Source organism: Corvus cornix, chromosome 3 (assembly GCF_000738735.6).
Source record: "Corvus cornix cornix isolate S_Up_H32 chromosome 3, ASM73873v5, whole genome shotgun sequence".
NCBI lineage: Eukaryota > Metazoa > Chordata > Aves > Passeriformes > Corvidae > Corvus > Corvus cornix.
The window spans coordinates 9,432,401-9,499,039 of record NC_047056.1 but is presented as its reverse complement, the minus strand read 5'-3'; the positions used below and the strand labels follow the sequence as shown (position 1 = coordinate 9,499,039).

The window sequence follows — 66,639 nt, the reverse complement described above, 5'->3', positions numbered from 1 at the left end:
TTTCCTGCAAAAACAACTGGACTTGGCAGGACCAACACCAGTTGAGCTGAGTTAAACTCAGTTTAAGGTAGTCCCTCAGTCCTCAATGGACAGAGGCACAGACCTCCAGTGAGGATTTGGATGTGTGTGGGTGCACTGTGTGGCAATATGGCAAAAGACAGGGTGCCAAATCTGTCCCCAAATCTAATTTCAACAAAAGATCAAGTTCTTCAGTGCAGTCAGGGACCACCTAAAATACTCCCTAGAGACTGACAAATTTCTCCTGGCCCACTGGAAAACCCTCAGCCCAGTAAGCACTGCCCAGTCCATGCCTGAGTAGGGTAGGAAATATACTTTGCCCTCTTCTTCCCCCAGTGCATTGTACAAGGCAGGCCAGAATTTTATCCTTCCACTGTAAACTATAATACCTGGTTTAAAATTATATTACAAGACATTAATACAAACGGAAGGTTTGGGAGGATTTTATAACCCACAAGAGATGACACTCATAGGTTATGATGTCATTCAAACCACTTGATAATATACTGTACTAGCTTGCAATATTCCAAAAGCAGCTATTAAACTAAATATAGATGAGGAGCATGTTGCTACAACAACACGGAATATCATGAACAGCAGTATGCAGAAATATATAGCTGTAAACCTCATTTTTATTTATTCGTTTAGTCACCTTTTTTCATGTAGGATAAAAACAACTGCTTCAGTCCTCTGAAGGTTCTCACACTGTGGATTGAATTTAAAATCATCTTAAAAAAAAAACAAAAATAAAAGGCCAATCAAACACTGAGGTAATCCTAGGGAAAAAAAATTGATGTATGTAAGTTGCAACATTTCTAGACAGAAATAAATCAGTCATGGCCATTTAAGGTAATTCAGTTGCATTACCTTTCCTTTTGTATGAAACTTAAAAGCAATAAAAAGAAAAAATGTAAATACTAGTTCTTACACTTTTGTAAGTCACTATTATCAAACCAGAGTGCTTTAATTATATTTCAAGACTAGGGTATGGGCTGGGTGACAAGATTTACTGGAGGTCAATGTGAGCAATAACCATTTTTCTTACCAGTGAAAAATAACACCATCAACAGCAGTTGTTAAGAACTATTACAATTGCTGAATTTAAATGCTCCTGTAGGATAATTAATCAGAGATGTTTGGTCATTCTGGTTTGAGGTAAAGATATAAAACAACTGCCAGCGTGATGATGATGATGATTTTTATAATTTTATAATATTATTTATTTTTAAAACTACCCTGTTTTCAGCCCTGTATTACAAAGGGGTAAACAGTCAAATACTATTCTCCTAAAGGGTGTAATGTTTCAGGGAAACAGCCCAAGAAGGCTTATCTAGAAGGAGTTTACAGAAAAAGGAAACAAAACAAAGCAATGTATTACAAGGAAGGATCCCTACCAAACAGATGATGATTCCACTGGAGTCAGACCTCTGATTTACTGGGTGAGCAAAATGGGGGACCCTTCAGAGCTAGATATAAAGCCCACAGTTTGAGTCAGGAGGGTGACTCCCACTTTCAAGAGTGGGCTTTCCAGTAGGCACAAACCCTCATCTTTCAAATCCAGCAAAACTCCTTCTCAGCCATAAGTCACACAGATTTCAAAAGCAGCATTTGACCCAGAGTCTCAGACAAGAGTATTGCCCAAGAAAGACAAGAACATGGAGTATTTAGCTGTTCCCTAAATCACTAGTTTGGTTTCTTGGATTTAGTGTGGAATGCAACAAAATCTGCCTTCTCAGTTGAATGTGGCAGCCTAACATGAACTGGCCAAAGCAGGGTATTGCAATGTATGCTTTTAACAGCTCAGCTGAATTTTCCTTCTTATAATTAAACTTTTGAACATGTTTTAATACAAAGCTCATTCTCATGAGCTGCTGTTTAAAGCCCAGTTTATAATAAATATTTGTAAGTATTTATAAATAAAATATTAATTGCTTAAAATGACCTTTTAATGGGGTACTACATATCCATATCAATGGATATGTAGTTGGGCTACATGATGTGATCTTAGTTTAGGATTCATGAACTCAGAGGCAGTAACAGCAAGCAGTGAAAGTGGTATGAATAATCTCTACTTTAAGAACCTTCAATATGAATTGAGTAAAAGTATTAAGTAAAGAGGCTGCACCAAGAGACAGTATTCCTCTCTCAGTAAGGCTATAGAAATGAGTAATGACAGTGATCTGGATGGAGAACTGTACTTCGAGATTCCTGGCTTTATAGGTCTACGGCTGGTACAATTAGAAGATGAGGCTCTGGTGACAACAAGAAGAGAAAGCAAACATTTAAACAAAGAGATCAGCTAACACCCTTTGTTTTCTGTTCTGGACAGTGTGTTAACACCTTTTGGGAGAAACAGAATAGTTCAAGAATAAGAGTCTGAATACAAGAGGTCCAGTAGCTTACTGCTGACTTCCCATCAAGTCTAAGCTATATTTTGTCATGCCACGGAGTGGCAGACATGTCCCAACCCCAAAGCAGCAGCAGAGTTTGAGCAAGGACTGAGTAAAACATTGGATACATTCCTTCAGAGGAAAAGGAAACTGCAAATACTATTACTACTTTGCTTAAATGTGTATATCATCAGTAGCGCTCTTCAAAAGCACCAACCATTTGGCTAAATCTGCTTTCTGTGTCACGAGAGCAGCGAGTATTTCAAATGTAGTTATTAATTGAACCCTATAAAATATACCTCTTTATCTAGGTAAAATCTTCATGTGCAGACAAGCACAGCATATCTCAATACCTCTAGTTTTCATCAGCAAAATATTCTAGAGGTCCTCACCTTACTCTTTCCCCTCTGGGTTGCTCAAATGAATTAACCCTATGTATACTGTCTGCCAAAAAGAAACCAAAACCACATTTTCATTTATTTTGTTCCATCTTAGTTGCAAGTGTTCAGCACAGAACACTGAAAGAATTATGGCCACACAATACTCATGACAGCTGGCGGAAAGTACCGTGTTTGGATACAAATGACAAGTGTGGTAAGGTCCACAACACACCTTCAGAGGGTGCCAGTGTCAATCACCTCCAAGCCTCTCCAACAGCTTCTGTCAGGACAGTGAGAAAGTACCATATTTAATCTACTTAAAGCTAGACTGGACAAAGCAGTGGAGAATATACTGTACAGGGGAAAAGATCTGTGCTGGCAAGGGCAGCGATGAGATGATCTAATGCAAAAGAAATTTTCTGTCTCTGATTTTTATGATTCTCTGATAGACATGCACAAATAACATGTCTGAGGAAAAACTGTGAACATTTCTTTGGATTTGTGATGAAATTAATTGCATAGAACAGGTACATAGAAACGTAAAGGCAAAACAATTAAAAGAAATTATTTTACTGCTCCTATTTGAGAATTGGGGGGTGGCACTTCTGGAAAAATTCTTCTTCTTGAATTATAATGCTTTTACATATGGCATTCTTTTCTTGGTGGAATAAATAGGAAAGAACCACATGGAATAAGAGATCCCAATATTTGGGGTCATACTTTCCAATCGGGCAGCAAAAACACAATCCATCATCATGACCCATTTGCCTTTAATAAACACCTGAAACTGCAGACAAGTCATCCCAGCAGTGTTGGAGTGAAGGGGCCAATCCAGAGGGGCAGCTCAGGGGATGCTACTTGGGGATGTGAGTCACCATGTTGAAGGCAGTGCAATGATTCATATCTTTCTTAGCTGGTCATAGGTCTAAGTATTTTGTTGAACCAGTGGCTGTGTAGAGAGGTATGGGATCTGTCAAAGTAAATGTCAAAGTTTATGAGATGATTTTGAGAATTTGACCTTTCAGTCTACTTTGCTCCACAGTGTAAGCCAGCCTTTGACTCGGGTGGGCCTTATACTTGACTTGCACATGGCCTGACAGCAGCTGAAATTTTTGCTAAACATTTCTTGAAGTCTACTGTGTTTCTGGAAGCAGTGGTGATGTACAAAACCTGGCAATAAGCTTTTGGGGTAGCTAGGTCAGTGAAATGCCACTTACTGAGTAATAATATTTTGCACCACATATTGCTGCCTCACATAATTATTATTAGTGACAAGAAACCACATCATTACATGTGGTCATCTGCAAACCTCAACTAAGATCTCTAGGAGGAGGCAGCTGCTGCTTAAAGAAGTATCAATGAGCGCTTGCTGAGTAATTTCCCTGCTTTAATATAGATCATGTCTGCTTTCTGCGGTCAAGAATTCTCTTACTTCCTTGCAGTATGCAAAAAGGGGTTAGGTTAGTGGCCCATGTTTCTTGAAAGGATGTGATTAGCATACAACTAGTGGATGTTCAGAGATGCTCACAGGTGATTGAAATACCCACCATCTCTTCCTCAGTGTGACCATGAATGTAAGTACAATAAACCAGCCCCCACAACTAAAATGTGATAGAGTGGAAATACATTATTAAACTAAGTCAAAAATGTAAAAGCCTGTTAAGGAACCCTTCACAATTACTTTGTGAAGTAAAAGAGTATTGGAATTGCCAGAAATGTTGGTGAAATTTTAAAAAAATCAAAACAATAACTGACACAAATACAAAAAAAGGGAACCCAAATTTTGTGCCCTTCCTGATTTGTCATTTTTCTTATGTACAAAATTTATCTTAAAGATGATTCAACATATACAGAAAAAATATTTTTAAAATCCACTAGTTAGAACCGTTAATTACTTGATGTTATATAATGTTATTTTAATGTCATGATAACTTTGTCAAGTTTTAGAGAATATGCTTCAAGGACCAACCTGTTCAGAAATTTCAATCAGAAATTTCCTTAGCTATCTCCACTTGATATATATTGTCTTTATGATACTTCCCCTGAAACCCTGACTAGCTAAAGCAAACTCACTCTGACAGAAGGATTTTTGAAGCTGTTATTTTAATCTTAAGGTTTACATACCTGTCAGAGGGATGGTACGTTCATAGCCTTTATTATTGTTCACAGGTTCTTTTTTCCAAAGTCTACACATAGGTCTCAAGGGTTCTTGCTCCTCAAGGCAAACTACCTCTGAGTGTTTAGGTTCACCTCCAGCTCCGTATTTTTTTACTTTTCATATGCCTCTACCTTTGTGGTTTTTCATCCTCTCTTTTCCTTATTTTCAACTCCTGACCAGGACCCTTGAAGGAAAGAAGAAAGACACTTAGATACCGTGGTGATGGGTAACCTTATAAAAACACAGATAAAGAGGCAGGAGGATTGTTATGTTTCCTTCACTCTGTTTGACTGTGCTACAGTTGGATGAAAACATTTGTTCTACAAATGAAAGAAAACCTTTCAAACATTACTTTGGCCTCAGTCTTGCTCCCGGTCATGCAGCTGAGGATGTGTCCTCATGGACCCTTCACCTAGTCAAGAACTAAGGACAAACTAGTTAATGGAGAGACATCAATACAGCTGATTGATTGATTCTTCCATACAATAGGTGATGTGGTGCAAAGATTAGGAGATTTGGTCTAGGTAAATTATTAGGGGGTTTCAAAACTACAACTCCATTCTTTACTCTCTCTAGACCTTGAACGTAGCCATTTCTTATTGTTATTACAATTCAAAGTATTTTTAGTGCTTAAGTTGGAATTGTTTTGTGACAGCAAAAGGAAGAGTTTTCAGAAAACAATAGAAAAACAGCAAGAATTTCTTTAGAAGAAGAAAAACAGCATTTAAGCTTTATGTTATGTTTAAACTACATTTATCATTTTAAACCATGTTAAGCAAAGATGTTTAAATTGAACACCAATTGTAATGATACAAATATATTCTGATTTGAGACTTTAATGTAGCACAAAGACCTCAAAAATTATATAACAACCTATAGGTCCTTTCTCTCAGTTCTCTCAAGACGCCTTTAAAAATCTTACATATATAAATAACTTTTGTTCAAATGAAGATGATTTTTAGCAGGTAGACCTCCTCTTTCTGATTTTAAAGACCTCTTTCAAATCAGCAAATCTGTAAAAATCATTATTTTTCTGAGGGCAAAACCAGACTACTGCAGCTCTTGGGCTTTGGGAAGCAATTCACTGACCCTGCCCACTCAGAGCCCTGGAGAGGAAGGCAATGGAGAAGCCAAAAAAGGCATCAGAGAGGCAAAAGCCTTGAGAAGCAAAAAGGAGGAAGAGGGAAAAAGGCTGAAAAAGACAAAGAAGCAGAAACAGAAGTAATAGGCCAAGCCTATCTTCTTAGAGAATGCAGAAGGAATGCAGCAGAACTATTCTGCAGTGTCTGGAGGTAAGAGATGAGCCAAGTAACAGCCTTGTGAAACACAACTAGAAATTCAGCCACAGATGGCATTGATTTTCTTTTCTCTGCCCCCTATCCCCCCAGCACAGATGAAGATATATGTGTTTAGATCAACACATGCCCTTATTGAGTCTTGAGCAGAGAGGAGTCTGACTCAAGCATTCTTTGTGCAGTCCACAGGATTCCTGTGAGAAATCTGGGCAGATTACTAGGATAAACTGAGACCCAGCCTCTGCCCATAATCTATAAGACAGTTCAACCCCATTGTACTAGGGGGTTTAAAAATTTTTTTTAAAAATGAGCCAACAGACTTGCAACAAATCTTTCTAACTGTTAGGTTAACACTGTGTGTGATGTTTGTATGACAGATCATGACGGGAGGTGACAGACTTTCAGACCTTGGCTGAGAAGTAAGATCAGCTGGAGGTAGATGATTTCTGTCAATAGGTGAGCTTCAGGCAGCCAAAAGAGTGATGACCTGAAGCTGTGGAGGAATTTTTGTTCTGTTATATATCTGTGTGTACATGTTCAGGTATTTTTTTTAATCCACAAAGTAGTAGAAATAGGTAGCAGTTTTTACAAGTGTGAATTAAAAATGCCTCTGATTTGCTGGAAGAGATGGAGAAATTGATTCTGTGGAGTTTGGACAGTGGAAAAGACTATGGCTCAAGATATAACGCTCTCCCTGACCTAGTCCTGTCCTCATCTTTCATCTTACACACACTACATCGACCCCTGCCTCTGCTCCACACACAGTGCCAGTCTCCACAGCCCATTTGTCAAACCTTCCAGCAAGCTCCACCTGTGTCACGCCAGCCCCTGGGAACAGGATGATTTCCCTGTAAAAATCCACAAGGTCAGTGGCTATATTATCTTGCTTTACATCCCTCCCTAAAATCAACCCATTATGTGACCCCTGGGCAGTGCAGGACACTGGCAAAGCAGCTGGTGGGCTAAGATGGCTGCTGAGGACACCAGCTGAGCTCTGCTGTCATCCCTCAGGTCTTCACACTTCCTCAATGCTCAGTTTTGGGCATCTGCACTGCTTTGTGGACAGCCGAGGCTGGGTACATGGCAGCTCTGCAGAAGTTTTTCAAATACATTTCTCTTTGCTGCAACAGGGCCATTCCTTGTTGCTGCCTGTTCCGAGCTTCCCCTCCTCCCTCCCAAAGACATGTGCTCCGAGCTCCTTTGTTCCAAGCGCGGGCAAAGCCAAATGTAACTCAGACTCTTCAGCAGTGTCTGATTGGCCGCCCCCAGTCCTCCCCTTTCCCCTTCTCCTAATAAAGATGGTCGAGGAGAGGCAAACGCTCTCACTCAGCTCAGCGACTTTCCTGTGAACATCTGTGGCTGTCTGTCTCATTTGAAAGCTTCTAACTGCAGGGAATTGAGCGAGCAGGGAGTTATATTTCTCCCTCTTTGCTTCTGCTGATGGTATTTGCTCTGCAGCTGATTCAGGTACCGATTCTAGAGCTACTAAAGTGCTAGGTCGCCCTTGCTACCTCTCAAGGCTGCTCGAGGCTTTCTAAGGCATTGAAATACAAGCGCTAGCCGGTATAAAGCTGAAAAGATACCTTCCACAATTCCTGATTTACACACTGGTGCCGTAGAAAAAAGGAGAATCAGAGCTGTTACATCACTCCATTGACATCCTTGCTATTACAAGGACTTTTCTCTGGAGCTGGTTGCTCCTATTCTTTTAGGCTGTCACAACCCTGCTTGTCTCACAGCACCTTCTCAGTCCAACAAATGCCATTCCAATTCAATGAGCAGACTGCAGAAAGAAAGAGGCCTATGGATAAGGTTCATTATATACAAAAATTAGTTTGCCCCCACAAATCTAGCAGATAGTGAATGACTCATCTAGAAGGCTTGGGCTCAACTGATGACACATGAAGACTAAATTATATTAAGGTTAATGAACTTCAGGATGATGATTTATACTTGAGACAATGTAGCACTTTGTAGCAGCTGAGGCAACATTCACTCCTTTTCATTCCTTTCCTGAGGACAACCTGCATTAAAAAAAAAGAAGTCTGACAAAAAGAGCTGTTGACAAGCATACAAAATGGAGCATAAATACTACCTACTATCCATAGCTACACCCAGGAGACCCTTGCAGAGTGTTTGAATATACCCTGCTCTTTATTCACTGTAATAAGTGAAACATGCTCTCTTAAACCAAAAGTGCAACTGAAATTGTGGGAAGACAGCCATTGTGTACCTGCTGCTGAAGCCAGAATGCCAAGGTGTTAAACATGCACCTTTGAACAGTTCAGAACTACTGTCAAATCTTAAAAACAAAGTGAGGGTTTAAAATCCTCTCTATAGATGTAACATGTTCCAAGAGCTAATTAATTGCTCCTGCTACTTATTGAAGGAAAGAGCCAAGAGCCATGTGGCTGTGCTATTCGTGTCTCTGACACTAACATCTGATCTTGTTGTTGTTGTTGATGAGAAAATGCTTAGGAAAGGGCATCAGAGCACTTTTCAGCATGGCTGACAATATGGCTCCCTATTTGTTTGCTCTTTTACCTGCTACCTGCTGAAACTCAGCACACTTTCTGCGCGGAGCCACGCAAGCCCTGCCCACCTCTACAACAAACACCCTTCTCTAAAGATTATTTTTTGACTGTGTCTTCTCACCCCCTTTTGTGTATGTATGGGAAGTGCAATGAAACAAAGATTTTTTTTTAGGGGAATATTTCTGCATTTACTGGGTTGAAGACTGCTCAGAAAAAAACCCAAACCACACAGACTTTGCATGCATAAGAAATAAGCATACCAAAAACTCATGCCGATAGGCATTCTTGTCACATGCACCACAGACGCTGCCCTCAAACACCCGTTCTAATCTGCTGCCACTGTCTTCCAACATTTCAACGACCTCCTTCCTTTTTTCTGGTTAGTGTTCAGGAACTGCAGCACTAATTCTTGTAGCACCAATGACTGTACTAGAGCTGGTCCACAGTAGGAAGTGAATCCCATCAATTTTTTCTTTTAAGCATCAAAATCCTAACTTCCATCTTTCAAAATATCAGCGTGGATTTCCACAAGATGAATAGATACCTTCAGGCACTGTTGATCCAGCAGAGTCTCTCTGACCTTTGGACTCACTTCCCTCACAACAGGGACAACCAAAGGCAAACACTAAGGGCAGCAGCCAATGATTCAGGATGTCCTCTAGCAGAGATCTTGCACTCTGTAAACAAATGACATTATTAACATGCCCAGTAGAGGCTTGGTTTTGGCTCGTTCTCTTTCTTATTTGAATTAATTTCCAAATAAGACCATTTATGACCTTTATCTGAAGCAGCATTATGCAAGCCAATACTTTTGTGGGCCAGTGTCTGTATTGCAGGGTAGAAGACACCAGGAGCTAAAAGAAATTAATAGCTTTCTGCTCCAAAACATAGTAAAACCAGGAAATGCCTTTAGACAAATACATCACAATTTCAAGTCAGCTGCTATAAGGGAACGGTGGAGTTTTCATGACAGAAGACGAGGTCCTCCATTAAGCCATAAAAACTCTAGATCTGGCCTACCCAGAGCAGGTTTCTGCCACTGCTTTTCCTGGTGACACTGAGATGCAATAATGCAACAGTTGTAACACAGGCCAGAAAGATTCTGAAGAGTTTACTCCAAACAGTAGTGAGTGTCACAAAAGTGACTGTCAGCTTCAGCAAGACTTAAATCTGTTTTGTATTGTTTGCATTGCTGTGCTTTCTGTTTCCTCTGTACAACAATCAACCATGACATAGAGAGACTGAGACTAACATTCTGCACAGGACATCCAACACCCTGGTTATCCCAAACTTTTAAAAAAACATTTAATTTAATGGAAATACAATACTAGATAAGGGCAACAGTCATTCAAGCGTAGCCTCTTATGGCCAGAACTAATCTTCAAAGTTTAACTCTGCTACCTGTATTTATTGGCTACCTGTCCCTCTCAAGCCCCAGCTACCCACATACTGAAGGCTGGATGCAGTGCATTGCTAATGACCTTGACATTGCTCTTCCTGCTGTAGCATGGACTACTGCTATAAATTTGGTTATCTCTCTCTAAAATTTGATTTGTTCTCCGTTGAATAGAAGCACAGAATTTCCCAGCTGAGTTACACATTACGGGAAAAAGTGTTCCCTTTTGGGTTTTTCAGCCTGCCATATTTCAGTTTGCTTGACTCTCCACTTCTTGTTTTGTGCTGCCTTCACATCCCTCCTTACTTGCTCCATTCTGAGGAAAAAAACATTTCATCCTTTTCCATCAGCCATGAATTATTCTCCCTACTCTACCCAGAAACTACTGTAAGTCCCCAATATCCTTGCAGAGCCATAGTGCTCTCAGTTACCAATAGCAATGCAATCTATGGGTCTGTGTTACTCTGATTTATGTATTTCTGTATAACTTATTTCTTTGCTACTGAACAGACTCAGTCATACTCAGCATTACCACAGTTCCTTTTCTCATTCCAGTATTTAGATGCTCAACTAGATTGAAAAGGTGTGATTTTCATAGGAAAAATATCTTCACTTTCTACAAGGCCTCAGTGATAGGTATTACTCAGACACCCAATAGACCAGCTATCTTTAAACAAAAATACTGCAATATTTCAAAACCATTCATGGATATCTGAGCTTTCAAATGCTGTTGACTATATCCACAGGTGTTTTATTGGAACAGACACAGGATCTGGCAGGATCAAGCCCAGAATGGACAGAGAAGAAATAGAAGCCCAGAGAAGGAAACATGGAATAATTATAAAACTTCAAATGAAAAATGTTGGGTTTTTTTTTTCCAAAGGACTATTTTATTCTTAAATATGAGAAAATTACATGATAATCACCTGACATCTAGTTACAAATGACAAAACTTAATTTTTCCCTACTCGATGCTGGCATTATTTGATTCTTTGCTGATAGAGTGTTTTGCTCCACAGGAGAAAAAAGAAATGCCTAAAACAAAATACTTAAATTACAGCCTGTGTGTAACACTTCCTGCCCACATGTCACTGGAAAAAACAGTCTATCAGGACACAAGCAATGACAGACACTTAAACACAATGAATAGTAGGCAGAATAAAAAAAACTTTTGATGTAGGTCATATAGGACTATGGGAGGTGTATTTCAAAGTCAAGCAGATCTGTCCCCATGACCAAGAACAGGGAGAGCAAAGCTTTGAAAGTCTCTGTTTGTGGTGTTCGGTCCATGCCATGCTCTGGGTTTTTCTCAGAGCAGCTGCAGAAGTTGCTGGTTTGGTGTTCTGGTGCTCAGAGTTTCCCAAAAGCAAGCCAGAGGAGTTCACATGTGAAGCCTGAATCAGTGTATCAGCTTTTGTAATGCTATTTGAACTAAAAGAAGATGCAGGGGTGAGGTATGTGCTTGTAGGAGGGAAGGGGGAGTTGGGGGGAGGAGAGAGAAAGGAAAAAAATAACCATTTTACCTAGAAGCCCTGTCTGTATCTTCTCACTTACTGACTTAAATACACAGATTACTATAGCTGAGGGATATTAAATGTGGATCCTGCACAGTACATTTTTAGGAGATATAAAAATCCAATGTACTGTAAAATTTATAGCTTCCTCTCCTTCCCCAAAAAAAGAAAAAAATCTATTGGTAGAATATATAAATTTTGCTGAGGCTCTAAAATGTGTCATAAAATCTTCCTGCCACAGATACAGTTGGCGTTACAATAGGTATTTCTATAACGAAGATTTGTAATAATTTGGGTTTTGTACATTGGGTGGCAATACTGTTGTGCTTTAGGCAATATGCCTATAATGTCCAACACAACAGAATGCCTGTTGGGTCTCATTTCATGTATATAAATTATATATAATCTGAACAAACACGGATGGTGGGACCCATATATAAACAGTCTTAATATTTCAACACCTACATTTTTTTATGAACCTGGGTGGTTAGAAAGGTGGTTGCAAATGATTATTTCTCTACCAAGTTCACATGGAGTAGTTTGCTCAGTTTAATAATAGTCTATCTTGTTCAGGCTGAACAAACTGGTCCCTGTGGGGGAAAAAAAAGCAGGGGGGGCAGTAATAAATCAATAGCCCAGATGTAATCTTAGGTGTCTAGAATGCAGAGAGGGATTTTGGAGCATAATGGCACTGGTTGTCTATTGTCATTCAGACACGAGTTGCATCAGAAAAGGGCTTGTGGGAGCCTGATAAGAGTTGCTCAAAAGTGGGCCATAAATCAAATGTAGGCAGTATTCTGCTGATTTCACACACACACTCACAGGGAGAAAAAAAAAATATATAGAAAAGAGAAGGTGATAGATCTGCAATTTACTGCTTATCACATCTGCTAGAAGTTTCATAATATAAAAGCCTGACCTTCAATGAATAAACACCCTAGTTGACTACCTGTTTCTGTCTGAAAATATGGCACTTCAGTCTCCAAAAGCTTTGAAATGGAACTACAAAGACGATGTGACATCTTCAGGTTTAGCAAGCTTCTCTTGGTTGCTAGCAGTTGCGTACCTGTCACTTCAGTTACTAGCAGCCACTTTAACTTCAGATGCGCAGCACTCATTGAGAACTGGATACTTATTCAAAGACACTAATAGCCTGTGGGGAAAAAGTAGTTCAGAGAACAAGGATTATGGAAAGAGCAATGTGCATGGCTCTTTTACTTACATTTACTTTCTGCTTCTGCCTAAAGACAAAATAAAAAGTAGCAGTAACATTGATTAGAGAGATGTCTCTATGCTGCAACACAGGTACCTCTGCTGGGATCCCAGCCACAACAACAGCCACAGGTGACTGGTGCTATTCATTTCTTCAGTCCTTTGTAAGGGTTTTTTGGACAATTTTATCCTTGATTCGGACCTATATTCAAAGCTCTGGGAAATTCATTAAATGTTGCATATTCATTATTTGAAGACCAAACGCTTTAGACTTTTTTCCCAATTTTTGCATGGGTAGCCAGATCAGGATAATTTGTATCTGACATTTAATCTATTTTCATTTACACCTTACTGAGAACTAGCTGTAGATAATACCTATTGCTCAAGTTAAGTTCCTGTATTTTGAACAAATTGGGAGGGACTGAATTGCTGCATTACAGGAAAGATCCCAATATGAGTTGCAAGCTATCCCTTAGCAAACCCACAAGCCTCACAAATGTTAAGACACAGAGGGCAAATCCACTCTCTGCCTCAGTATCATACAATGGGAAAAAGAGTATGAGATTAAATCCAAGCTCCAGAATTAACAGAAGTTTTTCCCAAGGTGCCCACACCTCAACTTGCCTGCACTGGTCCATCAGATTCCCAGTCCATTGGAGTAAAGGCTGTCTTGGAATGAGACAAGGGTCAATCATTGCTTGAGAAAAAGAACTGAACACTAAAAAGACAGTGAAAAGTAGGTTGAAATGTTTATGGTCTGGATCCTTGTTATGGCAACTTTACTGTTCTCTGAAGAAATCTGGTCTTGTAAATTCAAGGTCCATCAAGTCGGTGCACGGGTAAACAGAGAAAGGGGGAAAAAGTGGGACATCTGGTAGACCACTCACGTGGGGACCCTTTGCACGTTAAACTACCCACACCATATAACAGTACAGGGTGTGCACAAGATGGTCCCAGCACAGCAGTTCCCCCCTCAGCAGAAGGGACTTTACTGCCCCCAGATACCCCACAGGAACAAGCTTTACTTCTCCTTACTCAGCTGCAGTGACTTTGGTATATTATCATGCCCAACAGCAGCTGTTAGTGAGAAAACAAGAAGGGTACCAACCTGTTTAGAAACCATTCCTCACAACCTGGAACTGGAAAAAATGAAAACATCTTGAATTTGGATCCTAGTACAAGTTCTCTGCATGGTCTACTTGCCTCTGCTGAGCAGCCTTCACTGTCGGAGGGGTCAAGGGTTATCAATCATGTCAGAGCACTTTAACGAGGCAAGCAAGCTACAAACACCTCGCAGAATTTATGTCACTGGGGAAGAGCCATTAATTTAGATTTCCAGCTTCCTGCTCAGGCAAAATTAAAAAACAAAATATTGAATATAGAGTCACTTGATTTAATGCACACAAATAGGCAATTGAGTATATATCTGCTGACCTTCCCTAAAAGGGAGGGCATAAATATTCCAGCTTGGCTTTGCAAACCAAACAAACTCTTATAATAAGAAAAAAGCAATTTTATTATTTTGTATATGTATTTGTTCACCTTGGTTTGCTGGGAGGGAGATTGATTCCTTTGTTAAAAATCATGTTTGGAAGAGGAAAGGACTTTAATTTGTACAAAGTGCATTCCAGGGATTAACATTCTCCCTGCTTGAAGGAGAAAAACTATGCCATTAGATTTCATTGATACTAAAGAAAAAGGTTTTTATTCTGTTCAGTTTTGGTTTTTGGAGGGGGGAAAAGAGGGTGTTAATCAAGGTTTCTGGAAGGGGTAGTTAGATTTTGCAGTGCTTTACCATGCATGTGTGCACTGCTTTTTGTCTTTGTGTTCTCTGTATCCGTGGATGCACACGAACAGGGCTACAGCTTTACTGATAGCCCAGAGGCAGTAATAGCAAAGCTTTGCTGGTATCACTCTAACACTCCTAATTGCACATTAAAATTAGCAAAGAAAATCATTCTTTTCCATGCACAGGCTGTAAATTCCTGCCCTCCCCAAATACAAAGTATCTACTTCCAAACCTCTTAAGTTCAATACTATACTAAACACAGATCTTCTCCATCTTCTGATGTCCCCATTCTTTCTGCCTCTCTTTCTGCCGAGGTGTAGCATCTCAGCTGAGTGATCTCAGGACAACTCCACAGGCCTATTACTTTGTCCTTCTGAACCAGCTTCAGTGAGGTTTGGTCCAGCTTTTTTCTTCTATACACCCTGCCTTCAAAAATTTACTCAGAAAAACACAGGGCCTTCTATACAGGACTACTCAAAACTTCATCCATTTTCAAGCCCTACTAGTCAGATGGATGGACTGAAAAATTCCTTTCCCAAAACTACCAGGATATGCTAATTTTGGCAATTCCCTGGTAAGTTCAGCTGGAGTCCGTTTTTCGCTAGAACAAGATCTTGACTGCATTTTACTATTCAGCAGCTTGCACTGAATTAAAAGAAAATAAAAATCTACCAACCATATGGAGGAAACACAGATTAATCGGTGTAGGAAGCTCACGTTATACGTACGTGCTTATTAGGAAAAAGGCTGAATTAGAAACACTGCTTAGCAGAAAACAGCTGACTCATATTGCTGCAGATTGAATTGAGTCAAAAATACTTCGAGGCTAATGGAAATATGTCATTCTCCCAGTCCTAAGCCAAGAAATATTTATGTATTACCACAAACCTGTGTCCTGCATAAAACCTCAGTTGAAAGTTAGTTTCTCTGAATCTCACTGAGGCTTTGTGTTGGTGTGGGAATCCTGCATCATAGGAATTCAGCAGACATCTCTACATGGAGCTATCTGGGTTTGTGTCCTTACATTGTACAGTACACTTTGAGGCAAAATAAGGAGAAAGAGTGATCAAGAGGTGTAATGATTGTGAAACACAGAGCAGCTCACAAAAGGGAGCTTAAAGAGAGCTCTTCCCAGGAGGAAGGAAAGGATAATTAGAGTTTAGTGAGAGTCACTCTCTTCCCTTTCAACACAACTCATAAGGGATATGTGTTGATTACCAAATGAAAGAGGATAATGCATTACTTAGAGACTGTACTGTGCAAATATTCATTTGAAAATGTTTACACTACAAATTTAGCTCATTTCCTGCATATCTATGCACAGATGGTAATTTTCTCAGATTCAAGTCTGGTTGAGAAGAGGGGGGAATGCTCACAGGAGTGCTAGCAAATTCAAAGGGATCTCTACCTAGCAGTAGCACAAGCATTTTGTTTTCTTCATTTTTCTCCAGCTTTCATTCTGTAAAATATTAATCTCCTTTGCACACTTAAAGTTTTATAATGGCTATGCAAAACTACAGGCAATCACAAAATATTTTCTAGCAAAGGATTTTAAAGCAAATTTGACACGTTAAGAAGTTATGAAAAAATGAACACTTTTGTCTTAATACTAAAAATTAAAATCTGCTTCTAATTACACATTCTTCCAATTAGTTACAAATTCCAAACAAAGCCATCCAGTAGTCTCAGTTACACCTAGGTTTTCCCCTATCTCATCTTAAGCCGTATAGTCAGTACTGAGATGTGCATGGGAAATATAAACTGTTGGATACTTTTCCTGGCAAAGTCAGACACATGCTGTAAACACATTATTCTTACCCAATTACTAATTTAGGACTAATTTGTTTAGGTTTTAATTCTTCTGTAATTTGTTCTTCCTGTAGAACAAATTAGATCTGATCATGTAGTTAACAGCTATAGCCTAATACACATCCAAAAATGACAGAGAGGTCTCACTTCCTCCACCAGTGCCAAGTGCCAATCCCCCTTCTCCATCCAAATTACTAGAGTAAGAGAAATAAAAATCATTCCATAATTTAGTGTAAATAATAGAGATATTTCGTATCAGGAGAACTGCTTCCTGAAAGAACAGGTGCAGGGCATACCTTTAAGCTCCTCCACATGACAATAAGACTTTTGCAGAGGATATTGAAGGTTATGGCTGCACAGAAGGAACGTGACTCCAGAGGATAAGAATTTAGAGTGAACATCAGGGGAGTTATCAACAACCTTGACAGCAAAGCTCAGTTCTGGTATATTTTAACTTTGATCATTCCAATTCCTTCCATGCACATTATTAAAAAGTCAAGTATATTGCAGAGAGCAGTGTAAGAACAAGTATCAGTGTGGTAAACAAGGAATAGTCAAAGTCAGGAAAGGGCCTTGTCCCAAAATAATGAACCAGAGTTTCCACTCTGCACTCCTTAAGTATCCTGTGCTCATTTTAGGTCCTCCAGTGCAAGCACTGGAAGTACTGGAAGTAAAAGATATTGCTGAGTTAGGACAAACAGCCTCATCAGTGGGAGCACATCAGTGTGCTTCGGAGTTCTACACCATAATACTTGGAAAGTCCTCTTGAAGACTTCAAGGAATCAAATCTGTGCAGAAAGACTTTTCTTGAGTAGCAGACCTCATTTCCACCATGTAAAACATTTCACAGCTTGTCTCATTACAGGGTTTGTAAAAACACTGTCTGAGAGCAGTGGTGCATAAATGAATTATTTAAGTTTTGCAGCAAATCACACTGAACTTGTGTGCAGCTTCTTAATGCACTCTAAGTGAGCCCTAGGAGGCAAATCATAGCAGGCAAGGGGTGTAATGTAAACCAAGTTTTATTAGCCACAAAAAGCTACACTACAACATTTATTAAGTATCAGAGACAGCGCATTTAAATACATTTGATTTGGTATTAATAGCCAACATTGTGTCTATCTTTCCTAGTGTCAAAGGTTGTTGATTAAAAAACACAAACAAAAACCCAACAAAACCACCAAACAGCATCAAAACTAAAAATAGCTGTTTATTTTCTTGTCAGTTCTGTTAATATAACAGGTCCCCTCTATTTTGCAAATAGCGATTTTCAACAAATTACCATGTGCCAGAAACAGTCTGCAACTCTCTAGCCTTAATACTTTGCCGAAAAGTAAAAATACATTAGTACGTTAGCATCCACTTGTTAGCAGCACAAGCTCCGTGGTCCCCGCTGCCCTGGACAGCCTGGGAAACACACACCGCCCACAGCTCCCTGCCTTGCCCTCAATAAACAGCTCCCAAACACCCCCCTAATATTTTCTTATTTTAGGCAGCTGCCTCTTGTACTGGTTACACAGAGCAGACCTTCAAAACCAAAACTATTTCTGACAGAGTTCCATTTTCAATATGGTATGAAATTTAAAAGGCAGCTTAGCAAAGCCTTTTTCCATACCTCTGCCCTTTCCTTACCTCATTAATTGAATCTCAAGAAAAACCTAAGCACCGCTTCACATGCTGTATGCTCATGACACAAATCATCCTTTATCTTTGGCCAAGGAGATAAGTCCAAGTCCAGACAGACAATAACAATAAAAAGAAATTAAATATACCAAAGTACTCAATGGGCAGACACTCACTGGTAAATATTTAATGCTCTGATAGCACAATTTGGGTATTTGTAAAATGCATCTGGTTTTCCTTTTGTATCTCTCTTGCACTCTCCAGCTTTGATCTGCCATAAAATAAAAAAGTAACTTCTCCTTGTGTCCTGAATACTGATGGAAGAGGAAGTGCTTAAAACTATTGCCCCAAAGCCACATGGTCTTGTAGCAATGAAGTCCAAGTCCCCCTCCTTCTCAGCACAGGAGGGAACATAAATAATGTGTCAGGGCAGCGTGTGGGATCTGATGGTGGTACAAAATACAATAAAGCAAAGATTTTGTGTGAAAATTTATAGAACTTTTCTACTACTACTCACTCTCAAGATCACTGAATCCTAGTTCCCTTTCTCAGAATTCTTTTGTTTCCTTTTATTTCCTTCTACCATGCTGAGAAAACAGCCAAATAGAAGTCTGGTGCCTGAGGAGTGAAGGAAAAACTAGCAGAAAAATTAGCCCAGAGTCATGTGATGATTCTCACTAGATCTCCTTGATGGTGGGACACAGAGCCTCCTCTAGAGCTGTGTTTGTGGAAATAAAAGGCTTTTTTCTCTCATCAGTTTAGTTGAGAGTCTCTGACTGAGTGAGCTCTGAGCTCCAGAGACGACTAATATTTGCCATCACTTCTCTTTCGGCCCTCACCAGGGTTTAACAGCAGAAACCACCAGGAGCCTGATATTCTATAATTTATCCTTTTTTTCATTTTCCTTCCTCCTCTTACTAGAAGAATCCATTACATTACTATCCTTTTTTAGTTTTTGTTTGTTTGGGGATTCGGGGGTTTTTTTAAAGGCCTTTCTATGAGCAGCTGCATAAACAGGATAACCAGATTGATAACTTTAAACTGAAGAAAGGAACAATCTTTTTCCAGATGGAAACTTCCTAACATTTTTCTCCTCAGATATTTACATTTTCCAAAGCAAAAGTGAAAGGTCTTTCTGCTTTTTCATTGACTTGCCTTTTTTTCACCTTGTTTTTTTTTTTTAAACAAACAAAACAAAACAAAAAGCCTAGTTGTGAAATAAGGCAACTCTTCCTGAAAAAGTATTAATTATTTCTGCATGATTTTGAATTTATTGTACCTGGAACAGAGGCTGCTAGACAAAGATTTAATGCAATTATGGAGTACACAGCAAAAATAACAGTAGGTCTTCACTGCAGCAGGACACAACAGATGTTTCAGAGGAATGAGCAAGTTTCCATTACAGTCCAGATGTGTAATATATACAGAAGACAGCAATGGGAACACAAAGGAAAAATGATGCCACTTATAGCCATCCATGAAGAGGTTATTTTCCTATAGAAGGAGCAATCAAACAGTTGTCCAACTACTTAAAACAAGAGATGTTCATCTTTCAGACATCCACATTTGATGAGATGCCTCTGAAACTGGCCTGGGAATCCAACAACTTTACAGGCCACATTGGCTGGAACAGAATTTGCTTTTCATTACAAAAAATCTATTGCTTTATATACTTCATCATCACCAGAAAAATTAAACTGAAACAACCAGACCACTGCTGATGCATGGCACTACATATAATTATTGAAAATGTCATTTTCTCATCTGGGTTTTCTTTTCATCTGCAGTTGTATTCTTACTCCATATATTAAGAACTACTCCTATCATATACAATGGGTACAATATTTAGTGCTCAAATACTGAATATTTCAAACTTCTGAAGGTAAGTTCATTACCAAAGGAAAGTACAAACAAGGAGATGATAAACCAGTCATCATAAAATATGGTAATAATCCCTTCAATGGCATATCTTGCTGTTGTAATTAACTAGTAATACATTCCTCCCATGTTTCATTGGGAGTTTTACTGCCTTAATACGTAACTGGAGCTCTTTAGCAGAATCAGCATAACTCAATCATCATTTCCCTTTTCCATCTACTATGGCCAAGATTCATTTCTACAGAGAAGTATTTTTAGTTCCTACCATATGAATCCATCATGCTTTGATCAAGAGAATATCCAAACTATACCACAACATTCAAGACTCAACTGCTGTGTCATTGATTGTGCATGTTTCCTGATAGACAGCCTTGATAGTGCACTGAGTCAAGTTTGGTAGTTAAGTCTGTCTTCAAAGTCTTCTAAGCAAATATTAGACTGCACCAAAGCTGTCTTTTTGTATGCAATTCTACGAGCCTCTCCCTTTCTCCACTCTTCTTGATTGTAGAAAAACTGGTATTGACTGACAGTTTTTTTAAAGTGAGCATGAGTAATCACTTCAGATTGAGTTTTCCACTTTCTCAATGTTCCTAAAAATATTCTATTTTTCTGGTTATTTATCAAGGGAACATGTTTGGTTTATGAATTTAAGTTTCTGTAACACAGGCTGTTTCAGGAAGGCACATCATCAAAAACTCCACAGATCAAGGAGACCTTGAATATTCATGAATATTTGGATTTTTTTCCCTAAAAGAAAACACATGCTACTTAACAATTTAGACAAATTTCATTTCTTTAAGTGCAAATCAATCCCCACTGAAATTCTTCCCAGGGAGAAAGGAAAGTCAGGTCTGCAATGCTAAACTCTTCCAAGTCATGTTGCCAGTGATTTTAGTAGTCTTGATTTTCGAGTGCTCAGTTGAAAGACATCTCATAAGACCAACAAGCAATCACTCCAGAAAGCTCTCAAAAGTTTAAATCTAAACTCCTAAAACTCAAAGAAGTAAAATTAACTAGTCACAAGTGAAAATTACATGGGACCATCCTGCAAACTTGCTTAACTTTACAACAAATTGTCCTGGCTAAGTGTTGGTAAGATCTGGACTTTGACTCAAAACTGTCTTTATTTTATAAATAACAATGCTTCAAAATACATAACTATTGGCGTGCTGACATTGCATGGGACTTGCTAGTGAGGAACTTCGTCTCTTTGAGTTATCCAAATGAAATCGGTTTGATCCTTTCCGGCATGCTCTTACATGCACACCAAAGTCAGAATTTTAGCTCTCTGCTGTGTCTGCAACCACAAGAAATAGCCACAGCACTTGTCAAGCAGATCAACTGACATTTCCCATTTTAAAACACTGCTTTCGGACAAATGCAGTCACTTGGAAGGAAATTCTTCAAATTTGTGGGGTTTTTTTACATTGAGATTTGGGGGGCTGGTGGTTTGATTTTGAGGTTTGTTGATTTTATTTCTATTCAGAGAAATACTGAGATGAAAGCTGAGAAGTATCAGGTGAACTGGCTGGATCACCACACCAAGTAAAAATTCATGCGAACGGGGACTGCAGACATTTCAAAATAAATGTGCAGCTCTTCACATTACTTTGCTTTTCTCATGCTTAAAAGTATCCTTCCAACCACTTAACTGTTTCATGCTTTGAAATAAAAGCTTGAAATTTGTCAGCAGCTGCTCTGGCATTGGATAAATGCTTTTTGATACTTCATAAAAAGTTACCTAAAGTGGGTCACTTTATAAGCCGTTAGGGAAAAATAATAAAATCAGTTCACACCTAATCAGAAAATATTTCTTTGACTTTAACAGCTAAATTCTCTCCTGCCTGCATCTCCAGTGGGTCGGCTTCTGTCTGAAGCTGCAGAGACAAAGCAGGCCTTTCCTTAAAATTTCTTCTTCAGGTGCCAGGCAGGGAAGTGAGAAAAGGAAAACGTCTCCTGCAGTCTCGGGGGTCTCCTCCTCACTGTTCCCATCGCATCAGCTACATACACCTCAACTTCTTTGCCAGTGAACAACTGTCCCATAAATAACAGCCACTCACTCTACATAATCCTGATTTATTCCCAGACAGTCTATGTTGTACCCTGAATCCAGCCAGTATGGAAGAAATATTATGACTCTAAGAGAGGATCACAGAGCAGACATGCTAGAAAGGCTAAATTAACTTCTCCATATTGACAAAGGTACTACATTGATATCATTTTTGGCATGTAGTTATTGAAATACTTTAAGAAAGTGTAAAATGGCTATGCAAATGTGTAATTGCACATCTTTAAGAATGTTCATTAAACTTTGTTAGACAGCACAATCCTTTTATATGAAAAAAAAAAATCCTTACCCTGTATTCAACTTTTCATTTCAGAAATTCTCACTCCTTAAATTCTGCTCTTATTTCAGCATCTAAAATTTCCACTTACTTTGGGGAGAGCAGACTTATGTCAATGATGCATATTTTGAAAATTCCACTGGCAATACAATGAAGAGCTGCAGTGCTAGATGTATTACAAATGGAATATTTTACTAGTCCTGGCAGTGCCAATACAATCTATTTCTACTTATATTGCCATGTCATAAATACATTGTGGGATAATGAAAACTGCCTGGTAAAGGAAAATGCCATTAAACAGCCCATTTTTGTCACTCAGTTTGCCCAAAGTAAACAAGGGGATGCTCAGCTCAGCTTAGTGCTTCATAAATCACTGTGTTAATTTAAAAGAAAATTAATCTATAAAAATCTGGTGCTAAAAATATTTCTGAATGTCCAAGTTCTCAAATTTTTTAAAGTAATTTTATCCTCATTAAAATAAATTGTTTACATTAAAATACTCTAAAGTATTTTATTTAATATTAGATACTAGAATGTTAAAATTTTATTATATTTCATTCAGAAAAGGTCATTATTATCATAGGGATACACTCTAAGAAGTCCAGAGATAGACTAATAAGGCCATACATCTCCAGTTTATATCTACCAGTGTCTGAGAAATTGTAGAGACAGAAACTTAATAGATGCAACACAACTTATTCAGCAATAGTAGTCTAGATTAACACAGAACAGAAAGTGTTAATATTTAAACTCCTGCAGGCTTGTTCATATTCCTAAAAACTTCAGACAGAAGTTTCTAGTTCTTCTGCAAAGCAGGAAAAAAGAAATATATATATTCTATTAAGCTAACTAATTAACTAACTAAATCTTGTCAATGAGTTCACCACATTTCAGGAAGATCTCATCTAATGATTCCAAGTTCTTTTGCAGAAACAGTATTTGGAGCTATTAGTAAGTATTTCCGGCAAGGATTTAATGAAAATGAAAGGGAGCATACTTCCCCCATTATACAACCCTTACTGGTCTCAGTCTCTGTCCTTTCTTTAGGTGGTGACTTTTTTCTCCCTTTTCTTTACAAAAGTAGTATTTCAAAGAATAATTGGAATAAGTAAATGGTTGTTTTACCTCCTACTTAAAGAAGTTAGGTTTTTTTGAGTCTGGTTGGTTTGATTGCACTTCTGTGAATTGTTGGTGGGAACAAATAGAGGGAGAGAAGATCTGAAGTGAAAATGTTTAAGAACTAATACAGAAAATTATTGTCAGATAGACTTTAAAAAAATATTATCAGCAATTTTCATCAAGTTTTCTGTGTAGTTTTTTATATATCTATTATTATTCTCACTCAGAGAAATGGAAAGGGGGATTTTCTTTTACACCTATTTTTCCTAGCAATACATTATTAGGCAATAACAATTAAATCTCCTGTAGTTGCTCAAGGTATTTTGATGCCTCTGTACCCTACATGCTAATTGTGACTACAACACAGGAGCAGAAACCAAAAATTATGAATCACTTTTTTTTGGTGTGGCTTCACCTGGAATGAAGACAAAGCTGTCTTTGGACCAAGAAGCAAGTGTGACCTCATGATTTCCTGGTATTGGGGACTGCTAGCCAGCCTCCGCTGTCAGCCACACCTATGTCAACTCATGCAATTCAAATTAAGCGAATTGAGTTATTCCAGATTTAAATTACTCCAACTAAAAGGAGAAGATTGACCTCCAGTGACTTTTACAGGCTTCATTGGAACACAGATTTGTCATGTTTACAAGAATATGATGTTTACATAGCCAAAGAATAGGAATAATGGGGAACAAAAGTTATATTTGGGTAGTCATATCACAGTCATATTTATGCTTCAAATATGTGGAAAGTTGTCTTTTTTTTTTTTTTTTAAATCTTTAATCTTATACTACATACGGAGGGAAAAGAATGCAAGCCCCATTATACTCAATATTCAAGTTCTGGGCCAGCAGCAAAGGGCAAAAAGTCCAAATATGCCTTGATATAAACTACAAGATTCTCCAAGATGTGAAACCCACAAGACAGAAGATGTGAAACCCACAATTTTCACTAGTTAGACTGCAAAAGATCAAGGCTGATAAAAGTGATGTCATTTTCTCATTAAAGAAGCCTCAAGTTTCTTCAAGAATGAATTTCAGATTTTCACATCAACTGGAAAGCAGACTTTAAAAGTCTGAGGGACAGATTGAACGATTTAGTATCACAGACTACAAGTCAGTAACCTCTGTGACTCTTCAAAAGAAATGGAACAAGAAAAATTTTTCCTAGGAGTGATATCCCAAAATTACACATCTGGTAGACAAACCCAGACAAGAAGTGACATGGAAAAGTGACAAAGCAAAACTGAAAACACTCTCACACACAATGTTTTAGAAGAAACCTTCTCAAGAATTTTCCCTGTAGATTAAATTCAGCACTTGGAGAACTTTCAGCCTGTGTCTTAACCAATAGAATTTTCAACTTCCTTTTGCCTTGTCTGCCATTTAGAAACACAGGATCTTTAGTAACAAGAAGAAACAAAGAGAGAGGTTATACTTACATTTAGCTTGCTAAGAATGCTGGCTTGTTGAGAAGACCCACAGATTATACTACGTAAATCCTTTGGACAGATTTAGGCAAGTTCATTCTCTGTATTGAGCACTAGAGCCATATCAAATACAATTAGCTTCACTGTAACTCAGCAGAACACATAACAACTAGGTATCACTGAAGCCAAGGTGTTGGCTGGAATCAAAGAATAGTGGGGGATTTATATGGCTATGGAGACCATCTACAGTTACATTGGACAGGATTAAAAAACCCACACACATTTTAAAGAACATAAATCTCCAGATTTTAAGGCATGAGCCAACTTTTCTCTGAAAAGAGAAGAAACTTTCCTTCTAACTAAGTTATTCCACAATGGTGGTGGGGAGAAGCACCATTTCTAACCACAGAAAAGGGCCTCATCCAACGAATTGTGATCACCTGATGTTTAACACTGATGCCTCAAGTACGCTACTTGCACACCAGGGTAACTTCTCTCTTACCTCAACCAGACCTACACAACTTCAAGGGTTCAAATAGCTCTTTTGGGACAGTAGTAAAAATAAATGATCACAGCAGTAATGTGGATCAATGTTAATACTGCAAACATATAGAAGTTACCCTCTTAGTGTGAAGCTGAACGTAGACAAATTCAAAACAAAACAAGACATTCATTGTAAATGAGCAGGAAAAATAAAAACCTCTGAGAGGTGTAGCAGGTCCTCAGTAACTCCACTCCCATTTCTACTAGCTGCTGTTCTTAAGACTGAAACCTCAGTTCAATGCAAGTTGTTGGGAGTGTCAAATTATTGACTGAGACTCTTGTGATACAATCTCCAAGCTACCAGTTCTCCAAACCCTTGAAGAGGTTGAAATTCTCAATTGCTATCCCTGCTTCTTGCTCCCTCTCACACAATTCCAGAAGGATGTAAGTGTGATCAGTGGCAGTGCCTCTGATCAAAAGGGAGCGGAGAAAGAGGACAAGAAAAGGGAGCTACATACCCAGCTGACTTTTTGTTACGCTGTGCAACGGGTAGATGCAAATTCAAAGAGAACTGTGGGGATGCTGAAAGGAAAGAGAGAGACTCCATGGGGTCTCTTGGGTAAATCCATGCCTGAGTTTCACCACAGCAATTGTAGGGAGAATGTGGCCTATTTCTTTCCACAGTCAATTTGTGAGCAGGTGTGCTAAAGCGAGAGATTTCTGCTGCACGACACCAGTGACACAAACATAAAGAAAAAAAAGCAGAGATGAAAAATCAATAATAGCTGGACATTCATTTAAACAAATGCATCATCCCATAAACAGTGCAGCAGCTTTCAAATGTAAACAAAAAAAGGTGAACTTTGTTCACATTATGTCTCCAGCTGTTTTGTGTTTCAAGACTGTGCACCACAGCTGGGCTGATGAGCTCTGAATCCTGGGAAAAGGAGAAATATTTAACCTAACTTAAACAGAAAGAAGCAAGCCTCAATGGTGAGAGATAACAGGTGGGAGCTGTGCTCTGCTGCTGTGCCTGGAGGGTAAAATCTGGCATGCAGAGGTAGCTTCAGAACAAAAGTCATCACAGCTGCTGTTTGCTGTTCTCCTGAAGTCCTTCCCTATTTATTCAGCATCACTGACAGCACCCTAGCAACATTAGTTTAAGTCACCATCAATTGTTATAAAATTAGCTTATGGTCCTGAAGCCAGGACAAGATGTGGGTGACATTATCTGCACATCTGTGCTTCTCCAGGTCTGTGTAGAGAATACATGGTCAAAATGTGAATGCAAACCTCTCTCCCTGCTAAAATACTGGATAATGGCAATGAAACATGTTTTTTTCCAGTCCTCAAATGTAAAAACCACTCCCAGAATGAAAAAAACAAAAAGCTCAGGAGCAGTCCTCATCCATATTTGCAGGACAATGGTGTTAATAATGAATCATTCATTTATCTTAGCAAAGGAGAAAGTCTGATGTAGATCCCCCTGACTCTTTGTTTTCTTGCTGATTTTTCTCTAACAGGCTTTAATGTCAGGCTTTCAAGACTGCAGTGGTCCTCTGGGTCTTGAGCCTCTTTCTTAAGCACTAAAGGCAACTCCAACATCAGCGGATTTACAATGTATGTTAAAACTGGGTGTTTGGGCCCTCCCTCATGCAGATACAGCAGACCCACCTCCTGTATCATCAGAACACTACACATAACATGCCAAACCTTAAGCCACAAAGATTCCAAGATGTTTGCTGTTATGGATTTGCAGCTACCAAATGGAATGTGACAAATACTTGAAAAGGAAAAATAGGTTTAAACCAGCATAGCTTCAAACTAACATTGACAGGTACCCTTCCTTTTCTAATTTCCATCATCACTAAAAAAACTCAAATCATTTTTTGACAGTCTCTTGACCGAGAAAGAAAATGCAGTAGTCCAAATCCAGCCTCCTTCCAAGCCACTGGCAAAAATCCAAGAGGTTTTTTCTTAAAAAAACCCTCAGAACTGGGCAGCAACGCATGGGCTCTTTTTAGTATACAATATTCAGCAGGATTCAGCTCTCTACCAGTATGGATGCAGATGCCAGTTATTTAGCAACAAAGAGGGATGAGCAGGTACAAAAATTAGTAAGACAACAGCTTGAGTGGCATATTAGAAATGTCTTGTTTGCCACTTCCATTGCGCACCAGATTCAAAGACTCACATCAGTGCTCCTACAAACCACATCAATAGGAGAGGGCTTTCCAAAGCAGATCTGCAGGGGTACTTCTGTACCCTTGGCACTATTAGAGACTGCATAAGAGACTGAAGCTACAGCCTTGACCAGAATTTAGCACAAAATTCCTCTCGTGATGACCCTTACAGGGGACAACTACACGGGCACTGTTCAGCAGAAGGGACCAGATTTTTAAGAATATGAGCACTAAGAGAGCAAGGCATAAAACCACCTTCAAAAACTTATCTCAGTACCTTTGGATCAACCCAGAGCAGTGCTTGAAGAGGGAGGTAAAAGTACAGCCCAACTCACTCCGAAATGTTCTCAACATAAATAGCGTGGAATCTGACTGCCTCTTTTTCTCTGCATGCAGGAGAGCAGCCAGGATCTCGCACACAGTCATTACTCCTCCAGTCATATGGGAAAAGAGCAGTGCCTGCTGAACGCGGGCACTCCTTAATCTCCTTCATAAAGGTCTTCCCCTCAGAAATGTTGCTCAAGCTGCTTCTGAAAACCCCAGCTGGGACATGAGCTTTACTGGACAAGATATTCATTGTTCAATTTATGGCTTGACTGTACTTGCAGAAATGTATTTCACTTCAGCATCAGATGAGCTGGATGAAAGGAAGCAAGGGAGGAGTTCATCAGAGGGTTTCTTTCTTTATTTGATTTGTTGTCTGAATCACTGAAATGAAGATGTTTGTCTAGCTCACTGAAGGGTAAACATCTTTGCTTTTCCCTGTGTGTCAGTTTTTCATAGGTAGGATTTACAAATTCTAACAGTTGCATTTCTGAAGGAGATACAGAGGCATGCACACACACAAAAAGAAGAAAAAGGGAGGAAAGTTTTTTACCTGCCGGGAACCAAAATCAGAGTCGCACTCACATAAACCTGCTGTAACCCCAACACCATCTGCTGGGGCATGCTAGTGAAAACAAATACAAAATTCAATTTCATTCACAGAAATAAATAAAACAAATGAAAAGAATCTATAGCCTGAAATTCCAAGAGAAGAAGAAAACCTATGGCTACATTCACCATAACAGATCTCAGTGATGGAGGAGAGACGTATTACAAGTACCAACTCATAGTGCAGTTTGATCAGCATGCATTTTATTTCACTTCTGAGTACCAGGACTGTCACGAAACCAGGAGAGGGGGGCTCTCCGTGGCTGATGGATGTCTCCAGTGAGGTTTGGTCACTGTGTCTGAAACAATCAACCTTGTCAACCTACAACACAACCAGCACACAATCTCATGTGTTATCATTCAGCTTATAATGCAGCTACACTTCCATACATGTGCCTGTGAGCGTATTTTAAAAACACAACAGGATTTACCATGGAGATGCAAAGAACTTCACATAAAAAATTTACTTCTGAGAGTTTCTAAAGTATGTTCAAAGTATCCAGTCCTCTATATAATGTGAAATCAAAGAGAGAAAACCTGCCAGAAAGGATATTAAGACTCTCTTGATTGTGAGGGCTCATAAAATAAATGTGTTGGTTGTTATGGATTAAAGGGTGTACCAAAAAGATGAAGGAACACCTAGCATCTGGAGTCTATATTGTAGTCTCTAAAATTCCTAATAGGTCTGTGTCAAAAAAAGATATACTGAAATTAATAGGCTAAAAAGAAAACTTATCCCTTCAAGATGAACAGAAAAACGTTTAGCCAGAAGTAACACAATCCCCAGGATTTATGCACTTCCAAAACACACGAGACTGTCATTCCTCTATGCGTTTCATCAGTTTCTGACCATAAGATTTATTTAAAGATGAACAATACCTTAACTTCCATTCCATTGCAAATTCTGGATTATGGGAAATTAATAAAAATCAGTGTGTTGTTTGCTTGCCTTGGCACTCATGACCTCTGCAAGAACTGGCTGTGTCATTGTTTAAATGTAAAATCTCTATGCTCTCCCTAGACAATCTCAGAAGAGACCAGTATCAGTAGTTCAGTAGGTCAATCTTTCCAAATTGACCTAAAACCTCATTAAAGGTTCCATGAAATCTTTTAAAAGCACCAAGGTATAAGCAGAAATTGTGCCTGTGACAAAACTTGCAAACATCTCCTTGTGTTCCTACTGCTGCTGAAGGAGAATGAGATATTCTGTATTCTGTATTTTGTGATTGGCAGCATCACCAAACACAGTTTCATAGCTGTTGCCCCTTGCCAATAAATAAATTCCTTGTGGATCCAGTTATTTCACTTTATCACTGCTGGAGGCCTGATTGTCTTTTGCATTTTAGCCTGTTCATACAACTCTTACAGGACAGCAGGATCCATAAGGGAGGCATAAAAAAAGTCTGTACCTACCTTGGACTACATCAGTACTAAAGGGCCTTTTTTAATGTATGCCAGAATCACTATCTCCCTGTTCCTTTCACATGGATCTTACAGTACAAATTAGGAGTAGGACAGTCTTGTCCCATGCTTGGTGCTACCCAGTGGCAAAACAAATAAAGCCCTCCCAAGACAGAATATACCTGTCCTGCCCAGAAAAGTTCCACATACCAAAGACTAGGGCAGAAGGATACTAGGGAAAAGGCATCTTCCTTGTAACACAGAGAGGCACCAAACAATTGATGAGCAAAGCCAGGTATACCTGGCTCCTGAGGGAGCTAGTCAGAGAGGGGCTTCAGACAATGGAAAAGGAGGTGGATACAGAGAACTGTGGTAGATACACAGCTGCCCTCTCCTCTCCTCTCTCCTCTCTCCTCTCCCTGCCTTCAGGTTGGAGCTAACCAGGGAGTTCATTACAAGAGGAAATACTCCTGGTGAATTCTGAATGCCAGTTCCACTTTTTATGAGGTTGTTGCTTCTTTTTCAAGCAACTTTTATTTGATAAAACCAAGAATATTTTCCTTTCTTTCCTCAAGACTGTGCCTCATAGCAATTTCTTTAAATACTGTGAAGGATCGTGTTCTGGTCAAGAGCTGTGGTGCAGCAAATTTTATACTTATTTTTAATAATTATATATGGTATTTAACTACTGGATTTTAATTCCTTTTTCTTAGTTTCTAATCAAAATTCATTAGGAACCATGAAGCGTAACAGTATTTCTGTGTTTCCATCTACTGTAAAGACAATATCTGCCAGAAACTGTACGTAATGACTGTAGTGCTGTTTAAACCATTAACAAAATGACTTCTTTCTACTTTCAAAATAGCTCAAAGGCAACTATGAGTGCAATTAATTGGTCCCCTATGATACTGGTACATGCAGATTGATAAACTCCACAAGGATAATTTCAGCAAGAATGACTGAATGGCTCAGAATTTCAAGTGCTTAACATCTTTTTACATTTTCTCACAAAGAACTTTTACTTTTGAAAATAATATTTCTTCTCTTTCACTCAGAAGCTGTTTCTTTCTCTCTTCTGTCTTCCTGCAATACAACTTATGTACAATAACTGCTTAGTGACAAAGATGGGTTTAATCACTGTACAAGATGCCAGAAACTTGCTTCTATTTCTTTTCAAATCCATCCCAAATGTGACAATAAGACACAGAAATAGTACATCTGGAATACATGCTGCAAAGACAATCCCATATCTGTGTAGATTGTCCATTTAACCCCAACTTGACAACTTAACTACAATTATTTTCAGAGGGAGGGAAGAAAGAGGGAGCAAAATCTTGGCATCATAAATATCTCTTATACTGTGGTGGCATGCTCTGGTAAGGTGTCTGCATTACTGAGGTGGATCTGGAATTTCTTTTGGGAGAAGAAAAACTGAATTTAGAACAACAGACTGTCCTCCATGTACAACTTGTGGGGGCGTTACAGCTTCAAGAGTACAGGTATTATTAAAACTCTTTCCCTCTTGGATGTGTCTCCCATTTATTCATTTGCCTTTCTGTCTTTTGCATAGTTCATCACCTTCTATTCTTACCAGGCACATTGTTCCTTGTGAATGCCTTATGTCTAAGGGTGTATGAGTCATTAGACTTTGACACCCCAGATTCTCAAGAGGATATGAAGCTTGATAAAAATATTCACATCTCTCTTTTGTTTGTAAAAGATATAGCTAATTGCCCCATTAAAAAAAAAAAAATCCACTCAAATAGCACCCCAGGAAACATAAATTCAAGTGCACTTGAAAATAAACATTTTGGAAAGTTGTAAGAAATTCTATGATTTCTCCATTTCTGAAAACAACTCAGCATGTCTGCAGATCCTGAAGATCAGAGGATGGACTTACATGTCTAGCCAAGTCACCTACAGTACTCTTGATTTATTAACTGCTCCCTTGAAATTCCTGAAATAAGGTGACATATCATATTGAGCTTTAATGCTGATAATGAAAACAAGGCTGCCATTTTGTATTTGGACTGATCAAGAAGGGGCCTGCATTATATATACAGCTGCTTATACCCGCTATAAAGGATAATTTTGCTGTATTAACTCCATAAATTTGATAGAGCCAGCAAGGCTTCCACTGCATAATAGCTTAATTTTTCATTCTAATAATAACTGGCTGCCAGTTGAAATGAATGGGAGCAAAAACAAACATTTCTGTTCCATGACATGATCCATGACAGATGAACAGTTTAGGAGGCCCTAGGGCAGGGTATTCCAAGCCTCTCCTCCCTTCACCCAACAGCGGTAAAAGCATTAACACCAAGAAAAAAGGCTGAACTGTAAAGGAACTCCTCGGAAAATGACCCAGCTATCCTCTACTTAATCCACAATTGGCAACATGCCTGATTTAAGACTATGCTAAGCATCCAGGATTTTCTAAAGTGCTTGCAGACGGTGTGTACAGTATAACATATGTCGGTAAACTACAGAGTATGAAACATCCCTCTCTCAATCACACACAAAGGTTTAGTGGAGCTTTTTGCTTTGTATTCTACTTTATTTATGTTGAGAAAAACCCCTTCCCTTAGACTATACAGAGAAGATTAATAACTTGATTATTACTGTTTATTATTAGTATCAAATTTCATGAAATGCAACATGAAAACACGTATTCCCTTTTAAAGAAATAGAAAAGCCCATATGCTTGAAGCTTGACAAATTTCAGTAAAAAAGGGGCTGCATAGTTTAGTGCCAACAAGTTACTCAGGCTTTATGTGAGTATTGATTTATCTGCTAAATGAAAATGAATAGCCACCATCTACTGCATTGTTTTGCTGCCTCTGCAAGTTACAGCAGCTTTTTAAAGAAACCCTAAGTAGTTTTAAAAGGTGAGTTGACAATGCTACCTTTTAGTGTGAAAAATCCACTTTGAGGGCCAGATATTTGTATCAGTTCTTAACAAATGCCATCAGGGGCAGAATTGGGGCTTGTCCCCAGGTAGGATATATTTTTAGAGTATGATATTGGTTTGTTGAAGCAAAAACATGACTAACCTTTCTGAGAAAAGTGCAAAAGCAAAAATTAATGCATAAACCAAGAAAGTTTTGTCTGAGTTAGGATCAGATTCATCAGAGTGGCGGATTCCCCTCACTAAATGTTTAGCATTTGAGGCCTGTCAATGGGTCATTCCTTTGTATATTGCTGGGCTGGAAAATTCCCTAATGACTTCAAGTGGCCATTATAAGCCACTAATTATCATAGTGTCTGAGAGGCTATCTAATTTGATAGAAATGAAAATAACACACCATCAACCCCTGGGAGCTCAGGAAAAGATGGTAAGACAACTAGAAAACATCCTATGAAAGACAGACTCGAGATCAAAAATGGCACACGATGAATGAAAACAGAATGATGAACAGCAGCATGGCCTTCTGAAGCTGTCATTTGCCAAACATAACTTGTTGCAACATAGACCAGAAAGTGCAATCCCTGGCTGCCCAAAACTAATCTCCAGTTGTTACTTATCATCCAGGAGCATCTGGGTTCTGCCAAGGGATCTCGATTCACCATGTGCCAGCCCTCTGTATCAGGTTTCCTGCTTGCATACAAACCCAAAAGGAAGAAGAAAAGCTAACTACAGCCTGAATATGAGACAGTCGGCATGGATGAGCCCAACATGGCACATGTAGGTATGTCTTAAACCTGCAAACCCTCTCCTCCTACTTAGATTCTTAGATTCTGCATTGTCACAAGTACTGGGAGGAACAACCTCTTTCCTAAACAGGAAGTAATGGATGGGTATTGCTGAAGAAAGCTAAAGGTCAGTGGATACTCTTAGGATATGATCAACCAATGAAAGCACAGAAGTGAATGGAAACTCACAAAGTGAGAAACAAAAAGAAAGATGGTCAGAAATCCGAGATTCCTGGTACTCTGGAAAACTAGGGCATGCTTCAGTCCTCTCTGAAGGATCTTCATGTAGTTGAAAGCAAAAGGGTTATTATCTCCACAGAATGTTGGGAAAGCATGGAGATAGTTAATGTGAGAAAAGTGTGGGCCCTGGATTTCTGTGGCGAGAATGCAAAATGTCTTCTTGATGGGAAATGCAAAACAAAGACTATTTTACATGAAGGCTTTCTCTTTCCATGGGTACAAGCACTCAGTGGTTGAGTGGTTTACCACTAAAAGTAGGGTCGCATTAGAGCACACCTTAAAGGAGCTGAGTAAGGCAACAGAAGCAAAACATGGCTTTGTAAAAAATCCCCATCTTGCACACCTTGTAAGCTGTCCATTGTAAAATATATCATTAGAAGAAGCTTACCCCAGCTTAAAGTTAAAAGGCCCACAACAACTGCTAAGTCAATTTTAGCAGTCAGTCTGTTCATCCCAAGGTGTAGGACTCTGCGTGAAAGTAAAATGTCTTTCTAGTAAAGGCTGATGTGAGATGTTTATGCCAACAAACAGCTACAGCAAGAACTGCTACAGAGACATGGACATACATGGCATGATTTGTACTGTTGAAGTCAGGTTTTAATTTAACAATTCCTAATATCCACAGTGAAATTCCCTGGATGTGAGGAAAATACATGGTGGAGAACAAGGAGGAAATGCCACCTTTCTTCTGCTACTGGACTTGTGAGTACAATATGCCAGGTCTTCTTTTTTTTCTGTCACTAGAATCTGAGACTGCTGCTGACCATGTCAAATTTGGATTAATACAGAACCCCCAAAACAAAATCCTACTCAAAAGGTGATTTAATGTTCAAAGAAAAGGGATGCATTCAAACATCTCTCTCTCTCAAAATTTTTCTTTGATTCCTCTAAAATGGACGACCATGTTTGTTTCTACATGAGGAGTCAAGTAAAAACTACTGGCTTCTTCACAAAATCAGTCATTGGGTTGTTTTGTTGGGGTTTTTGTCCTGTTTTGGGTATTTTTTTTATCCCCCTCTACCTGCACAATTTACGTGAAGGGTTTAGTCTGTCATCTGTTCAAAAAAATCCAACTAGGATACTAATATCACACTTTCCCACTGGATATGTCATGCAAGACCGGAGCAATGTATTAGTGGAGAAATTCCCCTAACCTTGGAACGGTCATCAAATCACTGTCTTGCAAAACGCAAGTATTTTCTTATTTTAATTTTATGCATATGTGCATGAATGCTGAAGTAATATTCACATGCTGCCAGGCAGTTCCATATGCCAGCTTTTTTCTTTCTGCATACATACCAGTGTCAGGTAGCAAATGTTGTGAAGCCAAATTACACACTGCCTACATTTGCACATGTATGCACATGCGTGTGTGTTTTCCAAGACAGTCAGTCCTCCCATTTTTCATTTATCTGCAGGAGGAAAACAAAAAATACACAGGCGTGCAAATATCTTTGAAAACAATAGTTGTAATAAATAAAGCATAATCACAGGGCTTTTTCCGGATCCCACCAACTTTGGCCATCCTTTATATCACTAGCACACTAATACTAAAATGCTGACCCCTTGATGATATTGGTCATTCCTTCACTGCTTTATCATCCTACTCCTAACCACACAGTAGCAGTAAATGGGGGTTGTTCTCTGGGAACCTCATTACCCCTCCTTTCTCTCTTTCTTGAATTAAAAATGTTTAAATTAGTTCAATATGTCTTGAACCTCTTCAACACACTACTGTCCGTCTGACTCACTTCCAAATTGAAGTGCATATATAAAAAATTGAATCAGTTCAATGATTTTAAATCACTCTTCAATGTGCAAAGTAATTTAAAGTTACTGGAGTGCTTCCAATTTTTATTAGTCCTTGAATTTGGAAATGATCGAGGCCGTTCTGGGCATGTGCAATACACTGTGACTTAAAATTATTATGTCCATACTTATTAAAAAAAAAAACAAACCTCAGATTTTACTTAACAGTAGAAACCACTGAGGAGTACCATGGACCAATTTTAAATAACAAAATAGGGGGATGCATCATGCCAGAAGGCATCAATCTTGAAAAACTCTTTCAATTTTTAAGAAAACTGAGAAATACCATAAAATACTTGAACTGTTCTATATGCAGCATGGACTCCCATTTTAATTGCTACAGCACTTTTGCATTTAATTACTTTCAATGTATCTAATTGCTCTAAATTTAGCAGTTTCCCCAAAATCAATATGACGACAGAATCAAAAAGGGCTGACTTTCTCCTTAAATCTTTTGAATGCTTAGTGAAGTGATTAATCTTTATGCACAAGACTAGTTCTTATTGAACTTAATATGCCTCCTCACCTGTTTGAGTAGGCTCAGTAAATGAATGCTACTCCCTTATCCACGAGTAGATTTACTGGAGTTCTAGAGAAGAAAAAAAGACTGCTTACAGGCAAAAGTATTAATAATGTCAGTGATGTAATACTTGAAAGAACTAACCAGACTACTGCTTCTCAACAGTCCGTTCTAATATAGCCATTTGATGCACTCAGTCTCTGTTTTTTGGAGATTTAACAGTTGAAGTATTCCTTTAAGCCGAAGGTCTTCTTATTCTCCACCACCATAATTACAGAGTGAGGAATAAATAAAAAAAAAAACCACAATGAGTCTTTATGACCCCTTTATACCAAATAAATTTATTTGACTGCCCAGCCTTAAGACTGGGTATTTTTATACATCTGGGGAAACCTTCTGGATTCCTCATCTATGAAGCTTCCCAGAAGCTACATCATGGACAGGTGAAATAAGGGTTCCACCTCCAACCCCTTTTCCATAATGCTCACAAATAACCCCACAAGCCTTCGTATGTTCCTCATAAATATTAGGGAGCATAACACAGACCGCAAGCCTGTGGGGAAGAGGACTGGTTCTGTGGGGAAGGGGAGTTCAATTCCAAATAGGCCAGTTTGCTACAAAACTGAAGTGCAGAGAGATGAACCAGTTTAAGATCAATTACCTGAAACCAGGTGCTGAGCAAATGGGAAAAATTATGCATCTGGAATGCACTCTCTTCTTGCACATCTCACCTGACTCTCAGTGTCCCCAAGGCAGCTGCTGCACTGTACATAAAAAACTAACAAGCCACTGGATTTGGTGTCTTGGTCTCCTGTGTTGCCCCATTCCCCCACTTCCATTACAGAGTGAAGAGAAACTACTCCTCAGTCTCTCTGTTTCTCTCACTGTAATGATACACTTTGAAAAAAACAATTAAGGAGCAGGACTTCAGCCTTGCAAAGGCGTCTCTTGGCTGTGCCTGAGTGCATGTTGAAATCTGCTTCCCAGTAGCTGCAGGCATGCAGCTATGGGAGGGAAAAAAAGGCCACACCATGACCTTATTTCTCATTGGGCTCTTGGGATCCTTCTCTCCCAACTAAACATCTGCCTAAGAGCTGGCCAGAAGGTAGCTCAGAAGCTGCTTTTAAGAGTAAACAACTCACTGTCAAAGCTCTTAGCATCAGCACGCTGTGGAGGAAACAGAGGATTTACTGTGTCATATGAGTTTAATATTTGATACATCCATCCACATATACCTGACTATATCCTGCCCTTGTAATGGGGATGGACTCAATGATCTAATAGATCTTTTCCATTTCTAGCTTCTATTATCCTATTATTAAAAGTAATGAGCCTCTAATCTAACAACTGAAATAATCAATAAGAAACTGAGTTTGTTTTTCAAAATTACTTTAGTTTTAAAAATACAGCATGTCCATTCCCTGCTTCCTGCTTTTGACCGTGATAATAAAACTTTCCGAATGGCTAATGTAGTTTAGCTAAACAAATTAGCCAACTGCCCCATTTAGGGGGAAGAGAAAGTTTCCATTAGCCATTCAGATGTTCTTTGCCTGGTCAGTTAACAATTTTTGCAAACCAGACACCAGAAGATATATGATTTTAAACTCACTATAAGGCTGGGGTACAACGCTCTGCTATAAACCCACAAACAGTGCAAACTATTTGTTTGTGAGAAAAAATTCGCTTTGAAAATTTGATGGAAAATAAGCTTGTCAGTGTCTTGGTCCAGACACTGGAATGATTTTCAAAGTACGTAAGCTCAAATGTTAGTTCTACCTTATACTTTTTGTTTCATTTTGGAAAAATCATTTCAGCTGTCTCCCAGGAAGCAAGGCTAAAAAACCTCCCTTCATGCTACTCACTTTATTGCACTAAGGTAGATTGTAAGCTCTTTCAAGAAGCTCTAGCCAAAATTGCTACATGTCTTTACAGTGCCAAGCCCAGCAGTTTCATGACATTAGTAGGGATTGTTAGGGATATTACAGTATTAAAAGAAATAGAATTTGATATAGTAGTATGATATATTGCAGATTCTTAATAATATAATTAAACTAATTACCAAGTGCCACTGAAAGTACACCAGGCCGGACAATCATTTCAGATTAGATGCTCCAATTCTATATTAGCAAGGTGTTTGGTGTGAAAAGAACAGATCTGTTCTGTTCTTTTCACACCAAAGGGGATTACTGCAGTCAGTGCCGAAGGCTTTACATCTATAGAATATGCATTTTTCAGGGGTTACTTGAGCCAGGTTTTGTCTGATTCCTTGGACAAAATATCCCTACCACGTATGTAGTTTTAAGACTGAAGAACCATCATTATTTTGGACATTTGTTTCCTATAGGGCGCTGGTATGTGGCTGGGAAGTACCTAAAGCTCAACTGCTGGTTCATTTTCCTTCAGAAGGAATCTGGTTTTCCCCCACATCACCAAAATCACCATGAACTGAATCAACGTGACATAAGTGAAGATAATCAGATCATTTGCTTCTGTTCTAGGCCAAACCTCCAATTCAAAGACAGCTTCTGATGGGTAAGTACATGGAGATCAATCTGATCCTGTGACAGCTCTTTGTGCCCTTGTTATCATGCTCCCAATAATTCTCTCAGCTTCAAAGACTGAGAACAGCTTCCTTGACAAGCCACTTTGAGCGATAGTCACTGAAAAGTCTTCTAATGAGGAAGGCAAAAAGGAAGATGTAAGTAGAAAGACCTTCTAGAGCAAGACACTCTAGATGTTTCAGTGACTATCTCCAGGTCATTGGCTCCCCCCTGAATTACCAATATTAACAAAGGGCCTTCTCTAAGCAATGGATGATGGTCACAGTAGCAGTATTGACTTTCCCAAAACTTTCCGTCCAGCTGATTTGACTGCATTTTACTGTTATTTCATCATGGTAGTAGAATGTCACAATTTCAGACAATTGGAAATTATTCCTTCTTTTTTCTTTAATAATCTTCCCAGTAATATCTCACTGTTCTCATTAAAGTCTTCTGTACACACATATCTTTGTTTTGATGTTGTAAGAGCAGAGAATTCCTCTGCTTATGACATTTTGCTTGATGCTGAGATTTGTATTTCCTCTCCACCAGATGTAACTACAACACAATGGCTGCAAGAAGAACATATATGAGTATGACATATAGGCAATTCAAACTAAAGTAATATTACTGGGAAGAGCCATTAGGAAACCAGCCAAACCAGCAGGCCCTCTGGCATGACAGTCAATGTCCCAGAAGGTCTTGGAGCCTGGATGAAGCCTTCACTAACCATGACCACCTAGGTAACAGAAGACAGACAACACAAACAAATTACATTAATCTTGTTGGAATTTTTTGTTAAGTGTTTGAGGAAATTATTAATCCATGCCCCCATTTACAGATAGTGAAATTGAAAGTCTTTTATTGATACATATAAAACTTTCCAGTTTTCTATGACATTTCACTGTTTAAGAAAAGTGTAATAACTTACAGAACTTTTTTTCTCATCTACCTAGATTATTCTGGAAAATAGGTCTATACTGATTTCTAAACCACTGCAAACAAAATGCCTTGCTGAAAAAAATTAGGGAAAGGGAGATAACTTCACACTGCTGTTTTTTTAGTCAGACACTATTTAGCTGCTCAACTTTGCTCCTTCCATAAATGTACAACTCATAGCTTTATTGGAGAAAAACCTTAAATGGAGCAGAGACCACTGAAACAATGAAGAAAGATGCAGCTGTTTGTTTCTTGACTTACTGGTTTGCAAACCCAATAAGAAATGTAAAAATGTTGACAGCTGCAGAACTTCCAGGAATACTCTCAATTAAGACACAGAGTACCAAGAAGGGTTAATACTGTTTGAAAGTAAAAGCTCTCATTCTAATAACAAGACCTCTCTCTGTGCACTGCTGGGTCAGCATGGTAATTAAGAAAATTGCCTTTAGTGCAGTTGTTTGGTAATGCTATTATCATCTTTTTTCATCTTTTAACAAGAGTAAACTACTTGAAGATGTCCCCATTTACTCTTCTTGCTTCTAGTAACCCATGAACCCATCAAGTCCGTACTATGCTAGCATTTAATGGCCTAAATGAGTTACTTTATCATCTGGTTCACCCTGAAGTCTTTTACATATTTTTCTTGACCTTTAACCTTCTGACTATTATTTTGACAGCTATCATTAATGCTGTGTCCTGGGCAACCACACATTGACTAAGATGGATGGCAAAATGACTAAGGAGTTGAAAGTAACACACACCTACTTTCATCTTCCTCTTGATTAAATCAAAACCATACAAAGCCAAGTCATAAGATGGGTCCCATGGAAGCAGTAGAGAATATGGGCCACAGGTTTAGTAAGTAAAGCTGAACACAGAGAACAAGAGAGGCAGAAAAGTGGCCTTATTGTAAAACAAATAAGCTAGATAAATTGTACTCCTAGAACTCTATAAATCTGTCAAGTTATGACTATTCATCTATGAATTTAGATGAATCAATAGGTGGTTAGAATGCAAATACTTTATACTAGTCAGTTAAAACAGAATTGGCAGTAAATTTAACTCAAAAACCCCCTCAGTCCACAACACAAAAAAACTCATGCTTACACGGAAAGGACACAGTTAATTGGACAGAAAGTTTGATACAACTTACTACTTTTCTAATAAGCTACCCCACTTCAAAGGCGAGCATGGCCCCTTCTGATCACTTGCATGGAACACCACGGACTGTGGCCCTGCACAATTGTAAGGTCACTACAAATCATGTACCTTGAACAATTAAACTATTCCCCTCGGAAAAGCTAGATGATTTCATTTAAGAAAATGGAATCTAGATAAAAGGGGCAAAAGGAATTCCAAACAGTTCCATGTCCTTAAAATGAGATTAAAAAAATGGAAGGAGATGTTAGTGTCAGATAAGATCGTATGCAAAGAGTCATTCTAACTGCATTTCAGACAGTTGGTGTAATCAGGCAGCAGGTTAATGGAAAGGAAGCCACCATACTGCCAAGGAACAGGAAAAAAAGGGTGATTTAAGAGTCTGCTGAAGTATTATCCAGAGACTAGTTTCAAAAAACCCAAGCTAAACTATCAGGAAAAAGCAAGGAACAACTTGAGAAGGAAAGGCAACCAGAACAATGTCACAAAGAAAATTCTAAGCCTCTTTGTCTTGTTAAATGAATGACCCATACTGATCGAAAACTGAAATACTGCAGCTCAACTGATGGACCTGACACTTGACCCCTCTTACTAATTAGGGATGGAATCTGGAAACTACAGCACTTATTTGCTTTCACCAGCATTCTTTAGGGCCATAACAATTTCTGTGATTGCTTTATGAGCAGAATTTTTACTATGCAGGGACCAGATGAAAATAAAGCTAGAAAAATGACTACAGGCAGCTCTTGGGTGGAGGAAAGCTAAACTTCAGATGACCTTGGTCTCACTCTGGTTTGCACATGCCTGGTGTTTTCAAAACAGATGTTCTTCAAAAGCATGTTCCCTGGGAAGAGTTTCAGATCTGATCCTCAAAAGTTGTGCATTCCCCACAAGGCCCTAAACAGGCCCAAAAAAGGGGAATGTGTAGGATCAGCCCCTGAGTATTGGAGACAAACTCAGTGTTGAACCAATTTTGTGATTCTGGGTTCAAGACTACCAAGCTGCCATATCTGGATCTCTCTACCCTCAATAAAACTCTCCTTTTATAGAATTAGAAAATGGCCCACTACACATCTATGTTTTATGTCTGGTGGTTTTAATTGCAAATATTTCCAATTAAAACAATGCTTCTGGGGTGTGAGCGCAATTCAAGGCACCAAATCAGCTTTCACACTACAATAAAGCAATAATAATAAAACATTTCCAGAACAAATACTAACCCATGCACTCAGCCTCACACTGGCAAAAGCCTTTTAGAAGACCATAATGATGCATTAATTACTCCTGAATGATGATATTACTAATATACAATGGCTTACTAGCTGAGAAACTCACATTAACAAAGCACATGTGCTCCATGCTTCCTTCACACATCACACAGCATGGTCAAACTCACAGACATTTGCTTATTTCTCTCTTCATCTCAGGTAAGCCAGCAGGTTAAAAGATAATCAAAACAAGAAGCCTCATACTGCACATTTTTACTCATGCAAATACAAACTTTCTTAAATGTAACTTCATGTGCAATACAACAAAACTGCTTGTGAGCTTGGTAACATGCAGGAGTAGTTTTAAAGAAGAATTGATTTCAGGAAGATGACTGAAAATTAAGACCATCCTCCAGCTCTAGAATCCCACCTAGGCCTGAAAAACTTGCCTTTAAAACAAGTTTTGCTCTATCAAACCCGGGTGAGATCACAGTGACTCTACTTCAGGGCCTCAAATCGCAGACGATGCACTGCACCATCCAGGTGTCAAACAGGTGTGCATGGGACCGTTTTATTGCAGGGTTCAATGATCAGAAAAATCTACAAGGGAAATGGGGACGTGTTGCCCCAGGAATTATATATAGCTTTTTTCATGACAGAAGTGTGATGTATGGACTAGATTCAAAGAAAGGAAAAAAAATTATTTTACATTTAACAATAGCCCTGCATTCAAAAATAAATCAGTCCAGCTACAAAGTCTAGTCAATTTTTTACTGGTGACAAACACCCTTTTCCTAAAGCACATTTACAAAAGCCAAACACAGCCAAAAGATACAGTGGTGTGTTTTTGTATATTGCTGTGGATTAAATTAGGCAATTCCTAATTACTTACAATATATTCAAGTTACATTGCACAATAACAAAAAATAATAGGTTGTTCCCTTTTTCCCCCCTCAGTTCTTTCCTGGATATTTCTTTCCTTTGTTTATCTCTGTCTAATAAGAATGCAGGTTTATATAAAAAAGTGAGAATCTTAAGAAGTCCAGGAGATATAGGCATCCATTTCAACTAGAAACTCTGATAATTCTGCTAATACCATTCGTGATATTGAATAACTGTAAAAGCTTTATTACAGCCTGCATATCATCGCAAAAGAGTGAAGACCTGATGCAGTCAGGTTTCAGGAGAAGTTGCTGTGTGCATTAATCAATGTGCTGCTCTATCCTTATCTATGATTCTTCATTAAAACCACTGTCTTATCTGATAAGCAGCTGTTGTTTGCTAAAAGATAATGGTTTTTACAGCCACCACATCTTTATGTGCCTATGCTGTCCAAATTAAGTGGTACTTTTACTTCATTGCATAGAATTTTCTTTCTATTTTTGCAGTGTCTTGGTAAAAATGAAACACCAAGTCCATGCTTGAATCAGCAACCCAACTCCCTATTTACCAGAAGTGGAAAACCGGGCAGGAAAATGGGATATTCCAAGGTTTTTTAAATGTGTGGTGCCCAAATGGTAATGTAGTAGTAAGACAAGAGTAGTAATGCCAACACTTGATGATGAGCAGTATTTTTAATAAAAATGCAGCACCAACTGTAGGAATGGGCTAATCCATACCATTAAATGAAAAATTCCTAGGAAGTGTAAACAGACCACAGCTTTGAGCTGATGCTTCCCAGGTTAATAAAGCAATAATAAAGTCACATGCTATGACTTGGTGGGTCTCTATCTTTTTCACTTTAATTTTTAGGGTGCATTATTGGGTGATGAGTATACTGAGTGCTGATCACACTGATGTGATTTACACTCAAACTTTATTACAACTCTTTCTTTCATGTCTCCATCTCCTTTGGATGGAGCTTTCCTGGGCCAACCTCAAAAACGCTCACTGCTTTCCCCAGGACCCCAGGAATTGCTCTACAGTTGATATTTTGACCACAGATCAGAGCTGAAGAATTTCAGAAATAAACAACTATGAGAAAACTACGTATTTATAACTTACTTCTTCAATGTGTTTCAGTTGCACAACCCAAACATGAGAAGAAACATTCCTGAAAACAATGTCTTTCTTCCCACCTATTAAAGAGAAGCATTTTAAATACCAATGTTTGTACTCACTCAGATTTCATTGGTGCTAAAATGAATGAATTTTTCAGTAGCCATATAGGAGTATTTAACTTAAAGTGCACTCAAACACACACCTAAGCAGGTATGTGAATTAACTCACCTTATGTCGTAAGGGTGTCTCCATAGTAATTTGCTTATGAATAAGTGAGAGCAGATGAGAGGTTCAGCTCAATGTCAATCAAGTCAAAACTGTCACTAGTTCATGCACTTCCCTGAGCATTGTACACCTGCAGCCTGTCTGTGGGGCTGCACCAGCACTCACTGACCTGAATGCAAAGTACCAAAGTGGCTGTTTTACTGGTTACTCCACATACACCAAACTCTACAAATCTTGGCCAGCTGGAAATACCAAATGGCCTGGCTTGCACTGAATTTGCCCTGTTGGGCATAATGTATTAGATAAAGTAATTGTGGGTATTTTACTTGCAAACAGTGGACCAATATATATCTAGTAAGAGACACTAATAAAATCAGTGTGGATATTTGTGCAGTATCATTGCATATAATATTCAGTTATGGTGGTCTGGGATAGGAGGAAAGAATTTAGTTAAAATTTGCAAAACTTAGATTTTGAATGTGTTCAAAGTGGAAAGATACTAAAGTATGACTTTTTTTAAAAATCTAGAATAACAGATTCCTGTTATTGTAATATATGTAATTCCTATTGCAGAAACACCTGCACTTCCCAACCATATAATAACTCAAACAAAAAGCCTGCTATAATCAACCAATAAAAAATAGCAATTCACTTAATTTATTAATCTAATTAATGCATTCTCTGTATTTATTAAACTAATTGTATTGGTTTCTCAAGGGAAATTACATTCCCTACATTTTTCCTTAATACGTATGCTAGGCAGAATCTTCAATATTTTATTGCCATAATTGAAAAAATATTTTTGGTATATTCCTACTCTATAATAAACTGTCATCATAAACAAGGTGCTGTGATTTTTAAGTCATAAAAAACACAGGAGGTGAACAGAAAGAGGATGTGATAACTCTGACAATAAAGTTTTCACTGCTGCCCCAAAAGTTCAGAGTAATGGCAGCTCTTGACAGACTTTACAAGAAAATTTCCGACTGGATCAGGACATCATGAAATGCTTTATAGAAAAAGAAAGTAAAATGCTTAATGTAGGCAAGACTTTAACAAAACATTTTGGAAATAAAGGAGGCCTCAAACACCAGTGTAATTCAGTAAATAAAATATGCATGTCAATGACACAGTAACAGAACAAATTGAGCACACTCAGTTTGCTCTAATCAGCAAGACACGCACTGTAGTGGACAGAGAGTGAAAAACAGAAAGGAAAATGCATAACGTTTTTTGGTATGCGATTTCTAAAATTATTTGATTCAACTTTCTGTTAAAAAGCAGCTAAACATACCACTTATAGTCATGGCAGTGCTATGGATACGATTTTATCTGTACTTCCTCTGTAAATATGAAGCAATTCACAGTAAATCAGAGGACATAACATAAGATTTCTGGTGAATGTTCAGCCTTGTGTCAATCTGCAACACAAGAGTGAATTTCACATTCAAAGAACCTATGATTTCAGCTATTCTTTGTTTTAAATGGGCAATGTTTTAACAGCTTTCATGCACGAAGTGCAAGAATTCAAAGTTGGTTGAAAAATAAAAAATGTCAGCATTGGTATAAACTTGCATCAAATTATACCCAGGGAGACATCAGGGAAAGCTGAAGAAGAAAGGTACCTCTTAAAATCTCACACAGAAGGGATACAGAAAACTAAACCATTTGTGGCAGAGAGAAAATAACACCCCCAGCATTGCAACCAATGGAAATGTGGAAATGTGGGAAGTTTGGCACCTTCAGGGCAGAAAAAGAAATGTCTGTAAGATATCTTTCTGTGTGAAGCTCTAGCAAGTGAAATGTAATCTCTTAATACTCAAACATTCTTTTCTAGATCTCAAAAACAAGGTATGTTCGTTCATCTCTGCCTCTGAGGAATGCTCAAACCCCGAATCTCCCCTTTAGCTGTAGTTTGATTCCTCCAGAAACAATGGCTGATGTCACAGCAAGAGATGAGGATGGATAGAAGAAAAAAAAAGAAAGCAGATGGCTGCTAAGATAAACTAAGATGCAAACAGGATGAAATTAAACAAGGAAAGTAGAAGGTGAAGAAGAGTCCTAACAGGGAAATGTATTACAACAAGGGAATTGCTAGCTAGACAGATGATGATATTCTCCTTGACTGCTTCATCTAAAACTGCACAAAGAACTGTGAAAGCTACCAGAAGGGACAGACAGGATGACCTATTCTACTATTACAGAGTTTCAGAATATCTGTCTGAATTCAGGTGAATCACATCATGAAAGAGTTACACTAATTCCCTTTTCAGAGGAACATAGTGCTCTGTAGGTAATATTCCATGGATTCAATATTAAAGTATTTTAAAACATATTTGTATCAGCTTGTTCCCCAAATACAGCTTCTCTTACACAAAAATGACTAAATAAATAAATAAATAAATATAAAAGTAGCTTAAAAACTTACTGTCTTTCTTTGGACAGCAGTCTCCTGCTAGGCATTCACTTCTAGTGGGACCTCTGACTGAAGCCAACACCTTGTGCACATTCCCTATGTCAGGTGCACAACTCCTGAAAATAAAGTACCAATAGTTGCACATTGTCATTCGTGAATTATAATATTTTTTCTTACATGACTGAAGGCTGCAAATAACATTGCAAACACAAACATCTAAAATGTAAGCAGTTATTACCAATTACCAACACAATAGATAATTTTGAATATCCCCAAGTACACCAAAGAAGTTGAGCTCATAATGAGGGCATTTCTGTTTTATCAGACCTCCACCACAGTGGACTCCCTTCATTGTAGAAATCATTTCACTCCCACAATTCCATCACACAATGCACAACAGTGGCCTGGTTTGTCCAGTGTTGATCAGCATCAGTAGCACCTCCTTCCAGAAAATCCACCTAATCTCTCATTTACCCTGTTGCAAATGCGTGAAGAATCCCATAGGTGTTTTTTTCCCCAGTGCTGAAAGGGTAATGGCAAGAATTGATCAGACTCCAAGGAGTTCTGCAGTGCTCTTTACTCCCAGTGTTAACCACACAAACATGCATGGTTGGAACATCATCCATGGAAGAAATATGAGATAAACTAGGAGAAGCATTAATCTTGAACTGTTCTGAAGGCATCCCTTTCAATTACCCTTCTTTTTCACCTCTTTGCTTGTCATCCACATATTCCTTGGTAACAAAACCTCTTCCAATTGGAAATCCTTCTCTGGTCACAACGTCTCCTTACGAAAAAGGAAAAAGAGAAAAGAGCTTCTGGCTCTGAGTGTTTTTGTACAGGGCGATTGAGGATTCCTTTCCTCTTCTTGACTAATGCTCATATAAGATAGAGACTGGAAAAATACTGCTATGGTCAATAACAAAAAACACCTATCATTTTGCTGATGAATGCTTCCTCCATACGATGCCATCTGGCACTTTTAGGTGTTGGAACAACTAGCTGACTGCACTTGGCTCTCTTACTTTTGGTAGTGTTTTGACAAACCTTAATTTTGCTTTAATTTTGATCATTTTTTTTTTTTCTCTGCCTGTCACTTGGGAACTGTTAGTATTTCACATTATTCATCAGCTATTTCTTGGTGGTTCAAGGTGGACACGTACTACTCTTTTCCCTACTTCATCATGCTGTATCAGCACCTTCTTCTTCAACTGTTTGTTACAAATGACCTCCAGTTTCTTTCTGCCAGGAGACTCAAATCATTTCTTCTACCCCTCCCCAGAGTAAATAACAAGAGATCCCTTCCCCCAGCCTTACTTCTCATTCCTCCTCTTTGATCCCGCTGCCCTCAGAGTCCCTCCTGTCAAGCCAGCAGATGTTCTGGACAAAGCAAAAGCATGGAGACCTCCTCAGGATGCTGTTGCTGAGGTGACTGTGAGGAAAAAAAAAGGGTGCACACTCATCCCTGAGGGTGAAACCAGCTTTTCTCACAGCAGCAGGGGATTAACAGTAAAGCAGTTTAGACAGGGCTTTCTACATGGTAGTACATGGAATTAACACAAACAACATGGCTGACCCGTATTTTACATGCTAGATGCATTATCCCTCCCTGATGCTTTTCTTTATGGAGTCTTTGAATTAACAGTGGAGGGGTTTGCAGCCACCGGGAGCTGGCAGAAGGGGGTTTTACCCCTCGTGTGCCGATACAAAGAAGCCCGGAGGCCAACACTGAAACCCCTCTGGAAGGCGGCACTCAGTGCCCAACACACAGTGAAAGCGGGGTAGAGCTCCTCACCCAAAAGGGGCTGTATCCTTCTGTCGCTGTTAAGCAGGCACGCAGGCGAAGGCAAAGAAGAAAAGAGAGGAGGCTCTCTGTATGTGTTCCACGCAGGTTTATTCCGGCAAAATGCCAGGGGTGAAGAGGCAAATTGGCAGGAGGGTCCAGGGATCTTATACTGGGTACAAGATAGGCGGGGAAAGGGATCTCAGACAATGGGATAGAGACAAGCAGGTGGGGTTGACAGCAAGGGAACCAATGGAAACAACACACAGGAGGGACTTAGGGAAGGATCCAATGGGGCATCGAGGAACAAGGAACTTCCTAGAACTCATACATATTAAAGCTGACAAATGAATATACATAACTTCATATATGAAACAGGGAGAAGAAAATATTAACCAATCAGGGGAAAACATGCAAAAGGTAGAACAAGGGTTTGGGCTCTCATCATGACTGTAAGTTACCTGCTAAACTTTGGTTGCTGACCACCACAGCTGAGTTCTGAGTTGTCTGAGTTCTCCTCAGGAGACAAGAGTGGCTGGAGCCACCTGCCCACCACAAACAGGATAAAAAATTGCACTGTCAGAAATTTGGAGTTAAAATAGGCAAGCCATTCTGAAAGATGACTTCATGGCATTGTCTGACATCATTCTTCAGCTTCTGCTGAATGAAAACATTCTTGTGTGAAAAATAATAATTTAAATAACTCCACATGCAAAAGAAGTTCATTAAATTAAATTTTCTGGCATTTCATGTGTGTTACAAATGTTCACATACAATGCTGAAGCTCAAATGCTTCTGTAATTGGGATGAGAATACATTGAAGAGACAGGCACATGAAAAGCTAACATTCTGAAAAGTGACCAACTGAAATGGAACTATATCAGTGAGCAATTCTGTTTCCACAGTGTAAGTATAGTGTATGCGAGGAAAGTGAACTGTTCTCTTCACTCCTGGAAAGTGAGTCTCTTGAAGACTGCACAAAACTTCATTCACATTTAAGACCAGAAAACCACCACAAAGAGTATTTCACAACTTTTGGAGTGACCACAGCTTCAGTTGACTCCACTTGGATTTGTATGGACCTCTGAAAAGTCAAACAAACAGTCTTGGTTTAGTGAAAAATATTTGACTCCGCACAAGCAAAAATGCTGGCAAAGATTTATGGTCTTTTCTATAAATACATCTTTTCTGTTTATTTCAACCAAAATTAGTATATTATTTTATATATCTCATAGGTGAGTAAAATGATCAGTACAAGGTAACTGCCTTGTTAAGGTCAGACATGAGTTAAGCATGCCCGAAAATAGGTATCTTTTTCTCCAACTACTGGACCTTTTTTCATTATTTACCATCTCCATGTTCTCTTTCTTACAACTCCATGTTTAAAATGAAAACTGGAAAGGGAGCTGAAAGATATGGAACTCCAAAGGAAAGTAATTTGTTTTAAAAAACAATCCTGAAAAGGCTAGCCAAATGTTCTCATGCTTTATTTAGATGTCAGAATATATTGCATCAATTTTCAATCTCCTAAACCCAGATAAAGAGCAACAAAATAATTAAGAAAGTGAAGAATAAGTGGCTGGCAACAAAACTGCTGAACTGACAGCCTGGTAAGTCATCTTAATCAAGTATTATCATGGCAACAGAGTAGACCTCTGATTTTTGACTCATGTCACAAATTGCATTGTGACAGTTCTGTTGAGAACTCCTTTTTCCACTGACAAGCTCTTGTTTTCACATCTGGAAGAAAGGGGTGACCAGAAGTTCAAAATTCAATGGTCTAAAAGTGCATGACTGAAAATACTTAAAGGGCACCAGTGAAGAATGTTGGGATTTTAAAAGCCAGGTTCCTGGAGCCTTGATGATTCCGCAGTGCTCAGCGCCTCCTCTTAACCTTGCCCACTGCACGCTTCTAGTGCTGCTCTTTCAGCTGCTTCACCCCATTGTTTTGGATTTAGATCTAAGGCACAAGCGGATAAAAATATTAAGGCCTTGAAAGACAGTGAGAAAAAGAATCCTCCTGAGATCCCATGATCTTACCTACCAGAATGGTCCATGTGCATTTTGTTGATGTATTACCAACAGGCATAAAAAGCTATGTCCTATACGTCTTACATTTCCTAATCCACTCCCATTCAGCAAAATATTGAGGATTGCAGAGGGAAGAGAGGGAGTTTCCACAAAATTATAAATCATGATTCCTCCCACCTCCAGGCTCTTAATTTACTCATGATAGGTGATGCAAAGCACTTATGAGTGATCCCTCTCTCAGTTTGCTGTAAAGACATCCTACAGTGACTACATTCAGAAGAGCAGGGCAACATTTAAGCAGAAAAAAACCCTTGGACTTAACTCCTGCTTGGAGTTCTACCTTCACTGTAAAGTGAAATACTGCCTAAATACTAAGTTGGATTACAGTACATTTACTCTATTACACCTCAATTTTCTGTAGTTTCATTGACTACTGTTTCAGCACTTGTGTACTGGTATATAATATGTTGTCTGCCTGTAAACAAAGGACAGATTTAGGTAACTAAATTATTCTTTTGTTTAACCCCTGTTCTTGAAATGGCAAATCGTCGAGGTATCACTGTCCTTGGTAAACACCCAGATTTCAGTGGCACAGAAGAAGAGTCATAAACACACGGTATCCAGTACAACTTAGCAAAAAGAAAGAATCCACATTATTCTTCCCACTGCCTGTGGGCATGCACCCACAGATAGATTCTCTGTGCTCCATCATGAATAAGCTTCCTCCTGTGTAATTTCCAAGGAGGGAAATCTCTCCTGATTACTTGCACACATTAAACAAGGCAACATGTATTCTGTGGGTTGTACAATACATATGCTTTTTTCCCTTTTTATATATAATTCATTCTATGTAGCAGTGGTGACCTGCGCAAAGGGATGTTCTAGGTTGCCTTAAACTTACGCTCTCACTTTCCATGTAACATTTAAACCAACAAAAAGATACTGCTCCTTGAACAAGGTCAGAGAGGTCTTCAGATGGTCTATTTCCTCAGCTTGCCTCTGACTCCACATTGCTTTGCAAGTCAGATGCTAGATATATTTTGATTATTTTGTACTTTAATGGATCATGTACAAAGAGGCCACCCTTCACATCATAGTCATTAATTTTTTCTGAAGTCTGATGGGAAAAGCAGGTAGAAGGTTGCGTGTGTGTGTGTGTGTGCGCGCACACCAGTGTATACATGTGCGCTGATTGAAAAGTGATGGATTATTTTCATGTGGTAAGAAACACAATGTTTTCTTTAGCACAGCAGGATATTCTGTTTGCAAAGTCTAACAGTGAAATATTATGCATATCTGGAGCTGGCCCACTGCCAAAAACCTAACAGCAAAAATCAGAAGAGATTTTGAATCTGAATCTTAAAAAACCAGTACAGCCCTACAAAGCAACTAATGAGACATTCAAAACAGAAAAGCACTTGTACTAATTCATGATTGCTGTCATATATTTCATTATTTAACAAAACAGTAAATAATTATTCATCTAAATGTTACCTTGAACTTCAATTTAAAATATAAATATATTTTCAGTGACTTCTTCGTCTGTGCTGATACAGGTTTATTTATCATGACCTAAAGTAAATTAAGTGAAATATTTCCCAAGCTCAGAGAAGCAATCACTTAAGAAGCAGGTACAATTAAAAAAAGAAACAAAAAAACCTGCATAACCTCAAAGCACCAAATGCATGAGAACTCTAGCACACCAAATTAGAATATACTAGCCCAGAAAAACATCAAAATGTTTTCACTCAGCTCTTGGGAGAGAGGATGGGGGTGTGCATAACATTCAACCAAAGGGAACTGGGGTGGGGTCCAATCAGACACTGCTGGAGCTAGTTGGAGTTTTGCCATTCACTTCACTGGTGGACAAGGCAAGCATTGCCCTTTAAAAATCAGGCTTTGAGGCCTTTTTTAGTGCTAAGGTACAATTAAATAGGATGGGGGAAATACGAGAGTACAGTCAACACTCTGATCTTTACATATGTAATCCCTATGAAAGACAAAAAGAAGTTCACATGAGGATGGTGGACTGGATTCCCACAGCACAAACAATTGTGGCTGTCTGGGATCTTACAGTTTGCATTGTAAACTTGCAAAAATCCATCAGTTCCGGGGGACATAACTTTCAGCATGGGATCTGTAAAAACAGCTCTTCCCTTGGTAAGCCTTCTTACATTGGTGTGCACTCCTTCCTTGATTTATTTATTGCACTTGACTAATTACTAGATAACACTGCACAGTTTGGGTAAAGGAACATATACATCTGCATTTGCATGTGACCAAGTGAAGATGTTATTTACCATTAGCAAACCCTTCTGGAAAATCTCACTCAAGCTCTCACAGCGCATCTTTATTTCCACTGCATCCCTTTTATCACCAGATCTTCACACTGGGGTTCAGAAAATGCTTACAGTACTGGAGAGTTTATTAAAAACAGGCTAGTGGTTTTATCAACATCGTTAATATTCTAAGAGCAAAAGATTTAGTGTCAGGACACAATCAACGTCTGGACTGTTAATATGGAAACTGCGGCATTTTGAAAAAGGAAAACCTGGGAACTCAGGATATGTATTTAATAAACTTCCAAAGTAAATCATGTCTGTTTTTATAATCTGATTTTTTTAAAAATGAGACAAAGCCTACTAGAAATTTAGAAAACATAATGGTAAGACATAAATATTCTTGAATACTTTGAATGTAGAGTTTTTCACTTGCTCTGTTGCATTTCTTTTGACACGTCACCTCAGGACCCTTATTTTGAAATCATTAGAAACTGGTTTGAAATAACAACTGTTCCTGCCCCAAAAAAAGGGCCCACTAAGTGATGAATTGCCATTTTCATCTGGCAGGATACATTACCATTGGGAATTTTCTGCTAAGTTTCCAGTAAGGATTTTCATTGTTATCTTTTAATACACAGAAGTTGACTGGCACATCTTTTCAAAATCTTTCTTGTTTTTTCCAAACATAACTAGCATATAAAAAGAACCATAATATGTATTATGGGAAAGCAGCACAGTGATATAAAAGACTTCCATACTAAGAGCAGACGGAAAATGGTAGTTATTATTAATTTAGAAAAAACAAAAGAGCTACCCAGCATTTCAGTAATGTGGCAAGTTGTATGCTATTGAGGGAAAGAGGATTTTATAATTGGATTTTAGAGTAATTTAGGAGACGAGATAAGCTGTAATGGTTGCATATTAGAGGTTAAAACTACAGCAGAAACTCATAACGTAAGGGTTCATTGCACTGAGGAAAACAGAACAAAGGAAACAACACAGGAGCAGCCTGGCGTAGGTAGCAGCAAGGTAAGTATGGGCTATGTGAAACTGAGGGACTTTTATATTAACATCCACTTAAACAGTTTTCAAGCAGCATTTCTTCCCTTCACAAGTAGCTCCTTAAAAAACTAATTATATAATTTTTTTTTTCTACTATATGCATATATAACAGGGTAGGAATGTTACTTCCTAAACCGTGCTGGCAGTAACACTGTGATTTTAGGAGAGGAATGACAATAAGCATTTTTATCTACTGCAATAATAATGACAAAAAAATGTATCACAATGCCACCAAGCATGGACACAGCACAAAACTTTTGCACAAGGAATCACTGAAATTTCAGGGCACAGTAGCGCTGGAGAGTGGGGGTACCTTTCCCTACTAATTCTTCCCTGAGCAAATGGACACACAGCAGAAGACAGAGACCTCTCCCTGGGGGCCCCATGCTCCCACAGACCGTGCAGCTCCCACCAGCTCTGCTGCTGCTTCCCCCCACCTTCTCTGAAGACTGAAACTCTTTTCCCCCTCCATCTGTCAAGTCAAAACTTGAATCAACCCAATCTCCAGAGCCTCAGCAGCTCCGGCCACTTCTGGAGCACAAAAGTCATGCAGGAAGCCCTTTGCCAATAGAGAGGGGGGAGACAAGGAGCAGAGGCCAGAACCAAAGGCTAGGCCATCAAAGTCACGCAGAGCAGAGCTTGAGGCAAGCATCTAAGTGATCACTAATAATCCTTTTCTGGGACTACTGTCTGCCTCCATGCTGCCTGCAAGAAGCCTGGTTGACACCGTGCCTAGCAAGGCAGACTCCTGACCTAAGCCAGCAGGCCTGGGTGTAATGCAAGTGAAGGGCAGTTGCTTTTTAAATATAAGCTGCTACATCCCTGCAATCTGCAGTATGTCTGCTAACCAGCCAAGTCCCATTATTCTGTTGGGGATGGGAGAGAAAGGGAAAAATGTTCTCCCGCATTTTTCCAGGCTGATAGCAGAACGCACACTTTCAGTTTCCATTGCAGACAGATTCAGCTGCAAAATAGAGCACTGTGACCAAGTTCTCAGTTGTGACAAGTGAGCACAGGCTCAAGATCAATTGCTTTATATTAAATGAAGACCCAGCCTTGGATTTTTCAAAACCAGGTGTCTAATTTTTTTGTGGGACTTTGCCAACATTGAGATATTTTATGTTTGCCAGCTGCCAGTCTCAGTTTGGAAAGCATAGCTTCCTCACTTAGTGATGCAACTCCATAGGCATAGCAAATTATGTACACGTTTGGCAAGAAGCTTTAAAAAAAAAAAAGTATTCTACGCCAAGAAATGTGAGCATTGCAAAAATAGAGTAGTTTATCAGAGGAAAACAGTTTCCCCTCCTGTTCGCCTTCCAAGGATTTAGCTGGGGAATGTTCACCTGAGCAATATAAACTCTCAACATTCCAGAGGTAAAGGGGAAGGGGGAAAGAAAGAAAGCACGTTATTCTGCCTGGTGAATTCCCGCGCTGTAGCTTCTCCCAGCAAACAGAGTGCCATCGTTTGTCAACAGGGTAAATAACCCAAGCCTTGAGGAAGCAAAATCTGTTTAGAGAGTGCATGCTCACTATTGCTGTCCTTAGAATGAAGGATACTTCAAAGTTGGAGGGCTCCTTCGTTACCAGTGCTTGGCTACCCCCTGCTGGGCTCCCACGGCTCAGACCCTTCTGTACCATCAGGCAGCAACAGCAAAGCACCCCAAACACACCAGGTTCATCACTGGGGTAAGCTTCCTAAACCAAACCAGGCTGCGAGGCTTTACTCCTGCTCAGTACTGAAAAATGACACGGCCTGGTCTGCTGAAATTACAGGGATGGCTGGTTATCGTACTGCATGTCTCTATTTTTTATATTATGCGTGGATTTATCATAGACTTCCCCCAAATTCTAAATCAGAACACATTTGAAGAAAAAGTGGTACACTCAAGAAGCAAATGAAACCCCAACACATGAATATCCAGAAAACCAAGTATTTTCCCAGTAATAAACAACTCTATGGCAGCAAATTTCCCTTCTAATTCTGTGTAAGTTGGATGAGCACATCTGAAACACTTTCCTCAGCTTGCTTTAAAAGCATTCCTCAAATACAATTCAGAACAGAAATTCACAGTACAAACCCCTTATTTATGTATTTTGTGGATAAATTTAAACAGGAAAATGTGCTGCAAGATGTGTTCAAACAACTAACAGTTCCTGTAAACCAAAAATATATTAAAAATCAGAAAAGTGAAAAGAAAAAGATTAGTTGTTTTAAGCTATAACACAGCTGTATGCAACTAAAGCCAGAAACATGTGAAATTAAATTGGATTTTGGGGCAGGGGGTGGGGTAGTGTGCAATGGGGTGAAGTTTACTAGTAATTCAAATCCTTTTTCCAAGTTGCAAGATGTTGTTAGTGACACTTTTATTTTTCTTTCATTCTGTTTATTTTTGTGAACAAGGCAGAAAAGAAATTGTTATTTGAACCATATTAACAGAGGCTGCATGTGCTGGCTTAGGGCTCTTGCTTAGCCAGTTACTGCTTCTACGTAGCAGAAGGGTAAAAAAAAGGCAAATATCCTTTCAAACATTTATTAGTGTCACATAAATAGCAGAATTCTATTTAACAACAGATTAATAATAGACTGAATTAGTCTCTAACCTCTTTGATTTCTAAATGCTGGTAAGACGCTGTGTCCCTTGTTCTTTTATCTAAATAAAGCATGTGTAGCAAACAAATATTTCCCTTGTGTTACCACAGGAAAAGGGAAGAAGTTTTCATGAAACAGAGTTGTAAAGGGATCATATTACTGAACTAGAGTCACATCTCTCCTCTAAACTGTTGTCCTTTATGCTGCCTGTCCTCTGCAAGAAGAGAAATGGCAGCAGAAGACTTTGAGGTGGGAGGGGGAAGACAGGATACTGTGCCTGTCTGTTAGTCAGCAGGAGCCGTCAGCTAAAGGGGATGGGTTAGAATCCATAGTTTTCAAAATCTAGACAACTAATCTATTTTGTTTTCTCCTATATTTAGATTCTGGTTTGTTCTCGGGACACATAACCTTTTCAAAGGTTCACTCCTGAAAGGACAGAAGTGCAAAAAAATAGTATTTCAAAGCTACAGGCCAACAAGGAATAGAGGGATCCGATCCTTCAACTGCCACTATTGACAGAAGGCTTTTGCTTTACTCAAAATGGCTTTGTCTCTACTGTGGATCTGTTCACAATTTATTTGAAAGCAGAAGGCACTTATTTAAAAACAGAGCCAGAAGCTATCACTAATCTGACAAGTCTTCCACACAGCTCCAGCCCAAGCTTTCTCTCTGTTGTTTAGCACTGGCCATGCATTGCTAGAAAATGAACAGGGCATAGGAATCATTCAGCAATGTGTCTAGAGTGAAAGTGGATGGAAGGATATGCTTGTTTCCCCCAGACTGAGGACCAGTCTGAAGAAAAGGATGGGCATCCCCACTCCATCCCATCCTCCAGTCCTGGCTCCTAAGTCGGCAGACCTGGAGGAAACTTCCTGTGTGCCATGGGATGCCACCAAAGCTCACCTCTGAGCTTTTCTTAAGAGTTTCTGCGTCTCATCCCACCGGAAAGCTAGGAGTAGACTGGGATGCACATCCAGAGCTCAAAGCTAAGTAACACTTGCAGTTGTCAGAGTTTATCTTAAGTATTCCTTAGGACTGCATCCAGCAGGTTTCAGTGTATGCCCTCGTCTTCTTCACACCACCTCATCTTCACCTCTGCATTCCTCTTCTAGCTCTCCCAAACACCACCTTTCCTGCACTAGCCTGGATGGCTCTTACCAGCTTTCTGTCATGACTTTTAGGCCCAGCCCTGTGTTTCCAAGACTCCACACGGGGCTAACTATCATTTTCTTATAGGCTCAAATTGCGCAGATCTTTCCTAGAGCTATACAAACTCTAACTGACGTCATCTCTAACCTTAGTTATCCTTCTGCTAGTCTGCTAGTAGCGTTTCTCCTCAGCTTCTGTCCTAGCTCACTTGCAGACATCTTTTTCTGGAAGGTGCTAAAATCTTCTCGGATTTGTCAGGCACTGCCTAGCCACCCCACTCACATTCATAGCCACCTAGATTCTCTGATGAAATCTCTGCATGACTTCGTACGGCATGCCCATGTGAAAACCTGTGAGATGCATTTTCTTGCAGCCTTCCTTGTGATAAGTGAAGAATGCAATGACTATGTAATTTGGGAGAAACTGGAGAATTCCAGGTATTACTCCTGCATCAGCTATAGATATGAGCAGAGAAAGAATATGAAAGATGTGTGGAATATATGGGACATCAGGAAAGAGAGAGAGGAGCTAATACAAAAACTGTCTACTTTGGATAAATCAGTAGTCTCGATTATTTTAGAACCAAAAGATTTTGGTTCAAACACTGTGAATGATCCAGGCTATAGTATCAGTAAATTAGCAGTTGCAGATCACATCTCTAAACATAAGGAATGTGGTCCAAGAGAAGACATTGCTATTCCTCTGCTCCCAACTAACATGTCCCACTGCAAATCGCAATAGATATCACCATAGTTCCCAGCAAAATCAATGATTTGTGGTGACATGATTCATTTCTGGTTCTAACATCTGGCTGGAATTTTACGCATACGAAGTCTGTGATTTGTACAAACAATTACTTTAGAGAAACAAAAATCTTTGCAATTCACCATGTCATAACCAAACCATCTGTCCAGCAGGCCACTATGGGATCATGCAAACAGAACAGAAGGCGGAAGGTGGTCCATTTTGTCCAGTATGTTTAGTTCAAAATACCTGCTTTGGTTTTCATCATCAATAACAGGAATTTTTTCACACTACATTGTAAGTTCATTAGAGACCAAAGGTTTTCTCCTGCCAGCTGAACTATATCCATACCTTAACTGTCAAAATTATAAGCAAAAAAGCCTAGCTACTGAAGCTCTGTCTACCCTACAAAACAAAGGAAATCAAGACAGCTGAATACAAGAGTTAGTAGTTTATGTGCAAACCGGTATGCTGCATGCACAAGTGTTACTAGTAACATTCCTTCATTTTTTGAAAAACTGGAAGCATTGGATACATGAAATTGTTATGTTTCTTTCAGCCCAAGAGAAGGCAAATCCCAGAATATGTATGTTCAAGTCAAATCAAAAGCATTTAGATCCTATCACAAGTTCAGTTTCTTATATGACTATGAGTAACTCAGTGTACATATGGCACTCTTGCCAGAACAAATTAATGTTGAAAGCTGAGACATGAGAGACACCTTCCTTAGCCAAGCTGTGACTACCCCTTGCCTAGAGCACAGAGTACATGGCATTTAAAAGGGTCTGCCCCACAGAATGAGCTTTCCTGGACTGTGTCATGTTCCCAGAGAAAACAAAAAGATGAATGGGCAGCAACATAAACATAAGCCTTGCTGAGAAGGCAGCATTTTAGATAACATGTACTATGTCATTCTGGTACCCCTCACTTGGCAAAACACAGGCTTAAAACATATTATGTTAAGAGTTTGTTCTCAGATAGTTTTAGCATAATCAAATAAACATGGAAAACAGAGTGACCTTAATTAAAAGGTCATTTACATTGTATGTCCTGCCCTTAAAGCAGGATGAGCTGCACCATGTTATTTTTGACAGATATTTGTATAAGCTGCTCTTCAAAATCTTTGGTATAGATTCAGCAATTTGCCTAAACAATTTGTTACACCACGTTGCTCTGCCTGCACTCCATGAAGCACCACATGATGGCTTCAAAAAGATTCCAAAGGTCTTAAAGGCAAGTAAAACAGGAAGAGTAGGAAAGGTCAAAGACTGTGTGTCCTAGTTGGCCAAAATGAAAGAGTATTTGTTATTGAATAATTATGTTATGAAAGCAAGCAAAGCCCCAGGGGTGAGCTCTGTGCTCCACTGTCCAAAGCTCTGCCCAGTGACAGCATTCCAGGTAAGAAGCACGCCCAAGTGAAGAGACATTTACTCAAGATGATACAAAAGTAGCCTCTATCGTCACTCCACAGACTCTTCAACACTCACAGCAAAGTGTATGAACAATCAATATAGTAATAACCTACACCTGCGGTTCAGTGACCAACCCCTGCGCAGAGCTGAGGGTGCTACACACCACAGTCATACCAGAGCAGAGGAGCAACCTGTGCTGCCTGGCTTTTCAGCTCAGACAGAAATAAAACTCAGGGCAACTTCCACCAGTGTGACAAAACTCATTAAAAAATGCAGTCTAGAGAAGGTGGGTTTTTTTAACTTCATACAGATTTGTAAATTTAAGAGATCCTTTAATAGGTGATGTAGTTTTACCTTTTTTTTTCTTCACTAAACAACAGATTTAGAAGGTATAAAATCTCAAGGATTTTTTCTGAGATGTTGGTAATGCTGAGCCAGAAAAAGGTGCTTTATTTTTACTGCCATGGTGACACTGTGCTCACCAGAGGAACAACTTATGCCACATGTAAAAATCAGGAATTCCTCTTTTTTTCCCTGATGCCTACTAGCACACTGGCTGGCACATGAGCAAACCCGCCAAGAGCAATGTGTTGTCCAATGTAATTTTCATCTTCCAAAATGACTTAGTCTGACTTTTCATGCCACTCACAATTTATTTCATGATGTGCACAAAGGTCTCCATGAGCAGCACCCCTCTCTAAGGCATTGTAGCTAATACTAAGAAAGGCTTCAGCTCACCCACGTACTGAGGCCTGGCTGCGAAGCACCAGCAACTGTGTGGTGAGATGGTATTTTTAAAGGGCTGTCCTTCTGGAATTAGAGAGACGCTTTGTTGGCAATAACACTATCAAGAAGAGAAGTCAAGATTACTAACTTGATAGCATGGTTTTTATACCCATGTGCACAGCCTGAACATTTTTTTTCTTTTTTTCCTCCTTTTTTAAACCTAGACTCCTGCAACCTGCTTTTCTATTGACATAATAACAGAGGAGTACACTTTAACTTACTCTTTTTCCATAAAGCAGATGTCTTTTCTTGTGAGAATTGGCATATTTTTACCCTTAGAATGATCTCTGCTTTTATATGCCTAATTAAATTTTAGCAGTCCCTTGCTTAAATAAAGATTTATTAGCTCTTAAAATCATAGCATAACTCTTCTTCCACCTACACACTATCCTTTAATGTATTTACAAGCAGACTGGCTTATCCACTATAAAAAAAAAAAAAAGTGGATGATTTAATATTGTTATGTTATTGGTGTCAATTACTAAACTTCACAATAGAGCTTTCTGAAGATACTACTCTTTAACCCTGGAGCTGTCAAAACACTTGAAGAAAGAGAAGCTGTGAGTCTTAGAGATCAAGTACTCAAAAAAGGTTAAATAACAGAGGCAATCAGCAAATTTCAGCCCCATGTTCAGACTCTGCCATAGCTGTGATATGAGCTGACACATCATCAATTGAAGGAATCCAGGGAATTATTTTAAGGAGCTGAAATTTGCGTCGTCAGAAGCACCTACTTATACACTACTTCTCATTTCTCTTTGTGAATGAGAAAGACAAAACCTGTATATAACACTTTTGCACACATAAATTTATGTATACTGACAGAAAGACAAACAGTAACACAGTGAAGTACTGTGTTTGCCAAAGTATTGGAAATAATTTCTTTATAGTTCTGGGGTTTGAGTTTTGGCTTTTTAAAAAAACTCATTTATTCTCCAGGATTAGAAGATTAGTAGTTTGTTGGTCTTTCATTAGTTTTACTTTATTACAGTCCTGCTTGCTAAAATATTTACATCACAGGGAATATCCTTTTCACTGAGCTGTAAAACCTCACCTCTCTACCCTGCACACTGACATCTTTGCACCTTGTAAACACCACCACTACAAGCAATTGTGTTCCATGTGTTTGTCAGATTGCATCAGGAATGCTGAATTTCATCTTCCTGCTATAGTTTTAATATCATTCAGCAAAAACTATAGCTTTTGGTAATTTCAAATATATTTTAAGTGCAAGAGATGACTCACTTGTTTCATTTCAGTTTTCTAGGCCAGATTCTCTTTCAAAAGTCACAAAAAGCAGGTCACTCAAAAATATTCAATATATGAATGTCATACAGCTGGCCTCACAAATAAATCAGCATACAAAATCCCTCTTACTGAAATTTGTCACAGTAAACATCAGAAGCTGTAAAGTGAAACTAATAGGAAACTGCCTTGGTGTGTAATTTGTGTGCATGTGTGCCCAAACACACACATGCACACACCCCCCATCCCTAGCTTTGTACTTTTCCATGTATGTGCTACATGTAGCAACTTGCTACAGCCAAGATGCCATCAAAATCTGGAACAGACATGAGTGAAAAAGCCTGGAAAACTTCCATTTTACAGTAAGAGTGTTTTAATATCAGTACATATCATTCCTTTACCTTGCACTCTTAATTACAGCCACCAACTGCTGACAGTAGCTCTGTTTTTCATGCATGTATGTCAAGGTCTACATAATATGTTAAACGCATATATAGGATGCTACATGAATATACACAAGTCAAGACGTGAAAACTTCTGTGACCAACAGCGACATTGGAAAGGCAGGCACTGTGGTGGAGGCTGGGCTGGAGGGGCACATATTCCCTGCATCCAGGGCTGCTCTTCAGGCAGCCTTTGGATGATGCATGAATGCAGAAAACCCTGCCTGATGAAGAAGACAGCCACACCCACATTCAAGACCAGGATTTATCTTCGGGAGCCAAGCGGGCCAAATATACCTGGATTTGATACCATTTCTGGATTCCCTCTGGCACTAACTCCAAGAAGAGTACTCCAGGGGCAGGGAAATCTAGTCAATACCATTACTGACAATCCTGAACAAGTTGCTGTTTGGCTTCTTTGGAGAATGCAGAATTTCCAGTTGAGGAAGTATGTTACTGATCTGAAGATAGTTAGGTATTTAAAGTGCTAAGACCCTCAGAGAGACTTACTCAAAAAACCATCAAATTAAGCAAGTCAAGTAAGGAGGAAGTCGTCTCTAATTCTGTTTTCCTTCTCTGTTTTTGAGGTACAGGTAACAGTATCTATTCAAGATGCATAAGTATGTAGCACATACATATGCTATTTTCTTATACCATTTTCTACAAACCCACAATGGAATGCTTATACAAAAGAATCCTCTGAAATAGTTGTTTCTGTAAAGAATTATTCTGCTATAGAATCATGGCTGCCAGGGAGGAAAATACTGTATTTCCAAGAATGGACAAAAATGTAATGGTATCTCCCTAACAACAGTTTCATCTCTTAATATCACTGCATATATTTCATTGCTGAAGAGTTGAAGTTTCAGATGCTAAGAACATGGGAACAGCAACAGTGTTGAAGCAAACAGCAAATATTTGTATCATTTGTTCCTGCAAAACACCACTCTCATGGAAGACCTCTGCTGATCGATGACCAGGCTGGGATGCTCACAGGAGTCATCCAGTTCCTAAGAAATTCCATAGGAATTATCACTGAAGTCTTTTTAATTGCTGTTTTTTAAATCCAAAGCAGTCATTTCAGTAAGGGGAAGGTCATGATTTCTAATGGTATCTCCCAGATTTTCTTTGGTTCCGTGCCTTTAGCACTCCACCCCACATACAATATGCCTGTGTGACCCCCAGCATATTCATAACTGCTGCACACCTTGTCACATGCACATGTCACTGGTTGCATCTGTCGTCTCAGACCGCACATAATCCACTTCAGCTTGGTAGACATACCACTGCTGCTTGCAGTGGGCATGGAAGCTTTAGAGCATCACAGGCTGGGGAAGGGAAAAACAAAACAAAGCACAGAACCACAAGCACCCACTCAACACCCTCCAAAAGGTGAATCAAGTGTAAAGTGAAGGAGCCACAGGTGCAGCTGGCCTAGCTGAGGATCTCCAAGAAGTGTGAAGTCCTTCCTCCAGCTAATCTGAGCAGATAGTAATCCTCAAGTGGAACAGCATCACACCATGTTGACATTAAACAGATCATCTTAGCAGATGAAAGGAGAACTGGCTGTTCATGAAAATCACATAGCATTGGGGGAGTGACACAGACAAGGAGTCACAGGAGGTATAGGGGAAGAAAAGAAAGAACAGAAATCCACAGAGGAGACTGGAAGACACAAGTCATGGCAGTTCTTAACCATTACAGTCAATGCTGTTCCAAATTTATGAAACTATAGTACTAAGCACACAAACAGGAAGATATGGGTACATACACACAGTCCACATTTCAACTCAGTGGGGGCAAACAAAAATTTTTTCCCAACGTTCTCCCAACAGTCATTCTTGGGAATGAGAGGACACCTGAGCAGCTTTGCCAATCAACCATAACTAAAAATTGACTTCTCCTTCTGCTGAAGTAAGTGAGATCACAGAGAACACATTTAAAGGGGTAAGAAAGATGGATTGCAGGATATAGCCCTTTTCCATCCACCCATAAAAGCCCACTGCATGTACTCATTTCTGTCTTCTTCATGAAACTAACAACAGAAATAATGATTGTGTTATTCGGATTCTGTCTAGAGGAATGAATCCCCAAACTTTATCATCCCCTTTAAAACACTGCTTTATTTGTGGTGCAGTTTCTTGTGCAATGCACCACAGAATGAGTCTAAAACCAATACTTCAAATGCAGTAAAAGTCTCATGCAGCATCCTCAGGACTCTCCCATTTGCTTGTAAAATTACATTAAATGACTTTTTGAAGAAGTGAAGAAGAAGGAGCTGCTGCTGGGACATTTAGTCTATCAAAACACAAATAATTAATGGTTGAAAATACGTTTTGTTTAATAATTGCTGTTCTTCATTAGTGTGAACCAAGGACACAGACTATCTGAGACAATAGCATCTGCACCCCATATTTCATTATCACCAAACTTCACATTTCACACAAAAGCATAGCTAGCAAAGCCTTACAGTTTTAATTAGTTTCTGCCATAGCTGTGAAGGTCAGCCAATTATTGTGTGTGAAATTTCAATATGAAGCGGCTGAATTGAAGACAGCATTGCAACATTGTGAAACTCTGCAATGCTGTAAATCTAGCATGATAGAAGCTTTTTTCAAAGAAAAACACTCACAAAATAACATAAATTAATCATCAGGTACACACAGCTTCAAGGCTTATTGGCTAATTTAACATGTGTTAGAGGGGGGAAAAAAAAGGTAATTTTTGATAGCGTATTATGCTTTGCGAGGTTTCTTCTTATCAGTGTCACCAAGCATGACAAAACACTTAGTTGGATCCTCATTTCTATGAGGAAAACACAGGGGTTTTGTGGGATTCAGAGTCCTACTGTCAAAAGAAAACAATAGCATTGAGCAGATGAACTTCAGCCATCTAGAATGAGGGTCACGAGATGTACAGCATGCCCTGAAAAACCACGTCTTTCAAAACTTGGCTCATTTAGGCTGCAGCCTCATGGTTGGCTTTGGAAAATCTTGAGCCAAGTGCGTTACATGTACACATGTGTTGGTGTGTAAAAACATGTATAAGATTTTGGATTCAAATGGTATCCAAATAATCTATGCCCCAGCTGGCACCGAGGAAGTAGTAAAGGATGCAAAATGTTGCACATACCTCTGACCCAAGACACAGCCTCTTTGCACATGCCATTCTTGCTAAACACGAGTAATTTATGCAGTGTGTTGCGCACTGGGATTACAGATGTGCAGAAGGTATAGCCTGAATCTTGAATGCATTCAAGGCCAGCCTTACTCTCATATCTGGACAGTGGTTGTTCATTAAACAGAAATATCTTTTGACTGTTGTTTTTTAATAGATGAAAACTGAATAAATTTTATCATTTTATGTAGTGAACAGTGAGACCTTCAAACATGCACTAGAAGCTCATTTTTTCATTTGGGTACCACAAGATGACGCATTGAAGTCAAGTAATAATGATGCAATGGTTCTATACCTCTAGCTCCAGTGAGCTAACAAGACCTGTTCTTGATTAGAAATTTACAGGTGAGATTCATTGGATTTCAATGGGAGAAAAAAAGGAGGGCACGAAGCTTAGAGATTGGATTTATTTTGTGTATTGTTCCTATGTTCAAGCCCTTATTTTTTTTTAATTAAATGATCCTGACAGAAAATATGCTACAGTCCCGTGTCGGCTAGCACGATGTCCCGGGCACTGAGCAATCTTCCGCCTGCCTCAAGCGAGGATGGACGGAGACCAACTGTGGCGTGGGAGGGCTGGCGAAGCACCTGCTTGGGTTTGCCTTGCCCACTGGTGTCGAAGGCGCACAAGGAGGTAGGAAAAAAGCGGAGGGACTTCCTTGTGGGGGAAGGGGCTTATTGCAGGGGAAAATCCACAGAGAGCAGCCAAAGTCGCGTGCCTTGCAGGGAGTCTCGTACTCCCACGACTGGGGCGTGCAAATTGCACAATAACCAATGGAACATCAGCCAGGGGGTGTTACCGAGGCGGGAAGAAGGAATTACAGCAAATGGGAGAAGGGGTAGGCGGGGAGGAATAGCAAGGACCAATTAACAACCGAAGAACATAGAACTCTCTGGAAATACCACCAAATATGAGGAATAAGGGGAGGGGAGGGCTGCAGCCAATGGTAATGTATTTTTCACAGCCTTATGAATACTCAGGGCTTTTGGGCTGTGGCAACATCAAACCAATGGACCTTTGGGTCGACTTGGTCTGGCTGACCCTGGCTTGGCCATGGTTCACCGCAACAAAAATATATGCAAACTCATTTTTAATCTAGTTTGGGACAGTAAATGCAGCTCTAGTAAGCACCATAGTTTTTGTCATGTGGAAATACCTGCGTGTTCATACGTATATATGCACATCATAACCAAGTCCCCCTTCCTGTGCCCCACTTTTTCCCTGACATTGGGAGGACCAGGTAAGTGGTTGTGCAGAGCCTCTGCAAAGCAAAACCAGCAAGGCTGCTTCACTCCT

At 39.1% G+C, this 66,639-nt stretch overlaps 3 long non-coding RNA genes across 7 annotated transcripts in view; all 3 read right to left on the bottom strand.

Moving 5' to 3' along the window:
- The window catches only part of LOC109146175, a 160,334-nt gene extending 155,210 nt beyond the window's left edge, over positions 1–5,124 (bottom strand). For all 4 annotated transcript variants that reach the window (XR_005604251.1, XR_002048052.2, XR_005604252.1 and 1 more), the window contains exon 1: positions 4,913–5,124. This is a non-coding gene — a long non-coding RNA (uncharacterized LOC109146175). The remainder of the gene's footprint in view (positions 1–4,912) is intronic.
- Positions 5,125–8,133: 3,009 nt separating this feature from the next.
- Positions 8,134–12,886, bottom strand: LOC120411744. Its single transcript, XR_005604247.1, has 3 exons — positions 12,752–12,886; positions 9,320–9,452; positions 8,134–8,265 (listed from the first exon to the last, which is right to left on the bottom strand). It is a non-coding gene; the product is annotated as an uncharacterized LOC120411744 (long non-coding RNA).
- Positions 12,887–13,511: 625 nt separating this feature from the next.
- On the bottom strand, positions 13,512–48,598 carry LOC120411597. Of its 2 annotated transcripts, none has more exons than XR_005604026.1 (6): positions 48,434–48,598; positions 47,956–48,070; positions 46,651–46,754; positions 44,001–44,074; positions 14,006–14,036; positions 13,512–13,615 (listed from the first exon to the last, which is right to left on the bottom strand). It is a non-coding gene; the product is annotated as an uncharacterized LOC120411597 (long non-coding RNA). The 2 variants fall into 2 exon arrangements; XR_005604027.1 differs by having other exon boundaries at positions 13,520–13,562.
- Positions 48,599–66,639: the final 18,041 nt, after the last annotated feature.